We start from the raw sequence: 72,089 nt of genomic DNA, 5'->3' as shown, positions 1-72,089 counted from the left end.
CACTTTTGATTTAGGTAGATTTGAATAGGTGACCTGTCTGAATGGGAAGGACTTTTCCAGTTACTTCAATTGTTCACTTCTCTAGTGGTTTTGATCTTGTTTCCTTTGATGCACTTCTCCTGCTAATCCTCTTGTTAATGACATTGATTCAATATTTTTCTCAAATATCTTGCTGTTACTGAGAAGTACCTTGATACAAATCAGCCACTGTCATATTAGGGAGATGTTCAAAGCAACACCTGATAAAGCAGGGCAAGGTAGTGGCTCAGAAGCAGAATCACTAAAAAATGTAGGTGTCTCTCTCTCTCTTCCCCCCCCACTCAGAAAATCACACAAAATATATCCTCAATAGTCACAAATGCAGGAAAGGAAGGAGATATTTATCGCGGCAGCTTGACTGCTGGAACGGGATCGCTTGAAAAGGACAGAGGATAAAAAGCCATGAATCAATATTTCTATGTGCCTTCTGCTACTGTTTATTTGAATCCATTTGTTTTGCTGACATATTTCCCATGTGGCTGGAAATGTTATTTCCTTTGATAACATCAGCAATTGATGTGTTGCATTTGTTGTATGGCTAGGTGTATCCTAGGCGATGGCATACCACTCTGACTCTGTAAGTGCTTGGTGCTCTAAAAAAAAAAAAAAAAAAAAAAAAAAGAGGTGCATGTTCACTTTCCTCTCCAAGATGTGCACCCCTGTGTGCTAGGCACTGGGTCCTGCTGTTGGGTGATGCCTCTCTTGCAGAGAAGGAACTGGCGGATAGTAAACAAAATGGCTGTTGACCAAGGGTATGCCATTATATTGGTTGCATGAGAGCTCTGGGATTTCAAATGATACAAGGTCTCTTGGAATGAATGCCATTGAGGTCTAGCAGGTCTATTGCTGATACTGTATGCCAGGCAGTAGTGGGGAGGTGACAGCATCGGTGGAGAGCACTCTTAGAAGCTTTTAAAACTGTAAAGGACCATTGCATCATCAGGTCACACATGAGCCATAATGCATCATGCATCAACTGATTTATTGAGTGAAGATACTTGTAACACAGAGTCCACCGCCTTCCTTACCAGCCGCTACTCATAATTACTTACTTTCAGTGTTAAAAATGTATCCCTTAAGTCTAATCTATGTTTCCATTTAGTTGCAGTGGCATAACAAACAGTATACATGTACTCCAATACTGCTTAAATCTATACACTTGAAATGCAAAGAATGATAGAAGATGAAATATTTCATTAGGAACTGTTTTGGTCAATATTGTAATAGTGGAGAATTTAATTAAAAAAATAATACAATACGTATATACCGGCAATGGACTGGTATTTTAACAGAATTGTAAATCCTACAGGAAAGACAGGTTTTGTTTTCAATGTGTTGCTGAAAAGTAAGAGAAGACAACTTCTGTTTATCCAATCCCTTTCAGTACATGTTCTGAGAAAATGTCATTTCTCCTAGAAACTCCCCAACTCATGCAGTAATAATTTTAATGAATAACATGTTGCTTTATGTAAAAATGTATCTCAGTTTCTCTCATTATTATTGGTACATGGAGAGAGCAATTATAAATCTTTTTCAAGATTCAACCAAAAAAAATTTCCAATAAATCACAGGATAGTACTACTTACATTTTGAGAGGAGTAGAAAGGGGAGGGGAATGGAGTAGAAATAGAAAACATTTCCCTGTGTTTTGCTTGCTTTTAGTGACCTAGAAAAAAAAATTTTTTTTTTTAGCCTCTCCATAGTTACCAGAATATCCATTTTTCTTTTGTTTTGTTTTGTTCTCAAACCCTGGCACCTGCAGGAGGTGATTTCTGTGCTCTTTGAGCATTGGATCAGTAAATGGAGAAGAGCACATTCTTTCTTTGTAAAATTGTGCAGTCTCCTATAGTTTTTCCTATTCAGGAACTGCTCAAAAGAACATACCTTTTCAAATATAATTCTTGCTATTCAGGAGGTGTCACTGAACAAAGCTAAAGTGGAATACTAACCTTTTAAAGGGAATTCTTCTCTTTCAACATGAAGCTGGTTAGATTCCAGTTTGGCCTGGCTACTGTTTCTACTTTTTAAAGATGAAGAAGCAGATACTAAGATAAAGGGATACAAACTGCCATGTGCCAAATGCCATTTCCTTGAATTTTACTGCACACGTTCTTAGAGGAATAGTGAATATGATGATTCAGAACAGTAAGGGTATGGAAACTGATAAGCAGCCTGGTGCGGTGAGGTTCTACTTCGGGAGAATTCTCCTGCCATCAAAGTTATTCTTTTAATCCTGTCTGACATCTACTTAGTAAACAGTGGAGGGAAAAGTTTTGTTGCTAGATTACTTTCTTGTCTCGTGCCTGGTATGGTAGCAGCCTGGGCCTGGGTATCTAGCTATGCTTCTAGAAAAGATAATAAATAGCGAGAACATGGTGGTCCTTTCCACCACTGTTATTCTGATTATACCAGGCTAAATTTCATTTAGGTAAAGTGAAAAGACAGAGACTTTCTGAGAAAATTGCACAGAAGGAAGAACTTGTGCATAACAGCCTTGATACACTGGGATTATGTAATAGGCTTCTATAAAAGAAAGGGTGCTATATCTTTGCAGAGTAGCAGGTATAAATTATGGTACAATCCCACCCCTGATTGCCCAGAACAGGGACCTGTCCAAAATATGCTCCCTTTTGACCCATTCACCCAAGTTTTGTTCCTGTGCAAAGCGGAGAACCAGCGTCGGTATGGGGAGGGGCAAGGGCTTCTTATGCCTAGGTCTCAGCTTGAAGGAGCCAGAATGCAGAGGGGATTTGCACTCTGACCTGGGGCCTGGCGAGAGCTCTTGGGACTCATCTGAGATATGGCTTCCCAGGTCAGTCACAGTACAGGAAAGTTGGAAGAAGAACATGGAGAGTTTTCACCACTTGTTTTTGGCAGAAATTTGGAAAGTTCGGGGCCAAGGGAACTGCCAATTTTGAAATTTAAAAATGATCACTTAACTTGTCTTTGGCATCCAGTTCCCAAATACGAATTAGCAGCGTTACTTCTCTGCTATGTGTTGAAGGGTGATGAAGTTCTGTGAGCTTTGCAAAGTAGTTCACAAACACACTAAATTATAAGCACAGAAGTAGTCTTGTTTATGTAGCTTTTCTTAGCATTGTCTGAAGCATGTTCCCTTAAACCATATTTGACAGGTGAATGTAATAGAGAAAATATGGTTCTAGCATGTATATTGAAAGTAGATGCAGTAAACAGAGTTCAGTGGCTCAGAAGGGGGCAGCTATTGCAGAGCTTGACACACAAGATAAATTATGAGGTGCTATTTCTGGCCCCTGGCAAAAAAAAGGTACATGGTGGAAGATTGACTTGAAAACAATCACTTTAAATGATTTTTTTGAATTGAATGAGCTGGAGATGTACTGCATTTACACTGATGGATGAGTTCAGAAGCTGACTTAGTTCCCCTTATTTTTGTATGGACTTTTCTTTACCTATTTTGCTCACAGAAGAAACATTTAAAAGGAACTTAGAGTCATTTCCTGTCTGTGAAGCTAACCCATTTGGCTGGCTACTTGCTACCTTTTTTAAAGCAAACTGGTTACTGCGTATTTATTTGCTTCGTGTAATTCAACCAAATCCTCCATTGTGATTTAATTATTTATTTTTGCATAGAAGCTAACTTCTTTTATAAAGCAGCACATAAAAGTTCACCTACAGTATAATAATTCTCATTATACCTCAACAGAGAACACTTGAAGAAAACCATGTGAAAGATAAGTAGATTCAGTTGATATTTCTCTCTGTTCTGTAAAATTTTCACACGCCTTAAGCCATGCTAATGAACACACATAAAGAGAAGTTATTTGTTTGCTATTTTCCCTGTGTCCTGTTATTCACCGTAAATAAGGTTTTGTTTTTGTTTTGTTTTTTGCTCCTGTATCATTTCCTATTCACTTTGTTGTTTTGTAGTATCTTTATTATGACAATGACCCTGGGCCACATATTCAGTTGGTATAAATCAAAGAAACTGTATCTATGGCTTAAGCAATTTAAAAGCCTAGTCCCTCGGTTCCAGGCTTAGGCATATGCAAAACCTGTGGTGTTTGCAATGTAAAACACTACGTATGTTATGGTAGTTCTGCTGCCACTGTAATTCTGCCAGCAAAAGTCTCCCTGGAAAAGAATTATGACCTAGAAATTATTGCTTAACAGGAATCACAAGTTTTTGACCATATTAGTATGAAAGAATATTTTTGAATTCTGCTTTGACTTCAGGGGAGATCTCTATGAAGCCAAGAAGATAGGGCTCTGACTTAGAAATAAAATCTGTCCTGGTGAATCATTTTTTGAGCAGGGAAGGAGCAGCTTGCAAGAAGGAGTGACAAGAGCAGAGAAACTAATTGTCATGAAGCATAATCTGTTAATGGTACTTATTACCACAGAGCAACTGGGATGGGATTTGATATTTTTTGCAATGTGAGACGATGACATTTAAAGGGTGCTAGATTTTTAGGAATCCTTTAAAAGCCTCCTTCTCTGTCCATTCTTGTTTCCTGATAAGGTGTACCAGTGATTAGACACAAATATGTGACAGAAGTAAAGGTGTGAATTTTAAATATTATATGTATTCAACTCCCAGAAATGCTCTTGCATGTTTTCATCACTTCTCTGTTTGTATGCTATGAGGAAATTCTATATTTATTTTTTTATTTCATTCTGATATGAACTCAGAATTGGTCTTCAGTCATGTTCATCTATGTTTTTGCTGGTTCATTGCTTCCTTTTATTATGTTATATGTGCTATGTGCACAAAGATTCCTGTAGTCCATGGTGAACTTGTGACAAGCATGCTATTAATTAGAAAGCATCTTGAAACATAATTTTGATGGAATGAGATCATAGATTAATTTACTCCCTTACTGTTGTAATACAGCAGCTGGTCATGGATCAAGACCCTGTTGTGGTGGGGGTTGTTAAACAGAAAGGCAATGTCCATCCTTCAAAGACTGAAATCTCACTATCAAACAAGAACTAATGAATGGATTATAGGCAGACAGGGAGGCAAAAAGAAATATGAGACACTGTTAGTCAGATGGTTTCAGCACACCAACAGCCTAACACTTAAGGGTTTTATTGACATAATGTCAAAGGAGAATTTTAAGGCGAGATTGGATAATGAGGATAGCTTTGCAGATGCTTATAGCAACATGGGAAAAAGCACAAAGGTGCCTGACTGAACATCTTAACAAGGAGGAGATAATGGCTTTTATAACGAATTGATTGAAGGAGGGAGCTGCTTCTTGATACTTAATGAAAGACAATAACTAGATCATAAAGAACTTTGTAAGTGAAACTTTTGTTTGATGTAATAGAAAAGAGGATCCAGAAAAACTCAAAGGGGTCTGACATGGTTTAATAACATGGTTTGTCTGAGTGGGTAAGAGTGGTACATTGACTGCATTTGTTGAGGGCAAAAAAGACGTCGCTGTAATTGAGGAAAGAGGAGAGAATCTGGTTAGGAGATTTACATCTTTGGATGGGTAAGAGAGGCTGCATGCCAAAATGTTACTTACACAGAATTTCCAAGAATGTCAGAATGTGGGATATAGACACCTAAGCCGAGACATTACCCAGGCATGGGTACTGCACCCAAGAAAAAGAGGTAAGGGAAGTTAATGAATAGGGAGAGAAACTAAAAGCTCTCTTTAGGTCATGTTGAGGTTGAGCTTATAGTTTGATATGATGAAATTGTATTACTGCTAGAAAGAAGGAGATAAGGAAAAAAGTAAGCAATGGACTGCAAACAGAACCTGAATGGGGAGAAGAGTCTGAAGGTAAGAAATAATTAAAGAAGTAGGAAGAAAATCAGAAGACTGAGCAAAGAAGCCAGGCAGGACAAAATTTTAAGTGCTGAATGATGCCAAAGCCCTGATGACTGGAGCACTCTTTGTGAAGTTCGATTAAGAGAAAGTCACTTGCAGCCTGGTGAGAACAGTTTCAGTTAATCATGAGGTCTAGAGCCTGGAGTCTGTTTACATGTCTTTGTTCCTCACTAAGAACATTTAAAAATCTCTTTATCACTTCTTATTTCTGTGTTTTAAGTTTGGCTGTAAAACTCTTTGCACTTGTATAATTCCTTTCACCCTAAAGGATTTTACAGATGGGAGATTATTTTGGCCAGCTGAGATTTTGGAACAGATCAGGGCAGATGTCAACTTCTGAACCTGAACAATGTAGAATGGAAAGCAGGAAACAGCACCAGATCCCACAGAATATATGGGTGAATATGTGGGTGGGAATTCTTTTAAGTACAAAATTGAATATGGTCCAAGAAATCACATGCTATAGGTATGAAAAGTGTAGAAAGACTATCATTAAAAGCTTCCCCAGCATAAGAACTTACTGGAAAAAAAAAGTTTTAATGAATCAGTATTTCCTCTCTTCTTAAAGATAAGGCTTCAGTTTTAAAACCTAGGGTGAACTCATGCATTGTCTTCCAGCAGGAGGAACCCTGGACACTGCTTTTCCATTTTCAGAGAAAATACCAAGAATGAGGCAGTTGATATCCAGTATCTAATCCAAAACAAAGACTAGGCACCAGTTTTTCTGTTGTTGCATGCTGGTGGTTTATACCAGCCAGATATGTGATGCATAAATTATTTTTCAGAGTGTCTTATATGTGAAAGCAAATGAAAGGTGTGAGGGGGAAAGCTTTCCTACTCTCTGATTAAACTGTCCTAGGAAGGCCCGTTTTTGAAAAAGCAAGAGAAGTGCTGCCTAACGCTTAAAAGCATTGTGCAAGACAAAAAACATTAGTAGGGCTCCATACGGTAAGGCAGCAAAACATTATAACGGTGGTCTTATTTTTCTTCCCATTTATATCCTGGTTTTGCTTGTGTAATTACTTTTTGCCTCCCACCCCCGATCTCCCCTTCCACATTTTACCCTGAGAAATACTGTTGTGCCTATCACATACATGTATTCTAAAACTTACAGTAATTACTACTGGTTAGGATGTATCACATATACATAGCCATTATTCAAGCAAATACACAAGTTAAATTTTTTTCTTTTTTTCCTGCATTACTGCTCAGAAAATGTCATTCCTCTGTGTTCTGGCACTACAGAGGACTGGCTCCACCTCTAGGCAAATGACAGTTGGCCTTACAGGGTGATCTGCCCATCACTATTCATGCTGCTTTTTTATTCTGTTCATTTTGGAAAAGCAAACCAGAGGGTCTAGTTACACTGATGGTTCTCGCTAACTGGCACAATGCTGCTGTTTCATATATCTGGGGAAAGTCTATGGAGGATTGAAAGTTTTCATGGGTAAAACACTCAAGTGAGTCTTCATAAAAGCTCCCAAACATTTCCTAAATTTTATGCTTAAATGTATTGGTAATGTCCCTTTCAAATAAATTCCTCACTACTGAGAAAATCATATTGGCATTGGTTAGTATCAAAATCCTTTGCATTTTTTTCTTTTGAGTGGCTTAAATTATTGTGCTTTTATACATACAGGGTATAAAAGAGGGATCGAAGATTAAAGCACAGCCAAATTACAGCGAAAAAGCTTTGGTAGATTCTTAGAAAATGTTATGTACTCTATTATTTAGACTTACTTTAATGCAACCAAAGTTTTCACGGACTTGTGCATATTCTCTGAATTCATTTTGAGAAAGAAACAACGTTCGTTATCATACAGTAAACAAAATCTGCTCTGAGAAGTCTAGAGTTTCCTTTTTGCTTTTAGTCGAGAAGCACTTGTTTGATAAATGGTGTGCTTTTTGAGAGCTTACAGTAGAGTGCACACGCAAGTGGAGGCGTAGGAATGGCAGAAGATTACCAGGAGATAATGCAGCAAGTCAAATGAAAAAACATGATGAAACAGCAGAAAATTTACATACTGTTTTGCTTCTTTCTTTTTGCATTAATAAAATTGGGGCCATCATGTTTATTGCTAAATGATACACTATAAGCATGTGTCGCTGCATGCACTTGTGTGGCTAATGACCTGCACAGCCCTTGCCAGCCCTGTGATACCCATGGGGGAGCGTGCTGACATCTAATGACAGGCCATAAAAAAGTGTCAGTGAAATGGTGAAATATCTTCAGTAGCCTTTTACCACATAAAATTCACCAGACCTCTCATGAAGAACCTAAAACCATTAGGGGAGCCAAAATGATATATATACTTTGGCCTCAGTGAAAACAAATTGGTGCTGGTTCAGTTCCCCTGGGACAAAGGTGGTGCATGTTATGCAGGGAAATGGAGCCAGCTCATTCTGATGGGGCAGGCCAGAGCCTGTGCCAGCTTCTGACAGGCAGCTAGCCTTTGAGGGAGGAAATTTCAATGAGAAACCTACAGCACACTGGCTTGAAAGCCACAGATTTAAATATAGTCCATATACAAGTTGCATAATGTTACCTTTGCAAATGGTATACAATGACATTCCTTTTAGCTGTGAGACATAAAGGCCCCCTGGTGGAAATGGCAGATAGAAAGAAATAGAACCAGATTTGTTCAGCTCTTAGCTAGTCCAGCCTTGCTGTCCGAACATTTTAATTCAGTGATGTCATGAAATAGCTAGACAAGTTTGAATTTTCAGCATGTTATTACCTGTAATAGATTTCTACGTTCTCAAGTTAATATATTGTCAAAACCTTTGTTTTGTCTAACCATGCACAATATATGGTGCACACTGCAGCTTCAGCTCTGAGTGGTAAATTAGTAAAGGATTTTCCTTCTTACCACTTCAGAGCCTTGAAAGAGTCTTGGCCTATTGAATATTTCGATCTTGGACTCAGGCCAGGACCTTTTAGATATTTGAAGCATTCCCTGGTGGTAGCTTCAATTATCCTTATATTTTTTGGTGCATAAGCACTAATGTACCTTGTGCTTTAGATTTTTCACATGTCCTGGAGGAAGGCAGCTGAACACACTTATTTTCAGACAGTCCTTTCTATTGCTTGCATTGGCCCTAGTGTAGTCCAGATGTACTAGATCTGACTAAAGGTCCAAGAACCAACCAAAATGAGGTTACCAATGAATAATAGCCAAGTCACTTTGCTATTTAAGCATGAGTTCCTTTTGATGTTGGCTTATGGGACAGAACAGTCTGGTCACATCCATAGTTAGAAGGGCTTTAACCCATATCATATACCACAGACATGCTTTTAGTGTAATTATGCTGAAAGAATTGTGCTTTTTGCTGGTGCTGTAAAACTAAACCCGTATGAGCAAAATATACATGCTGTAAGATTACAGCATATATTTGCCATCCATCCTTCTGTCATCATGGCTCTGAATAAGCCATTGCTTTATAAATCTAACTGACATAAAGTTTACAGTGTATGTTAAACATAGGCCTCAATGCAGGGAAAGGGACTGTGTAGTTCTTTTTGTTCTGCGTATTCTTATGGGCAAGCAACTGGTATCAGCTGAGCTGTGGGAGGTAACAGCATCACTCTTCAGCTGATCCCAGGTGTCTCCTCCTGCCCCCCATCCTGGGGAAGAAGCAATAATGCTCTTGCATTGCAGGTAGACTTGAGACAGAACTTGACTCAAGGTTTTTGGGATGTGACTGTGTGGCTTTAGCAGTATGTGTCAGAGCTAGAGCTCAAAGCCAGGACTGGGTTTAATGAGCAATGTAAAAGCGTGTTACTTTTACACACTTTTACTTACCATATCCAAGCTGGCATACTCAATACTGGCCCCAAATCATTAGTAGTTCAGTGACACAGGTCTGGCTCTGTATTACTCAGGGACTCAAAATTAAGTTTTAAGTAGTGGCAGAGGGATTGCCCTTTTGCTTTCACCATTTGGGGCACTGAGATCATGCAAGTTTCCCAGGACAGCGTGGTCAAGCCCTGGTCTGTGTCTGTCTGTTTTAGTTCTGTACCCATGTGCACAAAGACAAGACTGCCGTTGGCTCTGAGTGCTGGATGGCTAGATTCCAACCCCTTCCCAGCTGCTGGGATGCCTCTTTCAATGGCATGGCTTCTTCTCCCAGCAGTAGATAAGGACAGAGTGGTGGCATGAGAAAAGACAAACCTAAACCAGACAGTAAAAACATAACTATTTTTTAATGGAGTGGAGCAACTTTTTGCCTTGGTGCCCTGGGTCACATGAGGAGCAGGAAGCCTGGAGAAGATGCTCTGCTACTGAACCAATGCAGACGAGGGGTGGCTGTGATTTTGCCACCAACCATCAAGATACTTCCCTAAGCAAATGCCTGGGGATGGAGCCAGCCTTGACTTGAAAATAAAACTGAAGTGTTTCTGGCAGATGTGAATGTTGCAAACAAAGTAGCTAGATTCAGCTAGAAGGCAGATGGCAATTACTAGGTACAATTCACCTGGCCTGAAGACTGAATTATCCTCATATCCAGGAACTGAGTGACACAGACCTTGAAATAATTCTGTCGAATAATTCATGAAGGAGAGAGGGTAACATGCAGGAACATGTCAGCAAGAGGCAACAGGACATCTGCCCCATAGCTTAGGTGAGGACTGAACCCCCCGTCTTGAGCTTAAATGGAGCTCCTGAATGAAGGGGCAGGTTTGTGGATGGGGACCCCAGGTGAAGCTAGTCAGGGTAATTAAGGTCTATTAGTGCACTCAGGGTGCTAACACCATAGACAATTCAGGGAATGGCATCACTAGTGGGAAAGTCAGGAAAATTTCAGATGTTACACTACCGTAGTCATTGTGCTCTGTATACATATTTTGCTGACATCAGTGTTTGGGCAGAGACAAGGGAGCTGTGTGAAAGCATATTTACACTATAAACAGCTTTATACAAACCTAGGTTATGGTCTCTTTTTAAGGCTGGAGAGGAAGAACAGTCTTATTTGCCAAATGCAAAAAACGTCCTTATGTTCAGATGGAACTTCCTGTGTTTGTTTGTGCCCTTCCCATCTCTACCAAAGGCGCTGTGCTGGCACGAGCACATCCCTGCTGTCTTAGTGGTGGGCAGCTGGGATTTCCTTGCATTCAAAATATATCATTCCTTTTGCTTTCCTTCTGCCTGTGGAAGACGGCAAGGATCATTTCTCTTCAGGCAGTTGATGCCTCTTTGTTCTGTGCTTCCTTCTTCTGAACTCTCAGAAAGTAGTATCGTGGATGTTAAATGTTAAACAGCCTTTAGTTCTAAGGGCATATTACATAAGCTGTTGTTTTTCTGTCCAGTAACAGACTGAAAGATTGTAACAGAACGAGACAGACCATGTTTGCAGACTGTTGCACTCAGTCAAGAAATACTGAGTGGTCCATCCATAGCTAAGCTTGCAGTACTGAACCAGCACACTTGCATGAAAACATTACACTAATCAGCTAGTCCTAAAAGCTAGTTACTGTTGGAAGGGGTATGTCACAGATTACCAGACTGCAGAGGAACTACTGTTTCTTTGAGCTTGAGCAGGTCACCTTTCAGGGACTGTAGGGGCTCAGAAATAACAAGCACCAGAACCTCCTTTTCTAGCTGCTCTCCATCAGTATTCTGCAAGAGGATGTCTTATTTGCCATTGAAAGAGCAATGTTTCATTCTTCTCCCAATAGTGTGCTGTTTAAGGCTTTGCTTAGCATTCATACTTTTTTCTTGTCAGAATTATTTTCTTTCTTCACTGCTGTTTAGAACCAGGGCTATAAATCTGGAAAGTGTTTTACATCTTGTGTTAGGGCTTGACTGAAATCCCATTTAAATCAATGAAAACTTACCTACTGACTTCAGTGGACAGGGCACTTGGGAAATAAGGCAAAATGGTCACTTTAAAATAAGGAGGATTGTATCCATGTCATGTTTATGATCAATAGCAGGAAATAAAACAATACATATATCCTTTTTAGATATGCTTTGTGTATCATTTACTTGCTTCCCAAATGCACCCAGCTCTGAGGTGGAGGGCAACAGCTGTTACAGGGTACCTATTAATGCTGCTTTACAAACACATATATGAGGGAGAAGTAAACGCCCATATCTGACTGATACAAGCATTCATACAAAAATTGAAATTACACAAAAGATAAACATGCAGCAGAGGTAAGTGTCACAGCCTGTTTCTGAAAGCCTATAAGGGATAAAGCTCCTTTGAAGCCTTATTTCTAGAAATTTCAGTGTAGAAAATACTTCTTTAATGACTCACTTTCCATGGGTGCTGTTAGGCAACCTTGAGCATCCCTTTTAAATTGTAGTCAAGCTTGAGGCTGTGACCTCAAGTGCTAAGCAAAAAAAACAACCAAACAAAAAAACCTTACTTGCCTACATAATTACATATGGATTTATGTGTCTAAAATGAATACATAAATGTTAGTACGTGAGGTTAACTGACTAACCACAAGCTCAGTATTGGATCACTGACTGAATTGGCATCCTGACCTGTCCTTTTCTCTTATTATTAGAAATTATTATAAATGTGCTTTCTGGCAAGAAATCACCTAAGACCACCTCCTCAGGTCACCACATCCAAGGCTAAATATGTTTCTGAAGCAGGTCTTCCCCTGTAGTTTACACAATCTTTATGCTTTTCTTTTTCTGTTCTAAATGTAGAAATCCATGAGCTGTTTTCATTATTTACAAACAGAGTGGAATGGGGTACCACCACTGATTACGAGATCCATTCCTCACCTGCAATTAAAAACAAAAAGAAAAAAAATATCTAGGGACAGATGCTAACCCCCTTACCCATGTTGTACTTTACACTACCATTAGTCAGAAGTCAGTGAGGGTATTTCTGGATAAAGCCATGTGTAATGGCCACAAGTGACTTCTCCTGTGTGGGAGGAGGCTGCGACCTGCTGTGGGCCAGTAGGAACTGATTCCAGCCAGCTCAAACCAGAGAACACAACAGTGGGGAAAAAAACCCCTCCCACGCCAGAACTTCAGTCACTCAGAGGAACACACCTTGGTCCTGCTGGGATGTTATTTCAGAAAGAAACTGGCAGCCACGGGGGCTGGCGATGCACTCTCAGAGGGGAGGAGCACCATGCCAAAAGGGGTGCGGACACCCCGTGGGCGACCTGTGCTGGGGGGGCAGGGACAGCAAGGGACAGAGCAGCAAGGAAACCATTGGGAAGGGAAGAGGGGCAGCAAGCAGCAGTCACACACCAGCTCAACCTCCTGCACCACATGTCGCTTCCCCGGAGGAATTTTCACAGACCAAATGTAACCCCCAGTGAAAAAGAAAAAAAGCAGTAGTGTAAATACTCTGAACCCATAATCAAAGATCTAATGACTCACTGGCACTTAATAAGATGGAAAATGGAAAATACTAAATTTTGGTTTGACCAAACTGTTAGTGGTTCAGGTTTTTTTTTTTAATATTTGAGAAAAATACTATTAGTTCAAATATACAATAAAAATGCAGTAGGGACAAATTATTTTCATCACTTGCCTTTATCCATGCAATTTAAAATGGACCTGTTTCAAAGAACAGCAAAATCAATGGCATCTTCTGTTCCTACAAAATAGGGCAGTTTTGTCACATGCTAAAATAGAAATCAGTGTTTTTATTTGCAGCATCTTAGACATGCTCTTTTCATAAGAAATTTTGCAAAGAAGGCTAGGCATTTTGCTTTTATCTAAATTTTTCACTATTGTTTTTCAAGTAAGAGCAAAAACCAACACAGTGGAAATTTATTTTCAGTAAAAACCCAACTTCATTTCCATTCTTTCCTGAAAGCAACCTGAACATTTATTTGAAAATGAAAATAAGACCTAAAGTAATTATACGTGAAGGAAACTAGACAATATTTTTAGTTTCCTTTTTTCAGCTGTTACATTGGTGAGGAAAATGCAGTTACATATATTATTTGTGCAGGCTTTTCCTCAATAATAGGACAAAAAAACCACTGTAAAATAGTGAGATTTTGCAAGTATGTTAAAGATCACAAATTAGTAAGAGTTGGAAAGATGGTATAACATCTACAGTGACATTAAAATAACTAAAAATAATGGGGATTTTTGAGTTGGTGGTGTCTTTTGACTGTTCTATCCAAACACTTACTATAAAAGCAGTTTCCCACTAGAGGGAGATGTATCCCAAAGGCCTGAATATGAATGCCAGCTAAGCCTTTCCACTTCCAAAAAAATCAAGTTCAGCAGGTCTTGCATTAGTGCTGACAGTACAAGTGAGAAATGGTAGAGAAATTCTGCAATTCCTTTTTCTCTCCTGTTCTAAGGGAGATAGCTTCTCTCTTTCTGCACTCTGTTGTGGCCTGAAAGAAGGGCCTGGAATGTCTTGACTGAAAACTGAAGTCTTAACATGAAAATGCACTGCATTACTTGCTTGTGGCAGATGAATAGCAAGTGGGCCTGTGGTTTTAATGCAAAAACCACCTTTTTTTTAAAAAAAAATTGCCTCATCTGCTAAATGTCATTTTCCCTCCAATTCTTTAACTCCCAAAGTGTTCAAAAATAGGAAGTAACTTAACACTTGAATGGGATGGTTTTGCAGAAAATACCTGTAGATTTTATTATTTGCTTTCTTGTTTTATGATCCTTTAGCTTTCATCTGTATAACAGATCCAGAATTAGAAATGTAAATATAAAAGGCAAACAACAAAACTGAGCAACCTCCCTCATGCTTTCTGATTACGAAGGATTCATTCTGCTGCTCTCCTTTCAAATCCTCCTTTCCCATGCAGAACTGCAGGAACCAGGGCATTAAAGACTGGGCCAAGTCGGTGACTTGGGATTTAATTACAAGCAGATAACGATGCCTGCTTCATCCGTACTTTGCTGGCGACTCCCATCTGCATGTTTCCTGCAACCACTGCTGTTTTGGTGCGTGCCACCCCAGCACGCAGGCTTTTCCCACTCCCGAGCGCATCCGAGGTGAGGCCTCGCCCGGGGCGCCTACCTCCCCGTTCCAGGGAGCGAGGAGAAGTCTCTCCTCCGCGGGGGGCCCCACCGCAAGGCGCTATCCCGCAACCCCTTAGGGCACCGGCTACGCGCCCCAACGGCCCCGGGGTCAGTGTCCCACAGTGCACCGCGAGCGAGCCGCTCCCGCCCGCCCTGCCCTGGCGCCCGCGGCCACGCGCGCCACGTGACGAGAGCGCCACTACGATTCCTCCTCCGCTCTCTCGCAGCTCTGCCTCGCTGAACTACGCCCCCCACAACGCCTCGCGGCCGGGTTCCTCGCTTTCCCGCCCCCTCTCTCTGCCTGCCGCAAAGTGTCGTGTCGTGGCGCGGCGCTTTACGCCCGGAGCCTGCGCTCGCCGCCGCGCCGCGGCCCTGCCCGGAGCCGTGCCCCGCCGGGCGGTGTGCGGGCGGCCATGGGCGGCGGGCGGTGATCCCTCCCCTGCCCTCCGCGCCGGCACGCAGCGGGGGCCGCCCTGCGCGGTCGGCATGGAGGAGGAGAGCATGGAGGAGGAGGGCGGCGGCGGCTGCGAGGCCATGATGGACGACCAGAACCACAACAACTGGGGGGCCGGCGGCTACGGGCGGCACCTGCTGGGCCCCGCCGCGGCGCCGCTCGGCGACCGCTTCCTGCGCGGCGCCGCCGGCGGACTGGGCCCCGCCGGGCCCCCGGCCGCGCCGCAGCTCCCCATGGCGCCCGAGGCCAACGGCGTGCTGAGAAGCTGCGACCCCGGGGGTGCTGCGGGGAAGGGGGGCGCCGGAGCCATCGCCGCCGCCATCAACATCAACGCCTCGACCTCCAAGTTCCGTGAGTGACCGCCTGCCGGGCTGCCCCTGCCCTCCGCGGGCCCCGCCCGTGCCCTCCGTGCCTGCGGAGCCGTGCCGGCCGCGCCCGCCCCGGCAGGGCTTGGGTGCCGGTGGGACTGCGCCCCCGGGGCGGCTCTGCGGCACTGTCACCCTCGCCGTCTTAGCTAGGGGTCCGCTGCTGCTCCCTCCCTTCTGCCCCGCTTCCCTTCGGCTGCCCCTCCTATGCTTGTGGCTGGTCTCAGGCCTGTCCTAGAACAGGCCCATTAAGTGGCCTGAAAATCTTCTTGAGTTAAAATCAAATGTGCTAGCACATATTGCTTCCTTGGAAGGAGAAAATATCGCTTCTCTTGCATGCTTCTTAGCCTCTGCTGCTGCTTTCCTCTCATGGCAAGGAGACACATTAGATTTGAATGTTGGGTGTTAGAACTGGAAGAGCGAGTGTTCTGGGTTTTCAGAGCTATGGAGATACTGTGTCTTCTCCTGAAACCTTACTTGGACAGGGTTTTCCTAAAGACTTTTTCTTTCTGACTTAAAAACTGATGGTAGCCAGTGCTGATTGACACCAATAGGAACAAATGCCCCAAAGATGGCTGTGAAACCTGTTTCTGATTATTGAAACTGTGGAATGGTGATATGTGCAGAGCATATACTATCTGGGAGGGGATACACATGTTTGTGAAAGCCTGATTAGAACAGAAGGTATATTTAACCAAGAAAATGGTTCTGAAATGTTCTGAAATCTTTTGGATGTAACTCTTGACAGTAATGGCAAACACAAAGAATTTTCTGTGGTTTTACTGAACTAAGATCTAGGGAAGATTTTTCTGCTCTTCATTTCAATTCTACTTTTATTTCTAAAAGTCTTGCTTCTGGGTGAAATATATCATTTTCTATAATGGCTGTCAGAAAACTTGGATTTGGTTAATTTAAAAACGTGTATGGAAACGTAACTGCCATGATGAAATTCTGGTGGGAAACGCACCTTTTTTTTCCCTTTTTTTCCTGTGTCAGCTCACCTGCGCAGCTTTTCAGCAGCTCATCTTCTGAGCAGATCAGAAACTAGAAGTTCAGGCTTCTAGATTCCTGGTTCTTTGGTAGCCTAGGTTCTGGCTGTAGGCAGGTTGCCAAGGCCAGCTGCTTTGAAGTTAAGGCTCCCAGACACCTTGAGCTTTCTGGCTCTCTGCCTGGCTGGCTGTCAGGGCTCCAGGTACCTAGGGGTGGCTTGTAAACATTTGAGAAGGTTGAAATGAAACTGAGATGTTGAATTCCCAGTCCAGAAGTTTAGAGAGTTTAGAGGTTTTTTTTTTATTTCAGAATGAAAATAGTTTTTAAACTTTGGAACTTCCCCAAAACAGAAAGGTGACTTTCCATCTAGCTTTACAGCTTAAGTCCGAGTGGGAGAAGGAACAGCTGTGCATGATTTTGCTTAGCGTGTGGTTTTTGAGTTCTTGTTTTCACTTCTCAAGCATCAGGATCCCAACACAATATCTGTCTTATTGGTGCTGATAAGTGTATTTGTGTGTATATAGATAATATATGTTTGAAGAAATTCAAAATTCATATAAAACATGAAATTCTCTGAGGTATTGCATTCATTAGAACTTTTCTGTTCCTTTGCCTGGTGTACCTTTGATGTTATGTATATATAAACAAAACAAGTCCAGTATTTGTGAAGTAGTATGGACTAAAAATGTACAGTAGCTGAGTTTGGACCCTGTGAATTCCAATCCTGATTCTGACAGAGGGTCCCTTAATCTCCCCAGTTTAATTTTCATATATGGAAATTGGGAGGGAGGTCACTTCAAACTTGGTTCAGGTTGAGGATCCTCTGAAGAGGTAAATATAGAACAAAAGGGAAGAGAGAGTATGCTAGTTCCCCTTCTGCCTACTGTGTCTTAACAGTGGCAGAAGATGTATTTAGAAGTTCCTTGTCAGTCTTAAAGCCTGATAAGAAAGTTGTATATTGTGTATAATTGATGCTGATGACCAATATAGCTGAAAATGGTGCTGAAAGTTGTTTAGTTGCAAAGGGTGCTTGGGGAAAAAAAACAAAACAAAACTCTTTTTAACTGAAGTGTAAGTTGTCTTTGGTAAGATATGGTGTCAGGAAAAAAAAAGTTGAATGCTTTTGACTGTGTAGACCTGAATTGCTCAGTATCCATTAGTTAGATTTTTGGGGGGAACAGAAGGCTTTTCAGTCAGCAAAGAAGGTCTCATTCCTTGCTTGTGTCATGCAGAGGCTTAGTCTTGGACGTGTTTCTCCTACAGGTGAACTTCAAAAATGTGGGTCACTTATGATTTCCTACAATCCCATGGTAATTTGGAACTTCAGTGACCTTCAGACAGATCCCTCCTAATTCTTTTCTCCAAAACAAAAAATCATGGCCTGTGTTCTACTGTGTAATTACTTGTGGCTTAATGGTTTTGTTCCTGTTTTTAGTTGCAGACTAATGCAGTCTAGTGGGCCCTTTTTTGGACTAATTCAGCTTACAGAGTAATGGAGGAAGAAGGTTAGATGGAAACTCTTCAAAATCTTTCTAAGAGGCCAAATACAATTCTTTCTTGAAATTTTGGTAAGACTGGTAACTAAAATTGGATAAAATAATGCATAGTTCATTTAGTGGTTTTTTTTCCTCATTAAAAACAACCTAAGAGAATTTTCCATGTTGTATTAAACCTATAACTAAATGTTTGTTTATAGTTGATTAGCTTCAATTGTAGTCACCAATTTATAAAGGGATAATGTTATGCAAAATATTTTTTAAAGGCCATTAAGGGAGAAAAGATGAGTAAAAGCTTTTAATGTTTTAAAGGAAACATCATCTATGCTAGTCAGTGAAGCATATTCTAGTTGTGGGGCAAATATAGAGTTTTCCCTTTTGTTTTTTGCATTCCTTTTAAGCAAGGTTGATATAAATGTATTTAATCCAAGGCCCAGTTAGGGTAGGCACATGTGACTGTTGAATGTTGGCATATCTATTAAATTTCTGACAACCCAGTCAAATAATGTAGTTTAATGCAGTGTATATGCTTTGTTGCATAGACAAATTGTCTGATGAATAAAAAGGTGTTAAACTTCATTTTTAATAACCATTCTTAGTACAGACTGGGTAGTGGTATAAGAGAAAGTCACTACAGAATGCATTCATAAACTTGCTAACATATACTAGAACGTGTTGGGGGTATAGATCCTTATTCTCCTAATGTATATGACTCTAGTGAGAAAAAGAAAACAACAGATCCATAAAGGTAGCTACAATCTGTAGATTTTTACTGTAAAACTCACAGGCTTCTACTCGAAGAGTTCCTAGACTTCACAAAATATTTTGGGATTATAGTGAGCATTGTTACTTAAGCAGTAAAATGTCATATATTTCACTTTCTGAAATGAAATATTCAAAGCTTCTGAGAGTTGTTGTCTCGCTTCTTTTTATTGTTTGAATAAATGACAGATAACTGTCAGACCATGTCTGCTTCGTTGTGAACATTGTTACCTGCTCCCTTCCTCCCCACCCCCCTTTTTTAGCCATATATTAAGTAAAAGGATGGGGGGAGGGTTAATATGTGAACGTAGTAAACTTTTTGAATAGCTTTTCAGGTTAAGGTGCCTTCCGTAAATAACAGAAGCAATGCTACCATTAGTATTTTTTTGCCATTCTTCTGATTAAAGTTGATATCAAAGAATATGGTAGCCTAGAACAAGATATATTTCAATTGTAGCTCTGGTATTGAAATATCTTTGTTATTATATGAAGCTCACGGGTATTCCTTTTCACTTAAATAGATTTAGTGCCACAACAGTTTTTCTTTGGAATTTTTCTATGTAAGGAAAAGCAGCAGTTGCTTCTCTAGCTTTACTTGTGATACCTTAGTTTTATAATTTGTCAGAGAATATTGGCTTTTTTCCTTTCCATTTGATCACAGACTGATTTCTCCTCCTCCCCCCCCCCCCCACTGTAGTTGGATAAAATCATGGTTTCTAGCATGCTTTACTACTAAATATCTATGTTGCTTACTAGAAATTTATAAATCAAAAGGAAATAAAACTCATCTTTTAGAAATACCCTTTTCTTGCAAATTGGAAGTGGAGGCTGTTGGACAAATATTCTTTTAAATCTTGAATACCTAGGCTAAACACTTAGGAATGACATTCTAAAAAGATGGATAATAAAAATTAAAGATGTTTCTAAAGGGATGATGTGTTTTTCTTTCTAATATTTGTGTGTAGTTCCTTTCCTTCCCAGTCTTGATGTTGTTCTTGCAAAGTTCATAAGTTCATAAACTTCTTTAAGTCATCCTGTGCTTTGTATGAATGGAAGCACTGCTGGTGAAGAAAGGATGTTACTGACTTGTAATTGGGAATAATTTGGTTTTTGGATTAGAAGAATAAAAATAGTAGTGACTGTTTGATGCGCAGTCCTTGGACTCTGTTACATAAACAGTTACATAAACTCGTATTCAGAGCTCAACTATGGAAATCAAATGGAATGAATAATACTTATAAGAGTTTTTGAATAAAACAGAAACTTTTACAGAATGTTAGTTTGAACCCATGAGTGTTTCCCATGCTGTCTGTAAAAGCGCTTTATCCTTTACCTGTGTAGCACTTCTAGTGGGCAGGCCTTTCTGTCTGCTGCTACTTTCTTTTCTCTATATCATAAAAAAACACTGACTCTTCGACAGCCTGTTTAAAAACTTATTTTGCAGGGTTCAATTCATACCTGACTCATTTTCTTTCAAATGAGTAGAGCTTAATTAATATGCTAAACCAGATGTGGGTGTAATTATACAGTCAAATCTGAACCCAAAATTTGGACTAATATTTACGCTGACTTGAGTTTAATATTTTCTGTGAAGCAGAGCACTTCTGTGGAGACCCACGTTTTTTTGGTGGCCAAGTGAAATACAAATGCTTCAGTTTAGCTATTGAGTGTAAACATGAATCTCCAAAGCTGCTACGTGGAAGCTGCTGCTGAGAATACCTGCCCAGAGCCTGGGCTTCGTAAGGGAAGAGAACTCAGGTCATTGTGAGATGAATGAGGGGGTAAATTTACTGTCAAGTAGCTGCGATGCTGCTCTTGATCACATGGATGCTTTTACATCGCAGAGCTGACATGCAGCTTATGTCTTAGTAATTGTCTGTGTACTTGGACCTTTTATGAACTTTATGACATTTATGAACTTGACAGCAAAGGGTAGTGTGCTTTCAGATTGTAGGTTTGTGTTGGGAAAGCATCCTACAGTACCTGGTAGGGGTGACCTTCACTGTATTGGTTTCTATATGAGATATTAAGCAAGAGTGAACAATGTGAAGGGCGACTGGGAGTACTGCACTAAGATTCTTCACTTAGCAGATTTCTGTCTAAATTACCCCAAAAAACACATATAATGGGAATCTTTGTAATACCTGCTCTTAAGTATAGCATTCAAATATTTTTTCTTGTCTCATACCTCTCTTTAGTCCACATTCTTTTTATACTCCTCTTTCATTGTGACGCTGTTAACTGTTCTCTCTGTATCTTCCTGAAATTCTTTTTCCGAATGCTGCCAAGACAAAGTGACAAACCAAGCTCTCTTCAAGCCTTAATGAAATTGAGTTCAGAAATCTTGCTCCTCAAAAACAGTTGTGAATGTACATTTAGATACGTATTTAAAATGCATCTTTATACAAGGTATTTCTTTTCAGTGTGGTGTTTAAATTGCATTATTTGAGGTGGGAACTACCTTCATTCTCTGTTCCATACAGCGCTGGCCCACCTATGGAGTTCAAATAAAGAAATGACTTTAGATTCCCTGCGCTGGTCAGGCTTGGTACTAAATATGCTCTGTGCTGCTGGTTATCGAGGGCTTTGGGTGGATACTCACAAGCTATGGTGGTGTGACAAGCCAGCAAGTTAGTCCTGCAAGTCTGTCTCTGGAGGAGAAGGTGCTCTAGTAACTCTTCTAAGATGGGTGCTATTGGAATTGAGCCATATGTACTTAATTCAGAAATCTTGCCTGAAAAGAGAGAACTTGAAACTCTTCTGTGTCAGCAAAGGCACCCAAAGTGGCTTGGAGGAAAAGGTGCAGTTGGTTGGGTCAGGAGTAAGATCAGGGAGTAATGGGGAACACGAAAGTAAATGCCTCTCATTCTTCATTGGGTTGATTCCTATCTGGAAAAGGTACTACTGTGCCTGATGGGGGGAAGCAGCTGCTGGCACCATCGGAGACTTGTAAAATTGATACTTTAGCTGGAAAGGAGTATTCTAAAAAACACCAATCCTGACTGAACCTTGTTCTTCTGTATGCAAGAACCTTAGTGTTAATTGTGGATTCTGGTCTCCTACAGAGTTGTGTAATTTATTAGTCAAGTCCCTGAGCTGCTTTTATTTATTTATTTTTGTCATATCAGAACTCCCAAGAGTTCATTTTTCCTTATTGCATGGGACCCTAAGAGGTATCCAGGCACTAATTTGGCTGATTTTCTGATTTTTGTAAATATAGAGGTACAATTTCAATTATGGGCTTTATTTTTAGATGAGGGTATCCTAGCAGAAGTGAACTCTTCCCTTTCTTTGGCCAGCTTATCAGTGTGATCTGAAACTGCTGATTGTTCCCTTGCTTCTGCTCTCTCTAGTTTAAGTTACTAAACATAGTTTTGTCTTTTCTTTGCAGTAATGAATGTTATAACAATTGAAGACTATAAGAGCACATATTGGCCAAAGCTGGACAGTGCCATAGATCAGCTTTTAACTCAAAGTCCTGGTGACTACATCCCTATCTCCTATGAACAAATATACAGGTAAGGAAATCTTTAAATGCTACATGACTATTGCTAAATTAAATGTTTGTTCTATTTTGCAGCCTATGCATATATCATATTTTGTGTGTATGGGTAGGAAAGGGGAAAGGTACGGGATACTTAAACTGGTAAAAATACTCTCTAAATATCTTTACATTTCGCGTTAACAGGAATAAATGTTAAAGAAGACAAATGCCTAAGTGCTGAAAACATTAACTTTAAAGCAATCTCCACCACAGTTGTTCAATGTAATATATTAAGAAGTGAATTAAAATCTCAACATCATTAACTATAGGGGAGGAAAAGAATGGCATGTTAGGTGTTTGATATAATATTTCAAAGGGCTTCTTTGTCATGTTTAATAGCAATTAATTTGGTGCAATAGAAGTGCAGAAGTAAATCAGAGTTACTGAGATTCCTCAGTCTAAACTCTGTGATTTGGGTGTTTGATTTCAGACTAGATTTAGTTCAGTTTTCCCTTTGACCAACCAGCCTGCTGCACTCCTGGTTAGAGGCTGTCTGAAGGACCAGTTTTGGTTCAGACCCTTGTGTCTTCATTCTGATCTGGACAACATCTGATTTGCACCTGGCATGGAGCTTTTGTTTGGTACTTTGCTCCAAAAGGAATCTAGGTCACTCGTTGAAATTGCCCTACAGATTAAGCCAGTGCACAGTAATTGTGTTGGTAGGGGGATTTGCTTCAAAACCAAATTGCTAAAGTAGGTGCAGTTTTTAGAGACCTGAGAGTTTCTTAGCAGGTTGGATAAAAGGGAATTTTTTTCTGTTGATATTCAGTGTGGGTGAACAGATACCCAGGGTGTAGGTTAATATGAGGGAAATTGGTGAGAAGCTGCTGTGTTTTACTGGCCAAGATGCCAGTAAAACCACTGGCCCTTGCTAGCACTACAAGTAGCACTGCTCTCTTCCCTGCCATTGTGTTACACTCCAAAAAATTACACAGGCATCTTGGTCACTTGTTATTCTTTTTTGAGGTTTTTGAGCCTCTCAGCCCTACTGTCTCCTTGCCCACATGCTCTTAGCTGCTTTGTCTCTCCACTTTGAAGCTTTAGAGTAGGTACAGATACAACAATGGCAGGTCTTCCCTTTTAACTCCAGTTGAAAACTTCAAAAAATATGGGAGAGGAATGGAGAAGTTTATTGGAACTGTTCTTAACCAGGACTCAGACAGCAGCATCTGTGTGAATAATTGAGATGGTCAGTTTGAGTTAAGAGAAATGTTGTTGAAACTTCAGTGTAAGTAATCAAAATAATCTCCCCAGCTCAAAATCTCCTCTGTGCATACAGCAATCGAGTTAAGCTGACATCTATTGATTGTGATCTCTGCTGAACAGTAGGTGTGTAAAATTAATGCTATCATATCTGGAGTAGATCTATACCTAGTTATGGTTTCCAGATAAATGGATTTTATCTTTGTCATCTTTTTACTTTTCAAAAGTTTTTATATACTGAAGGAATAACAGGTTTTAAGTTTCTCCTAGATAATATGTATACATTGGGGCAATATTAGTGCTATTGTCTAGAGTTCAGCATTAGTGATAAAGCTAGCATGTCAATTTTTGAATTTTCCTAAATACTATATTTATGGACATAATTACTCTGACACAGCCTCTTCTGAAAACTGAGTTTTTGTTTTATTTTTCAGGAAGTCTCTCTTTGCTTAAACTTAAAATCTAGAGAAAATAGTTTGAGAACAGAATAAAAACTGCTTTTTTTTGTTGAATTCTAGTGATGACTTTTGCTTGGAGTGTTACAGGAAGTCTGTAGCAGACTTAAGGGTTGGATTCTCTCTGCCTCTCTAGGCTAGTTTTTTAGTCTGAAAGATGGGGTGCTCTTTTTTTTTTTTTTTTTAATGCCAGTGGTTCAAACAGCTGTATATCTTTATATTTCTTATAGTGAGGCTGAATTGAAAATACAGTGGTCTTTTTGATCACCTTTGTGCTGATTAAAGGAATCAAGGTTTCTATAATGCAAACTGGAAATACCCTTTTAGATAGCAGAACTACTGTATTTCATCTGATCAGTGGTATCTGTAAGTGTCTAGTCCACAGCACTGAAAGAGGTGTGTATACAGATATTTACATGGATCAGTTAGCACATAAGTTACCACAGTGTGATTCGTTTTCATGTTTGAGCCCAAAGCCTGCCTGTATATAGTCACTTCTTATTAAAAGGCTCAAATATTTTGGCAGAAACTTGTAAAGGAAACTTATGAGGTGAGGAAAATGTGAATGATTAAGTTGTACTTTCGGCAACTTTTACAACTACTTCTCAAGTATAATGCAATTATATCATTATTCTTCAAGAGAACCTGAAAATCTCAGATCTGCATTCCTCTCACTAATTAGCTATCTTCTAATGTCCTACTCGGGCTTGATTTTGTTAAGGTTTTGAATTGTGCTAAAGGACTAACAAGCTGGTGACTTCTTTTGAGTGGTAGGAGGGCAAGGATGATTCAGAGGATCAACCCACAATCAGGAACTGAAAACAGGATCTGAAAATGGGGAAATAACCTCTAAGTAGAAGTGTTCAAATAAAATGTAAACACGCTGTGCATGTACATATAAAGACTGGTGTTTGACTATAGAATGTATTGCAAGAGTAGGTACAGTAATATTGTGTGTAACATTAAGCAGACGTGCTTGAAAATTGGGTTTAATTAGATAGTTACAAATGAAACTGTCAACTTGTGGTAGTGGCTATATACTGGTTAGTTATTGAGTAAACAAAACTGTACAGCAGTTTGCTGTTGTCACCTAGCTGGCTGGTTTTGAAGAGATCGCAAAAATCAGTTTGTCTTTTTTTACCTGTGTGTTTTGCTCTGATCCAAATTAGATTGCTATTTTTGCTGTTACTGCATCATACAAAAATGCCTTTTATATTTGCTTGTTCCAGAATAGGTTCTGCTATTGGCAGACCCGATGCTAAAGAAAATAGACTTCTGTTGCCCGGAGATTAATAATATCTAACTGCAGATAATTACTTTCAAAATATAATAGGATGAGAGGTGTTTTTTGTTTGTTTGTTTGTTTGTTTTAAGAAACAGTATGGTTTGTCAGTTGAAGACTTTGTATAGGGATGAACAGAGTATTTTTGTTACTTTTGAAGTTTCCAAAGGCAATATGTGTAGAATTCTAGAGTATAAAGGACTGTTAGGATCTTTTGGTGATAACTTGCTTGTTGAACCCTCTTCAGGAAGACTGATGGTGGCAGTTACCGACTGAGTGAGCTGTCTTGGCCCCTGAAAGCTTGGTATTAGTGCCTAACATCTCATTACATTACAGAATTACAGTAGCCCTTAGTTTACAATTTTTTTTAATCCTGTCTTTGCAGTTTGTTTTTCTTTATACCACCTCGTCAGAAGAGAGTTGTGATGTTGTAGTTCAAGTCACTGCACCAGAGAGGCATAAAGAATGTTGCTGTGCCATGGCTTTAGCCTTTAAGTACTACTAAAAGCAGACAGAATTCAAGTCTGGGATCTGAACCTTACTGGAAATAGAGTTTTTATGGGTATGTGCTAAAGGAGCAGTCACTGGTTGAAAGTGCTTGCTGTCAGAGTAGTGCATATAGAAGGATAGAGAGAGGAGAGCAGAAATAAAGGCGTGGGGATGAGAGTCAGTTTGTCCAAGCTATGAGGTGAAGTCTCCCTTGTGCTTCTGGATTTTTGTAGCTAGTTTTTCAAAATGTTGACCTAAAGAATGAAAGCATAAAAGAAAATTAAAAGCTGCTTGATATAAATAACATTAGTGTCAGTCCTGAAGATTGACTAAGTTAATGTAACTTCTTGCTGAAAGTAATACACACATTTGTTTTATAACTGTTTTAAATGTATTCTTAGTACATAGACTTACTGCAGACAAGCTGTAAGTCTAGCTGCATGCTATATGAGAATATTAAGATATTTTTTAAAAGCAGAAATAACACTGAAGATCAGAGTTAATACAGCCAAGCCATGGAATGTAGAATTAAAGTTTGTTGCTCTTTCACTGCATCTTCATATATTATGAAGATACAGGGGTTTTTAGAATTTAAGTAACAATGGATGGAGTCACATCCTTGGATCTATTTTTATAAATTTTGCTGTTTCCTTTAAAATACCAGCATTATTTTGGTGCAACTTTTATAACTACTTCTCAGTGTTGCCCATCTTTTAGTAAGGATTTTGCCCTAGAATGTACATAATTCTTAAACTTACTGGAGATTTTATTCATGTAGGGGTTTTTTGGGGGGGGAGTACAGAGACAAAAGCCAGAGTTGGAGGTATGCTGTTGACAATTATCCCAGCTTTTCAGAAGCACACTGTTAGAGTTCATTGTAAATTTAAAGTGAAGTCAGGGATGGGATGCTGGGGCTTCCAGGGTGACTGGGAAGTGTTCTGAAACTCATTGCAAGTTTAGGTTGTATTTGAAACTTCAACAATCATTTCATTAAACCTTATTATCCTCTAAATTGTGACTTAAACAAAATATTTTGAAGTCTGTTACTCTTCATTGCAAACTGTTGTAAGTTCATCGTTTGTTCCTATATTTGTTTCTGCAGTTGTGTGTATAAGTGTGTATGCCAGCAGCATTCGGAACAGATGTATAGTGACCTAATAAAAAAGATAACTAACCACTTAGAGAGAGTCTCAAAGGAGCTGCAGGTAAGAAGCTGCACAATCTAATTCTGTCTTTCCTGGGATCTGTGGTTATATCGGAGCAGCATGTAGATGGACCATGGAGGGGATTGCTATTAAGACTAATTTACACTAGTTTACTGAGCTGTGGACTACTTGATTCACTACTAACTGGCTATCAGACAGAATACCAACTTTTAGGTCAAATTATACGGCATCTGATTAGCCTTAGAAAAATGAACCACAGTGGCTAAAATTGAATATAATAAAGAATCGAAGTTTGGATACTAGAAAATCTAGAGTGTAATCTAGGCTGTAAATATTGCAGTCAAACAGGATCTGAGCACATGATATTGATGTCTGACATTGGGTTAATCTATATAAACTGTTTATGGTCCTTGTGCATCAGAAGCAGCGCAAAAGTGAATATCTAGAGGAAATATTTGAAGTGAATTAAATAAGAGTTATGAAGTATACATAATGAATTGCTGCATATGAAAATTTTATGATACAGATTATTCTGCATTTTTTGTATCTATCTCTAGATGTCAGTGGTTTACAGCAGTCCTAATACAGCTTGTGTATGCCTATCCTTCTCTGCATATCTTATTTGTGCATCCATGTTTGTTTTTGTGTGTATTCCTTGTCTAAAATTCCTTTTAAAATCTCCAAATTGTCATTGCTGTAGCAGCAGCACTATTATATTTCCTTACAGCTTTTGTCACTTCCAAAACTGATGTTAGAGTTCTGTGCTGACTAGCAGTGAGTCAAGCAGAGACTCCAAATATGCAGGAAACCTAAACCACAGCAGCTCCTTCACAGTGCTTCTAATAACTGATAACTAGTTTCATATGCCATATCAGATACTGATGGCTAAACATGTATGTCCATATATATATACAGCATTTTTATCATTCTGACGTTCTCGCTTGTTTCACCCTTTTCCTCTTCTTAGTTTCCTTAAAAGAAAAAAAACGTCCCTAAATTTAATGGATGTCGTCTTTGGGACAGTCTTTGACTATGAAATATTTAGCTCATCTTGAGCGAGATTCTTTGTTTCTTTTCTGCTTTACAATTCTTTGTTCCTCAGGTAGTGACAGCCTCAGCTGTTCTGTGAAAATTGGTCATCATGGATGGACATAATATTTAGAATAAAGTCTTCCCCTGGTCCTGTTGAACCAGTGTAGCCTGTAAATTTTTCCTCTGATTGTGAGAACTAAGAATCATTGCAGCTGTACAGGTTTGGCCAGTTTTTCTGATATATCTGTGGTAGTGTACTGCTTTATTTTGAATCTGGGAAAACTCAGAACTCTGTGACAGTCCTTGGCGCTTTCTTCTTAAGTTTTAAAACTGACTGAAGCAGCTAGTTTAAGTTTGCTGTAGCCCATAGATGCACTAAAATGCATCTGCTTAAAAACAAGGTTGTCTGTTGAACATCAGTTGTTGAAAGAATAATTGAGACAACTATTTAATGCAATCTTTGTCTTGCAAAAGTTTCCTTACGTAGGTTAGACACACCTTATGGCAGGTGAAAGAGGACTGTAATATAACATGATATAATCTTTGATTTAAGTGTATGATGTGATTTTTATCTAAAGCAAATATGACTTTACATTTTTGGATGCTAAATCCCTCTTTTGAGCATCTTGAAGTAAAATTTGGATGCCTCAGAAAATTGTCTTGTAAAGAAACTATATGCTTTAACTTTGGATTGTGAAACTGACTATTAAGGAATTACTTTCCTAGAACATACTTCATTATCCTGATATGTTTTTAATCTTAATATGTTTTGGTGATGTTGACTCACTTTCTTTGTTCTTAAGTGGTGATAGACCTTTACCCAATTTCTCTGTAGATGTTGTTCACTTCTGCTGTTGAATTCCTGGAAGTTTTTAGTTCGTACAGCCAAACAATAAAGCATTATTTATGTGAATGCTTTTAATGCACACTGTGTGATGTCTTGCTTTCTCTGACAAAGTCATCCCAACTGCCAGCAATATTCAATGTAATTGCTGAGCTCTGTTTAACTGGCAATGTGTGACTTGATGCAAGATAATTTTTTTCATGTAGGGACACATATGTAGCCCAACACAGGCAGGAATATCAGTTTTGGGTGAGAAAGTGGGTGATCATGAAAACTAAAATGGCTGTCAAGTGCAGTGTCTTATTCTGGACAAGTTGAGCAGCTTCTTTGCATAAAAGTGCAATAGTTCTTTGGCAGGTGGATTGCAGAACATTTGCATGTAAGCGACAAGCCAGAGCAAGCTGTTTCCTAGGAGCAACTCATCTGCTGCAAAAGCAGTAAAACTGTCAGATGCCAAAATGTAAAAGCAGGAGCATCTCAGGGGCTGGCCAGACTTACCCTGGCTTGTTTCTAGCCTTACTAGAGTTGATCCTCCTCCTGCGCTGCATTCACTGCAGAGCCCCCTGATAGCATGATTTTCGTGGTGCCGTGTCTGCTCTCCGCGCGCCGCGGCTCGGCGGCGGGCTGCGCGGCGCGGGCGCGTTGCGCGCCCTCGGCGCTCTAGGTGGCAGCAGAGGGCAGCCCGGCGGCGCGGCTCCGCCCTGCGCGGGTGGCAGAGGCATTGTGAGAATGTGGGCAGAGCGATGGATACGTCTGTACGTTAGACATTGGGTGAAGAGCGGTGAACGTTATCTATTGAGAAGGAGAAATAAACTTGGGTGATATTAATTGCTTGTCATGAGACCATCAGCTCTTTGAGACAGGGACTCCTCTTATGACTCAAAACATTAAAATGTCAAAATGCACTGTCATGTTGAGCTGGTGCCTGATAACAGTAGCCTTTTTGTGCAAGTGCAGATGAATATTTTCATTGTAGTTAGAATAATCTCAACTCCTTTAGGAAGTGACTGAGAGCTGAAAAGCAGTTCCTTGTCATTTTGCACACTGTTTTTATTTAGAGCAAAAGAGAAAAAAGGAATCGATCAATTCTAAATCTTGGCCAGAAACAGCTGAGTTCATTAACTGTAGGTAATTTCTATGTTCAGTGAAGTTAATATGTGAGAATTGGTCTTTAAGTAAATAAACACAAATTTGTTTGCATGATGTTTAGTTCAAACCAAACAGAAGCAGTAGAGGTAAAACGCCAGAATTCCCTAGCTGAATTCCATCTGTCTAAAAGTATGACAATACCTCTTTAGCCATTGTTTACTTGGAAGAATATGTATTGTAGTCTGGTAAAAAAAACATTCTGCTATCCTAGCCTTAAGGACTGTCAAATCTCTAGGAATAGAGCGCTTTCTATCATACCACTCAGTTGATCATCTTTTGTTCCCAAAAATATCTGGCAGCATACCTGTTGTGGGTAACCTGTTCCTTCCTTACCGCTTCTGTTCTTTCTTTTTTTCCATTCTGTGTTTCATGTTTGCCTTCCGCTTGTTCCCTATGATTATATGGGGTTCCACCATCCAGTGGTGAGGGAACTGTAATTTCCTTTCCCATCTTGTCCTGAAATATTAATCTGATAGCCTTATTGTATTTATCAGCTTAGTAATTGTCAGAGGCCTGGCTCTGAGCCTTGGATTGCTTTTTGTGCTTCTTAATCTTTTAGAAACGGTTGTATAACCTTCAATATTTCTTCTGATTATAGAAGATGTATAAACCTTAGAAGAGGCTTGTAATGTTTACCTTGTTATGCACTTTGCATATCGTCTGGGTGGTGTAAAAGTGTGACCAAATAGTGCTTTGAGTGATTGGTGAAACTGAACTGACTGTGCCATGTTGTGTGTCAGGTTACCCTCTCGCAGTGATTCTTGATGGGCATTCCTTTGCCTAATTCTACCATAAATTGCTTTGTAGATATATTTTGCTTTCCTTCTAAGGTACATTGGTTACCTTTATATAGTGGTATATATTGTAACTGAAGAGTTATACCAGGCTGTATGACAGAACTTTTGACAAGATCATCTGTGCTTCCATTTTTTCTATAATCTTAGTGAATCAGATCTCTAATGAGCTTATGACCAGACTTTATTAATGTAGCTATGTAAGGCCAGGTTATATACACCATCCATGTGAAGAAGCCTATCCTTTTTATTGTGTGGGAACATTGTTCAGCTTGCTAGCCAAATGAGAAATAAAAAGCCTTCTTCAGGAACTGATGACTCATCTCTTGTAGCACAGAAATAATACTGAAATTAACTTCAAATTTAAAATTAGTTCATCCCTGAAATACTTCAGAGATGTGTTAGTTTCTCAAATACTTAGAAACCAGCTCTGCCGCCACTATGTTCTGCCTACTGAAAAAAGCAGTAGAGGTGGAAAACTGAAATCTCACATTTCCTAACTCTTGTTACTGAATGCATTAAATTATTAGTGTTTGCTGAAGTCCATTTGGGTCATTGGAATGTCCTGTTAATAACTGTGGTCCATTATGCATTTTTAAACAGCCAATCAGAGTCTCTTCTTTTATCTGGCGTATGGTCTTTAAAAGAAGAAAACCCCTTATCTCCAGTGCTGTAGGCATTCACCCATCAGTTTTGCAAGGGGAATGTTGTTTAACTGTCATGAAACAAGCCTTTGATGCTGTGATCACGCAGTGAATTGAACTGAATCAAATGAATGGTACAGTAATAAAACTCTGAAGGCAGAAACCAGAAGTGGTAGAAATGTGTGCATCTTAATATATGGACATCAAAAAAGATGGCTTTTGACTGGAGATGGGGTTAGGAGTTACCACATCATCAGAATTGCCCTTAAAAATTACATCGCTTGAGGTAACCTGAGAAAAGTGTCCTTACTTGCAGCTTTTCAAAAAGGCTTGCATTCATGCTCTCACTTTTACTTTCTTGTACTAAACTGTGTGCTGCAGACCCTGATATAATCAAAGAAAGATGTAAGCAAATGTAGCATGAATGAATGTGTATCTACTAGATGAAAAAAATTCTGAAGATTTCTTATGTTTAAACAGAATTTTGGTGATGCTTAAATACTATGTCTTTCTGTTTCATAAACATTATGTAAAAAGGAAATGGAAATGCTGCCTACATCTTTGACTGACAATGCTCCAAGACGATTATGAGACTATGTCATGATGCTATACAGCTTTGAACAGTTTTGAGGGCACGCTTGAGCAGGATGATGCAGTTGCTCTTTGGATGATTTGTACTTTGACTTGATGTCTGTTTTTTCATTAAAAAGTTTTAATAGTACTTTTATCTAGTGACATTGACCTGGGGATCGCATATCTGCTCTGCAAGGCCCAGTAAACAAATCACATTTTATTGAGCAACAATGAAAACTAGTTTAAAAGATTCAGACCATTTCTTGCATGAATAGCGGGTTAATTTGTGTAGCTGAAGCCATTTTTCCTTCTCACTTGGCAGATGTGGGAGAGATGCTGCAGCATGTATGCTGAAATTTTGGCAGTGAGTGTGTTCCCAGAAAAACTGAACTGCCCATTCAGTATAGGAATGCAAGCCTTATTGAATATATTGCCGATTGTGCCAGAATACTGTTTATGAACAGATTAACTTTGTGTTTCCCAAGCAAAAGAATGTGTCCTTGTTTCTCATGAGCCGCTTCTGAGTTGTTTCGAGCTAGCAGCCTGTGTTCTGGTGTTCCTTCATATGTTGAATCAAAGCATGATATTCAAAGAATATTTTTGAACTCTCAAACTGAAAAACCAACACCTTTTTCATGTATAGCTCAGTTTGTTGCTCACAGGTTAATTGGAATGACTAGTTACTAGATTTCAAATAAGAGGTCATTTAGTTTGCTGGGTCTCTAACTACTTCTGTTTGAAGGTGTCTACATCTTGCATGTCATCCTCCCTCAAATGTGTTTTTGTTGGTATTTGTCATGTCTCTTAGTGCTGTGAGATGTCCAATGTGGTCCAGTATGTGAGCAGGTTAAATGATGTCCTTAACATCAACTTTTAACAGCAGCCATAGGAAGTCATGCTAGGAAAGAGGTCTTCTCAAAAACAAACTGAAAGTGTTAAATGCAATCCATCACAATTTGAGAAATCTGACCAAACTTTCACAGCTCCTGTGGGCAGATGCATTATAGGGTTGCTGCTAGAAAACTGTTCTTAGCACTGTGAGTGACAGGTGAGAGCAACTGTGGGAGAGGACTTAAGCTGTCTCCCCTAATAGAGTATCTAGAACAAGATAAACCTAACTGTCAGTTTGATTCAATATGGAGAGTGAAGGATCCTTTTCCTTCCTGGAAAACCTTAGGCTGGCAGTATATTCTTCTTTCTCTGTTTGAACAGCTGCTTTAGTACAGCTCCTCAGGTAAGAGAAGAGTGGTTTTTATACATATGGTTTTAAGAAGCAAGTGTCATACGTTATTTCCCCCCTCCTGTAGTTAAAACAGCTGAATGGATGTGTTGTCTTTTCTGGATTAAGACCAAGAGTGAAAACTTTCAGCCTAAACAGTTTCTTTATTTTTGTCATGGTTATAGCTGAATATATAGAGATTTTAAATGTGAGCTCTACTTTAATGATGGCCATTAAATAGGAGAAACCTAGCAACATCTGTGCAGTCAGGAGAGCATGTATTTAGTAGATTTGGTGGTAAGCACTGCTTTTTAGTTTATAAAACTCAAGTATCACAGAATCACAGAATGGTTAAGGTTGGAAGGGACCTCTGGAGATCATCTAGTCCAACCCTCCTGCTCAAGCAGGGTCACCTAGAGCACGTTGCACAGGATCGCATCCAGGTGGGTTTTGAATATTTCTAGAGAAGGAGACTCCACCACCTCTCTGGTCAACCTGTTCCAGTGCTCTGTCACCCTCACAGTGAAGAAGTTTTTCCTCATGTTTAGATGGAACTGTCTGTGTTTCAGTTTGTGCCCATTGCCTCGCGTCCTGTCGCTGGGCACCACTGAAAAGAGTCTGGCCCCATCCTCTTGACACCCTCCCTTCAGATACTTGTACACGTTAATAAGATCTCCTCTCGGCCTTCTCTTCTGTAGGCTAAACAGGCCCAGCTCTCTCATAAGAGAGATGCTCCAGTCCCCTAATCATCTTTGTAGCCCTTCGCTGGACTTGTGCCACATCCCTCTTGTAGTGGGGAGCCCAGAACTGGACACAGTACTGCAGATGTGGCCTCAGCAGGGCTGAGTAGAGGGGGAGCATCACCTCCCTTGACCTGCTGCAGCCCAGGATACCATTGGCCTTCTTGGCCACAAGGGCACATTGCTGCCTCATGGTTAACTTGGTGTCCACCAGCACTCCCAGGTCCTTCTCGGCAGAGCTGCTTTCCAGCAGGTCAGCCCCCAACCTGTACTGGTGCATGAGGTTATTCCTCCCTAGGTGCAGGACCCTGCACTTGCCTTTGTTGAACTTCAGGAGGTTCCTCTCCGCCCACCTCTCTAACCTGTCCAAGTCTCTCTGAATGGCAGCACAGCCCTCTGGTGTATCAGCAGTATATATAAAATTAGTCCCACTCTAGTCGTTTTCTTATTAGTATAAATACAGATGTGTGCAGAAAGTTCTTATGCTGAAACAAGTAATTGATTTCAGTCTAGCAGTTTTGAGCAGCCATACAGTAGCACACTGAACAGAAAACAATGAGAGCAATGAGGTGGCTATGTTTCCGTCACATGGATTACAATCATTCATAGATAAACTTTGAAAAAACTGTTCTTGAATTCTCTTTGGCTTGGCTTTTTTGTTTACAGGTCAAGCAAGAAACAAGGAGAGCTTGATTTGTCAAGTTGTTATTTGGAAACAAATGGAAATGCCTGTTCAGTACTTTCTTGTTAATGTCTTGACTGTCAAGCTGTGAGGCTTGCTGTGAAACATTATTAGGAGAATAAAACTCAAACCCCCCCCCCCATAATTCATATTAGTTAAGCGGTTAACACTATGATTTTGCATTTTTAGAGGTTAAGACCAAGGCCTAATATTTACTTAATACTAGTGAGTGCTTTCCCTGAAGCTGTTAGGTCTTATGCTTTTTGGTCTTGACCGAGAACAATTGTTTTCTGCTTGGTTATAAGGTGGTGGTAGTCAACAACTTCTAGGTATTCCTTGATAAAGTGTAAATTTGCAATAGTTAATAAACAAAGGACTCTTGATACTGTTATTGGAAGACAGTGTGGTGCACAGTTCTTGTTTCCTCTTAAAACTGTTCTCTTAAACTCAATATGACATGGACTTTGTGATGTGAGGGAAGGGTGTGTTTTCATCTTCAGTGGGCAAAAAGAAATAAAATCTTAATGTCTCCTGTAAACAGTGGTGGCAAACTAGACTTATTCCATTGGATAGAATCTGTGAATGTGGCTAAATCATTTACTTTCCAGATAACTCTTGTCTTTTTTAACGGAAAGTGCAAGCTCTCAGTGTAAGGAGATCAGCATCCTGTGTCAGACTGTTGTCACCTTTTGTTCGACACATTCTTTAAAGCAGAATTTTCCTTTTTTCTTTAATCTTGGGAAACTATACCAAGTCTTGACAAGTCAGAAATTGTCAAATCAGCTAGTACAATCATACTTAAAATTGAGGTTTAGAAAGAAAGTGGAGCAGGAGAGAGAGGAAGCAGGAATACATGTTGCTTAGAAATGGAGATTTCATTGAATGTTATTTACAGTGAATTATATATATATTATGTATGAAAGGGAGCCGCTGGAGTTGGTAGCCACTTTTATACATTATTAACATTGTGAACTGCACTTTGGCCACCCTTGAGAACTGCATCTGCAATAAGATTAAAAGCTTATGATCAAAATGAGCAATAACCGTATATAACCTTTGGCAATAGCATATGGAATAACCCTCTTTATTCCTTTGCCAGTTTTGCTTTCCTTTCTGAAATGTCTATTCTGTATCATTAGGTGTTTACTGTGAAAAATAACATTACCCACATGTTTATTAAGATTATTAAGGAGGGAGGTAAAAGAAGCTAATGTAAAGAAAAAAAATCATAAATTCCGAACAATTCATAAAGCAAAAAGTCAATGTAAATTTGAATTGTCCTCTTAGTGCCCCTGATAAATGTGTGTATAAAGAATGAAAAATCTCCTTAAAGATAGGGGCTTTAAGTAGTGGTGAGGTGGTTGAGGTGCAGTTGGTCTTGAGCGTTTCTAACACCAAATACTATATGTTTTAGCTGGAGGAGAAATCTTTGAGCTTGTTTTCTTACAAGGTTCTAGTTGCTGCTAAATTTTTTTTCATGCTCTTCTTGCTTAGCACTGTCAGAGAGGAAAAGGTGCAAGGGAAGACAAACTTTGATTTCTACAAGCAAGCAGTGCTTTGCCCTGGGGTTTGGGGTGGTGATGGTGTAGGTATATCAATAGTAGGAAGTAGGACAGCTCATCTGCCCCCCCCCCCCCCAACACACACACGCACACAAAAAGGGGGAAAGGGGTGGGGGAAGGGAGAAGAAAGTGAGCCAGAGGCAGAGTACTGTATGTGGGTAGGTAGGGATAGAGATTGGGATACTGGAGGAATACTGTTCTCTGCAGCTCTGCCTCCTTCCCTGGGTGCGCGTGAGCACTCCTGAATGTTGTAATGTCCGCTTCCTTCTAAGTAAGCGTCTGTGAAAGAAATGGTGCTTAGTGCTTCCCATTTTCCTGGTTGCCTTCTCCATTTAACTGAGCTTGCTGAAAATAGTTCTTTTCTAGCTTCCTTATTTCCTCCTTTGGAAAGGATGTTATTTTTTACAGAATATAGCAGGGCCAATCGTAAAGCAGGCTCCTTTAATTTTTGAAAGACAATGTTTTGCTTGGGGCTGCAGGGTAAGGCTATCTATTGGAGGACTGTAGTTGACTTAGTGGGCCTGATTTGGATGCCAGATGCAGAGCTCTATTTGGAGGCATTACTTTGTAGTCCCTCCAGCTCAACATCTCTGAATATTTGCCTTGCCTTATGTGACCCAGCAAACACTTAGAAATGCTTTCTGTGAAGGACAGTGCTTCCTGGAGCTGAAGGATGTGCTGTATGCCAGCTCAGATGCAAAGCAGCAGCTTAATATCACCCTACTGTCTTGGAGTAAAAGCCTGCAAAGGGATCGGTGCACACACTACAGCACTTGTTCAAATCTGCTTATGGATTCTAGTCTTGACATAGAGCTTTTTCAAAAGAATGTCTAGTGTTTAAATGTTTTGATTTGCTTATGCTAAATGCTAGTTTATTATAGGCATACCATATTTAATATTGGACATGCCATTTGCTAGGCACCGACACACCGTTCTAGGCAAAAACCAAATGCTGTTAAAAACCGTTTTTGCTGGAGGGAGTTATAGTAGAAACTCTGGAATAATGTGTGGCTTGCTTTGTGTGGACTTAATCTATCAAATACTTTGTAGTTTTTGGAGTTTTGCTATGAAAGCATAGCCCATGGTGTTCCAGATCTTTCTCTTGTTCAAATTACAACCTGACTTTTACGGTTTCTTGCAGGCCAGCCCTCCAGATCTCTATATTGAAAGATTTAACGTAGCTCTTGGACAGTATATGGGAGCATTGCAGAGCATTGTGCCTCTTTTCATATATATGGTAAGTTTTAGAAAATTCTTTTCAAGTAAAGTGTGTCCATACACAAGATGTTAACTGAAAGTGAAGAGAGTAAAATGCAGCTATAATTATTTTTCTTGTAGAATTTTATTAATGCCTGATTTTGCTACCTACGTAACAGTTATGATCAAATCTTGTGGGGAAAGGAAGGTAAACCAGTGCTTTTAAATTGAGTAATTTACAATTGGTTTTCTCTGGTATTTCTTTCTTGGGAGGGGGAAAGGTTTTCTGTTTTGATTGGAAAAGGGTCTTCCCAGGTAGTTAGGTCATTATTTACATCTTTTTGAACAGAGATAGTTTATTGGCTTGTTATATGCTGGCTTGATAGCTTGGGCAGGTTACAAAGATGAAGATTTCTTGCTCTAAATTGCACCAATTCAGACAAGACAGATAACATTTTCTGTCTTTCAGACAGAAAAGTAGTCTGTATTATCTATTGGAAATGTCTGTGTCACTTGGTCAGGCAATTTAGAGCATTGCCTGGATGAAGGCAAATTTGTTTTCTTAGCTCTGTTAGGCCTACTTGCAGAAGTTCAGAAACCATTGGCTATAACCATTTGTCCTGCAGATTTTGGAATTTATGAAGTCTTCCATATCTCTGAAGTTTATTACTTGCATAGCATTTGTCAAAGTGCCAAGATTTTTATTGCCTTTTTATGGTAATGAATAACATAAGTTTGGATTATGACCTTCTCACAAATGGTATTTGCATTGGCATCATTCAGAAATAAAGAATAAAGGAAATATTTGTTCGGAAAGAAACTTAAAAAGGATTTAAACAGATTTTGATTAAGTAACTATTAAATTTTTGAAATTATTTTCATTGGTAGGTTTCAAGAACTTGGAAAGCAATATCTTTTAAAAAGCTGATCTGTGTTTTAGCAGATGTACCTGAAACCAAGTAATTTGGTATGGTCTTTCAGTACAGTGTCACCATGTAGATTTGTTATATTAAAAGAAAAATTTGGCTTTCTTCTTGAACTGGATGCCTTCTAATCCACTCTGTATCTAGTTAATATAGAACAGAATCCAGTTGCTACAGATTTTTCCCCTGTTTCCTGTCCTGGAATGCTGGGAAAAAATAGGAAGAGGCTTTTCTTTCTTGCATTCAGACATTTTTTTAGATGCTAGTCATTTCTCCACCTGTATGTGCTCGACTTGTTTATTGCAGGCAGATGTTTAAGCAATCTCATACTTATCTACATTTGTAAATGGATATTAAATTATAAGCTGTTCAGGTGTGTATTTTTATTGAAGGCTTACATCTGTCAGGTTCTTGGTCAAAATCCATCTTCATCGATTAAGACTGCAGTAATTATCACATTCAAGAGAATGTTCATGATAATGATAAAAACTCTAAACATCAAGTAATGATTAAATTCAGAACATTCCTCCTTTTAAGATACAAAGCCCACTCATTACAGCCACGTATAAAGGAGGATATTGAAATCTGTTTAGCAGTTACACCTTGTCAAGCAATAAATAAAGGTTTTTAAGAGTATAGTTGATATCTGAAAATAGTCAAAATTATTAATGAATAATTAGCAGGCCTATAAAATGAATAGTTTAATAGTGATTATTCCTTTCTTTGAGAACAAAAAAAGTTTAGTTAGTTTATTATTTTAAAGGAGAAGCTTCATTAAAACATGGCTAGTGATCAGGTAATAAATCTCTGTTCTTGCTAACACTTTCTCATTTAAGTGACTTCATTCAAGCTGGTACTAAGTGCTAGTGACTTCTGTGTTCGATTCTCATTATGCCAAATGCAGTGCTAATTTGGCTCAGCCTCCATATGTATTTTTGAAGGATAATATAAAGTTAAGACTCATTTCCTCTTCCCCACCCCCAAATATTTTATTTATCAGTGTTGCTTGTAACATGAGAGATAATTATCTCTAGAAAAGATAGGATGAAAAATATTTTCTTCTAGTTTTTCTGTATGATTTAAAAGGTGCTTTATGTACAGTCACTTTTGCAATTCTTACATTGAGTCTAATTGAGTTTTCATTCATAGAGGAGCAGCAGCAGTTTCCTTTATTTAGACAAGAAAATAAAATTATACAAATTAGTACAATTAAAATTGCAGGAGTTGAAAGCCTAATTTTTCTGTACTATGAATTACAGTTTTGCAGCTACTTAAAAATATATTAAGAGGTATATTTAAAGTGGGGTGGACTACGTTGTTGAAATCTGCCTTTTTATCAGAAATGACAATGTTTTCCTTTTCTGGTAGTGATGTAATTGTTTTAACAAAGGTTGTTGAGTTGCACTGAAACTTTGTTCTGAAAGGGTAATTACACTGCTACTTAAGAAAACTTTTTATATATATACTTAAACATTAAAAAATGTAGGAAGCCAAGGAAAACCTAAAGACTTAATACAACTGGAACATATTTTTGTGCCTTGGTTGGCGAAAGAGACATTGTATTTTGTCTTAGGCTTATTCCTATATGCTTTGAAATCAACAGCAGCACTTTTCTTCATTTCCCTGGTATGTATCAAACCATATTCTTGCACGTGAATGGTAGAAATATAGGAAACTTACTAGTTTAACTTGCTTGTGCATGTTGACCAAGGTATGTTTCCAAGCCTATCTTGAATAACTTCTGAGAGGGGTGACACCATGATTGAGAGAGTTTCCTTTTTTTTCCCAATTTTGCTAGGAGCACTAATGTTTTTCTTTTTTACAGGGCGGTGTATTTTACTGTCTCTGACTTCTGCTGCTTAAGTAGACTTTTCAAGAAAGCGTGGAGGGCCAAAGTACTTTTCTCTCCCCAAAATTCATTGATTTTAAGCTCCTTCAAAAATTTCAGGCTGGAACTACAGCTAAACCAAACTAAATTGGAAGTTAGATTAGTACAAAAGGCTTTACTCCTAGGAATAATTTCTAGTAAATAACTGTTCTGTATGCTTTATAATTCTAAATGTGGTTATTCTGGAAGCTTAGAAGTTGTATGTATCACAGTAGCCTGCACACATGAATAAAAAAGAATCATATTGCCACTTCAAGAAAAATTCAAATGAACATTCAGAAGATACTTTTCATTTTGTGATAGTCTAATTTGCTGATTATGTTTAGAGAGGTAGCTGAGAATCTATTATCTTGTGACATGAAGTAAGCCTAACATTCATGAGTCCTGTGGTTTTAAGATAGTTGAGATTAGAATTTTTTCTTTGCCTCTAAAATGTTACCATTCTTACTGGATGGTACTGCACTTTGGTGCTTATCAACTAGAGGACATTGTGTGTGTGTGTATATAATATATACATACATAAACAGTGTGTGTATATAGACACGCACAAAAAGTGAGGTAGTAAGCATTCTTGTGTAGTTTGCTTTTTTCCTTTTCAATTTTTTTTCCCTCTTAATGGCATTAACACAATCATGTCTTCAATGTTGGCCAGATTGTTGTATGATAAGGTGGTTTCTAGAAGAAATGCTTAAACCACCCCTGAGTTTCATGGGCATTGACACCTGCTTATCCTTCTACCTGTCTGTTAAGCCTTTAAGTGACTTGATGAATTTTTCAAGAAATATTGATATAGCTTAGGTAGTGACATCTTATATGAAAAGTCTGCCTACTTCTTCACTAACAAGAATGGGAAGACTACAGTTCTTGTGCTGTCTCCTTTCAGCAGGGTTGATTGGAAACAAAGTATTCATTTTACATAGTTTTTCATAGTTTTAAATCTGCAAGTGTAACTTTTTTTTTTGAAATGTCTTTCCAAGTGAGTGAATGAGAAGAGTATTTTGCAACAGAATACTACTGTGTTGTATCTCTCCTCCTTAAAACTGTTCTTTGTTGTTTGTCTAGTTATAAAACTTAAGGTATAGGTTTTTCAGCTCTTGCAGAAAAGAAAGCGTTGCTGCTTATGCATGTTGTTGCCAGATGCATGAAAGAAGGATATGATGTTAGGAAAGGAAGGGACTCGGTTATTTCTTTAGTTGGGTGTGTCTCATTTGTCAGCTCAAAAGGTGCATTAATTTGACACTGTCATATTCTGGATCAAATCAGTAGACTGATGCCTTGTGATACTGTGGTCATTCTTGTATGTTGCACCAATGCCTACATGATAGTGCTAACTCAGGAAGCTCAAGACAGAAGTGGTTTAGGAAATTAAGTATGGTGAAAGACTAAATTACATTGTGTTTCTTAGCACTTGGTAGAAGATGCATTGGAAAAATTCTTCCAATTGCTGTTACGTAGAATCACAGAATAGTTGGGGTTGGAGGGGGTCTCTGGAGATCATCTGGTGCGACCCACCTGCTCAAGCAGGGTCAGCTAGAGCAGGCTGCCTAGGCCCACGCCCAGTCAGGTTTTAAGTATCCTGAAGGGTGGAGGCTGACAACATCTTTGGGCAACCTGTTCTGGTGTTCAACCACCCTTGTTTACTGTGAATTTCTGTTGCAAAGTGAATTAACCCTTGACAAGAAAACATTAAAAATGAAGTTAGTCTTTTTCTCACAATGTAAGTAGCTCTGTCTGTAGAGCCTTTTCTTCAATATCTTTACAAAGAACAGGCCCAGATGAGGGTGAAACAACTGAGTAATTAGCCCTTTATTAAAGGCTATATAGTAGAGTTACTAAAGTGACAGAATTGGCAATAGGAAATTACTAAATTTTTAAAAATATTTTATGACTTTGTTCATTGCTGCAATGGAAACCTAAGCTTCAATGGGGGCATGAATTCAGCCCTAAGACTGCCTTTGTTTTAACAGGTTCCATTTTGATTAAGGATAAATAACTACAGTTGATGCCGAATGCTTGCTTTGAACATTTAAATGGTTTCTGAATGGCAAGTTTATTACAATATGTTTATAGTTTTGGTAATAGCTAAGAGTATGGATTTCAGGAAAAAAATTAAAAATTGTTCTAATAGTTTTTTGAGGGTTTGTTCTGTTTGTTAAATGGCTCAGTGCTTCAGAAGATAGACGAAAAAACTTGATTTGAATTGTGAGAAACCTTTCTCCCTTAAACTACCCTTTACCAACAATAAATCTTTCCCAAATAATCAAAAATAATGTACTGGAACACTTAAGTTGATCCTCTGTTATTATGTCTAGTTAACTCTTTATTATATATCTTGTCCAGATGAAGTCAGTATGTCTGTTTGCATACTAGTATTGTAAAGACAGCAGATTTATCCTGAAACAGCTATTTATTTCAGTATCTAAAACCCACCTATGAATGAAATGTAGACAGGAAATCTTGCTATTTATTGCAGGCTTGGAATTGAGGAATAACACCAAATATTATATTAGGTTTAAAACTCCTCAAGGAACCCACCAATAGAATTTCCTCTGAGGGGTGAAGAAAAGAATTTATTATTAATGCCAAGTGGGTCAAGGTAATAAAATTCTAAAAATTTTAACATAGTTCAATTTTGTATAACTTTGCATATATCACTTATTTCTGCAATTGTTTTAATTCCTTTTGACTCCTGATCCTCTGAGATTATCAATGAAGCACAAAAGCAGCTAGCTCTACTGATGATTTATTATTGTAATATACCTGTTTTAATGGCTTAATCATTTTTAGACACTAGTAAAATGCTTATTTTGTTATAAACATGATATCCAGCCCTATTTTGGTATTATAGCGTACATAAACTTCTAAAATGAAGCGTATTCCCACAGGTCTTTTAGACATATTTCTCTTTATTTTTTATTTTTGTTAACTTGAAGTATATAAGTAGTTTCATTAGTGTGTATAGTAGCACATAATTCTAAATGCATGTTTTTATTGCATAGAACAATCCTGAACAACATAAATGCAGTTACGAAGTAAGCAGTTTACATGGTCAATTAATTTCTGTTTTAAAAATTTGAACTGTTTTTACTCAGGGGAAAGTAAGTTTACTTAATTTACTGTTATGAAAACCAAACATAAAAGCTTCTGTCTCTCTTTCCAGAATAAATTTTACATAGAAACCAAGCTTAACAGAGACTTAAAAGATGACCTTATAAAGCTGTTTACGGACCATGTTGCAGAAAAGCACATTTACAACCTAATGCGTAAGTAAACTTACTGAATTTTTCTTAAAATGGGAGTCTGGAAAACTGCAGTTTTTTCAGGTATTGTAGAAATCCACAGCAAATAGGGAGAAAATGGCAAATGGCTAGTGGACTTAAATACAAATTCCTTTACAAGGCATATGAAGGAAGATTGGTTTTTTTCTGTTTTGTTTTTAGTTACTGGTAAAAAATGAAATGTTTTAAAGTTGAGTCTTTGTTACAACATTTGCAGTTTCTTTTATTCCCTATGAAAGAGTATGGCACACTTTAGATGTTATTTTATTTTATTTTTTTAAAGCATGATTTTGTATGAAGTCATAGTTGCCTAAGTATGTTGGCGAAGCAGTGTATGTTTTCTCTTAAGACTCATGATTTTGACATAACTGACACTTTATTGTGCTGCTGCTTATGCTTTTGTTTTTCTAATTTCATTGTCAAAATATTAATGGATGTCATCAAGAATGTGGCATAGCCAAAGAATTATGATGCAGGATATTGTCATGATGTACTATAGAACTCCCAGCTCATTAGTGAACTGCATAGCGCTGACAGCCCTTTCTCTGTAAAGCTAAAGGAGTAATGCAAATAGAATATGCTTAAAGTGATATGCTTCCCTTTAAGCATTCCTGCAGTTAACTCCATGTTGTGAACCTCTATGCTTGCCTGCAACCCTGCTGACGTCAGTGTGTGTTGGGGTAGGCATAGGGATTGTGGTATTGGCAGAGTTATTCTTCGAGAGGACAAATAGCAAAGGCTGAGGTAACCAGTCTTGGGGTTTAAATTGGAGAATGTTTGCACTAGTGATGGACAATTTACCAACACCTTGGCAATGTGGCAGTTGTAGGCGCTTTGTGTGGTATGATAGTTCTTCAGTACTATATGGAGTTCACTGTGTAGCCTTGTGCCCTGCTGTGGTGTGTCATCTGGCCCTGCTGTGTCTCTGGTTTCATCCAACTTCCCTATATCTCTTCTCTGAAGCAGTTGCTATCTGTATGCTAAACAGAGACCGAGTTAGGGTGACTGGAGTCAAGCTGTATTTCTCTTTTCTTTCTGTTTAGGTAGTAATGCTCTTTTCCCTTCAGTGAAAGGCTGGGGGAAAGCAGCTTTGTATTTTTGGGTCACTGTGAACCTGGGCATCCTGGGAGAGGAATGGGTGAACAAGATGAATATCCTGGAGTTAAGGAATCTGGTGCTCTGGAATGATGGGAGATGGTGATTTCTAATGCCAACTTGTTGCTATCATCTGAAAAAATCTCTTAAGAACAGCTTTTAGCCTTATAGCAGATCAGGTCACCAAGGAAATAGCAGAAGAATGAGAAGTGCCAACCCATGGACCTGATGTTTTACTTTGTGCTAAAGAGGTTTAAGAATGTCATGAAACGTGGTAATGTGATTTTTTTTTTTTTTTTTTTTTTTTGAAGCTGTTGCGACCATATCATGGAAAATTCAGCTAACACTGCCTATCACATGACCTCATTTTAATTCTGTGTTCCAGACAGTGAAGAACTGTACGTTAGTGAGAAAACAAAGGTTTTGTAACGCGTGCAGCCAAATTCTTAGGACATGAGTATCTTCAGAACTGTCTTGCTATATAATTCATTTTCTGTGACTTGTAATTATGATAATCAAATAGAAATTATAAATAATGTTGTAATGAAAGGAAAGGTACTGTGCAGTGAGAACAAAAAATTCTGGTATCTCCTACTTTTCCCTGCCTATGTGGTAGTTGCAGAAATCAAAAGAAGAAAACATTGAGAAAATAAAAAAGCTGCCACCTGCTTTGTTGCTATATATGGTGAGCACTGTTAACCTTTGGATTTCATTTCAGTCTTACTTTCACCTTGTTAAAACTAAGTTGTTTAGCGTTTGTTTTACTCTGAAGACTTTTATGAACTATTAACTGTGATCTGATTTTGTTAGATCTTTAAAATGAGTAGAAGAATGCCTAAATAAATGTCTAAACTTGCTAACTAGGAAGTTCAGTTATTTACTGAGAAATAATTGAAGATGCATGGCATGTGATGTAGTACTGCAGATGTACTGGAAAAGTTGTAGTATTGTATTTTCTGCCTTTCTCACATGTTCTTTTAGCTTACTGAAATTCATACCAGAATAGATGTGAATTTATTAATTTCATTTGCAGAAGTATAAAGGCTATAGGAAAACAGGATATATATCAGTGTGTGTTTATGCCTTTACTTACAGGCATAGTTTTCCACTACGTGTGATACTATTTTCTGATACTTGAATGTAGATTTGGTTCAACAGAAAAGTGTTATTACGAGGAAGAAGATTAAGTCTTTGAGTAGATGTGCTTAGGAAATTAGTCACTGAATTTTTAGTTTATATAGAAAAATGGAATTCTTGGATGTTTCTTAGAGATGCTGCAGCAGCCACTTCAGCAGGAAGAAGCATGCCTTCCCCTCCATATATTAGAAAAAAAAATCAGTTTAATCAATTTGAGATCTAGACTTAGAGGGAAAGAATAACATCTATTTTTGCTCTTGAAATTTATTATTATGTTTTTCATACACAGGGATTTTTGTTTGTAGAATCTTGTCATTCTGTCAAAGCCTGGAAGCTGGTATTTCTATTTAAAGTTGTGTTCAGGAAGGACTATATTTCAAGTTCACTTGATTTAAGGAAATGCTCCTACTCCACTTAAAAAAAACAACCAATCAAAAGAAAACTGTCAGAAAGGGAAAGTGAAGCACAGATTTCTTAGTGTTTGATCTTGCTCAAACTCCCCCTGGTTAAACAGGCCCCAGTCCTTGTGCTGGGTATCGAAGGTAGGAAGATGCAAAATGAACTCCTGGTACAAAGGTTTTTGTGGGAGAATTTGTCTGAACACTTAGTTGCAGAAAGAAAATGGAGAGTACCTGTGATCAAGGCCGAGAATTCATTATTTGCAGAAGTATTGCATAAGTGAACTTTACTTGCACAAACTTTGCACAAACACTGGTTCTGTTTTTGGACAGAGGAAATTAAAAAAAAAAAAAATGGCTGTTAGTATCTAGAGCACTTCTGGGCTCTTAAATACCCTTAAAAATTATACAGGACACAGATGCATGAACACAGTTGTGTTTATATGAAATACTTACACACTCACACATACTTGTCAAGGCAGTGCTCTTCAAATTAAAGTGGATCCATATGAACTAAGTGAATATAACCTGATTATTTTCCTTATGAAGCCTAAAGCTGGTTCTTGCTGATAAGGCCACTGTATTAAATGGTTTGGGAGAATTTGCTGTGTGCAAAACAACTGAACATAAGAAGCAAAGATGCAGCATCTTATTTAGGAGAACCTTCCAAAATACAAAAAGATGCAGATAATACCTACTAGCCACTGGGAAAGGGGTGGAGGAGAATGCTGTCTTTGTTCCTGCTAGAGTCTGCAAAAAGTAAAATTTGAAAAATACAGGTTTTCTGTCCTTGAGCAGTCACTGTCTTTTCTAGTAGAGTAGACCTGGGTTTCCTGACCTATAGTCTCAGTGCCATGGAAACATCTTGCCTGTTTGTTCTTTTTTGTGTCTAGAAGAATGTTAATTTTTATGAACTTTAAGTGTCACTGGTGATGTAAATAGATTAACAGCTCCTGAAACTCGTAATCTTTGGTGTTTGCAGTAGGTAAAATTCAGTGGCAGAGTGGTTTATAAGTAACAGCTATTTTTCTCTTTTTGGAGATCAGCAACTTGGTGCCCAAAGCAAACTTGCTTTTAAATCTTAACAAATAAATAAATAAATAACAGTGTACTGTTGTTTCCACTTGTGGATAGATCAATTAGTTTCCAGTTACAAGAGTTTGCAATTACCTCTGTTCTCTTCCCAGAAATTAAAGAAAGGAAGGTGCACATTAGGCTGTAACCCTGCTCTGGGAGGTTCTTGCAACATCTTGGTATTGAGAAACAACAGTAACTTAAACTGGTCACAAAGGTGAGGAGAGATTTAGGAGGGAATCTGAGGAAAATATTTCTTCTTATTCTTTGTTTAGAGCAGTAGTATTCTCTCTCTGTTGTGGGTGGGGAGGGACTAGGATGTGTCAAATTGCTTAGTTATGGCACTTCCAGCTAAGTGATAGTCTTAGCATATCATTATGATACTTCAGTCATTTCTGCCTGTGTGCTTGTGTGCACTTGTGAACATTTTTTCTTCCCTTCTATGTTAGTGTTTTGCATTTGGGAAGTGGTTTCTATTCTTATAAAACATATAAGCCTGTACTAAGGATCTAAGCTTTGCTTAAACTGTGTACTTATAGTTCTATTGTTATTATTGTGCATTTGTGTATATCTCCATTTTTACCATTGTGTAAGGGCTCAAATTCTGTGGAGATGTAAAAATGATTACTCTGCAAAGATTAATTCCCATGAGTTCAGTGGAATTGTATAAATACTGGAGTTAAGTACTAAAGAGTTCATGCATTGGGATTAAGTTTTCTCTGATAAATTTATTTTATTTTGTAGCTTTGTTACACATATCAGTTCTGCTTCTGTTTAGTTCTGTTTGGTTTTATTCTGCCTCGCTCTGCCCTGTGTAAATGCTGCGGGAAGAGCTGCCTGAAAGTAGGTAGAAGAAGTCTGCGTAGCTTCTCTGTTGTAGTCTCTAGTTACTCTAGAGAGACTTGAGTGAAACAGCTAACTAATGCCTTAGTTGTGAAAGTTTTTGGAGTTGCTTTTAGTGTGAATATGTTTTACAGTTTTTGAAAGTGTGTTGAATAATTATGGTTTTGAGCACGTCTGCCCTAAGCCATACTTATATATGATTTGTTACAATATCTTATTATGAAGTTCTACCTGATCACCACAAAGGAAGAAAGATCTTGTGAGCCTACATGCAGAAGTTTCACTGTTTGCTCAGAAAAAAATACATCTTTGCTGAGTAAAATAACTCTACTTTGAAAGGAATTTTGAAGGATAGAAAAAGAGTCTCAGAATAGCAAACCCTTAGTTCTTGCAAGTAAATCTTGCGTTATGAACAAGTGAACTTGTAACATATTGTCTGCTCCTCTTGTAATTACTGGAGTTCTTCATCTTGCCTTAAGTGCCCCACTGTAATTATGAAGTAGCTTAAACCTTCATTCAGGGATAATCTACTACAGTATTACTGTGGAGTAACAGCATACATTTGGTTACTGCAGAGTACCTGAAGTGCTGCAGGTTCATACCTTAGTGACTCCAGTATGGTTCATCCACTGTTCCTCTAGTGTCCTGAGGTGATTATGGGTATTGTGTCTTACCTCAGTTTAACAATATTTTAAAGCATCTTATAGCTTTCTGCACTCAAAGCATTTCATCGTGGGAACCCGCACTTCTTTGATTCTGCCATGGGTTATTTTCAAGGCTATTTGCAGGTTAAATAAATCTTTTGCATATTGGTTACTTGTGAAGTAAAATTACATTTTACAAACTAAGCATTGTGGAGGTGGTCAGATAGTATCATGTCTATGATTACCACTGTTGTTCACCTGAGATTTGACTTTATTCTGCCTCACCCTGCCCTATCTGTGTAAATGCTGCAGGCAGAGCTGTCTGGAAGTAGGTAGAAGGAGTCTGTGTAGCTTCTCTGTTGTAGACTCGCTAATTATTCTAAAAAAGCAAGAGCTTAAACCTTATGAATTGCAGGTCTTTTGTAATGTAAGATTGTAAAACAACAACATAGCTAACTTCTGTGTGTCTGACACAGATGTTTCTGCTCTTATTTTTTCTGAGCTTTCAAATGGTGCTCTGTTAATAAGTAATATTGGATTGAAAGTTTGGGTAGGAATTGGTTAGGTTTCATTGCAAAACTGAAGATGAATTTGTTTGTGAATGAGTTTGCATCTATTATATATTTATATCTTTGTCTATAAAACTAAGTTGAGATTTTCAGATCCAGAGAGACTTGGAGTCCTGTTCATTCTTACGGAAATCCTTCTGAAAATACATCTCCTACAGAAGTGTTATTCATCCTTCAGATATTGACATCTAGCTTTTAGAAAAAGTGTTGGCTGGATTAGTTTGTACTGTAGGGTTTAATAAATGAAATATTCTTTGTTTTCTTTATCCTGTTGAGAAACAACAGGAAATACATGCCCTTACTTTGTTATATTATTGTTGAATATAGTACTATCATATTTATATGCATGACTGTAAACCAGGAGTGAGCAATTTGCACTCGTATTGTAGCATGTGGTATAAGCTGTTTGCCAAAACAAAGAAGTGTTGACATGTCACGCAGCAATAGAGAGTGATGAAGAAGATACTTCTGTACTAAGAGGTTTTATCTCCAGGTGAATTCTCTCACTGATCTTGTTCATGAAATTGGTTTCTACAGGGGGTATGGTCAGCAATCTAGAATAAAAACAAATTGCTGATCATTTCACTTGCTTCCTATCACAAATACATCTGTTCACAGGTGATCTGATAGGATCATAGTGGAATTGAGAGTTTTATAGGTGAAAATTAGCTTCAGAAGAAACCTATGAGAAATATTGCATGTTTGTAGTAGTGAATTATCCTTGATTATCATATTAAACTATTACTTGTGCAAATTATTCTGCCATTCGGCAGCACTTTGAACATATTAAGGGACTGCTTGTGGGGTGTGTGGGTGTGTGTGTGTACAGGTTGCAGTGGTGGCTTTCACTGGTTGGAAGAGAAGAAGAAAGGGTGGAACATCTTACACATCTGGCATGTCTCCAGTACATGAGACATATCTGAGAGGAATGGGGTGGGGAGACAGTCTGATGGACTCTTAGCCTCTTGGAAACTCTTCTCTCTGATCCATATACACCATAAAATACAACTTTCATTTGTCTCTGCCACCTACTGGTTCTGTGTTATTTTTCAAAAAATTAATTGTAGGATGACAGTATATGTGAAGGTGTGGTCAAGGTATGGGCATCTTATTTCAGATTTCATCTGAAATGGATGGAATATGTCTGACCTGAAGTTTCTCATTTACTCAGAGGATGTAAATGGTGACATGCGTTCTAGTTATGTAGCTGTGGGGTAGCTTGCTTTAAAGCTTGGGTTTGTCCCCAAAGCAGCTCTGAATGGCTTTTTTTCCTACAATATGTTCTCTCCATGTACAAGTATATGAAATAGCTTCCAAAATATTTTTAATTTGCTCTTGCTGGTTATAACCTAGACATTATTGGTGAGTACAGTTCTCAGTTTGCCAGTAATAAACTCAAATAGCTATGTTAATCAAATTGTTTCTTAACATTTGTTAAAATTTAAATGTTGAAGTGTTTTTTAACTCCGGATTTTGTCATCTGTATAACTGCTTAGACTTACTTCGTTTTAAATAAGTTGTTATATGTATGTGGCATGAGCATAATAGAACACATTAGGGCATCATAGAAAATATGAAGAACAAATTTACAGTTCTCTGGCCATTTTACAAATCTTTTGGTGAGACTTGTATTGAAATAGCTATAGTCTAATTAAAAACGTGTATAGTGTATGGTTTGTGTATGGCTGTCTACATATCTTCTTCATAAAGCCTTCTCCCCTTTTTAATTTTACAATTTGTAACTTTCTTGGCTGCCAGGAAGTTGTTTCAAGAATAATGTTTAGGGAAGAGACTGTAAATGTGTCATTACAAAACAAATCACAGGCCCTCACCATCTCAAGGCTTCAGCTGTGGAAGAACCAAGCCCCTTTAAGATGAAGTTATTTGTAAAGTAAATTCATCTATAACAGTTAAATATAACTGCTTTGATAACTTGGACCAAGAGGTTAGAGAAAAATATTTCCTTAGTCTCCCTATTTTGTGAGCCGCTTTACCCAGTTTCAGGGTAATACAAAAGTGTTTTCCTTTTTATGGTAATTGTCATAGTGGCAGATGCTAAAGATGGAACTGGAGAAGCTCTGGAGTTAAAAACCAGAGTACTGCAAGCAGAGGAGATATACCTTTTAGGCAGAATGGTAACAGTCATTTCTCCTTTATATAGTGGCTTATATAATGTACAAATTCTTTGTAGAAACAAAAACTGAGAAGCAGCAGTTGGCATAACTTTACTCATTTCTTTTTATTAGTTTGTCTATTTTATGATTCATATATATGCACAAACCTCAAATTAAATTCAAGCCAGGCTAAAGGCTCCGATATCATAATATAAACAATCTGCTACTACTAACAGGTTTTTCCACAAGAGACAGATGCCGTTATTGATATGTTTACTACAGATGATACCAAGAACGAAATAGAAATGTTCATTTTTGATTGAAGAACAAACACCTTTTTCTTATTTGATTTCATGTTCATTTTCATACTTACTTGTACTTCATTCATAGACTTTCAATCCAGCCTCAGTTTTATGGACGAGATTTTAAATACCATAATGCAAGGATTTGTGGTCCTGTTGGCATTTACCACAGCAGTGTTCGTAGTGTGAGAATGCTTCTAAAAATAAATTTACTTCACTTCTGTATCTGAAAACTTACAAAGCTGTTGCTTCCTTGTTTTTTTTCCTCCTTGCAGCTCCGGATACCTAGCTGAAAAGGGATGAAAATAACTTATTTCACACTTTCATCATGCATAATTTGAATAGGATACTCTTACATAAGGTTATCTTTTATTACTCTTGAATTAAGTTGTCAGTCAGATACCTGGCTGTTTCCTTTGTGAGAACATCAGATAACAGGAAAAGTATTAGTGTGTTTCTTTTACACAAAACTACATGTGTAAGAGCCTGTATTTTTGATTAAGATGATGGCTAATTATATGTCTTTTAATTTTATTTCAGCTTTACTTTTGGAAGCTCAGTCAACACCGTTTCAAATAACTCCTTCAACCATGGCAAATATTGTGAAAGGCCTGTATACACTAAGACCAGGTAAAAAAGAAAAATCTTTTTAGGAGTAGCTCATATTGTGGTTCTGAGATGTTTCCCTAAATATGTAGTCACTATGTAATGCATATTTGAAAAATAAAATAAAATAAAAAAATTATGATCCTATCCATCATAATGCTCAGCTGTACTGTGTAAAGGCCCTGGCTCTGCTTACTGCCCATCTCTGTGACCTGCACAAGGTGGAATAATAACCACAGGGATATCAAATTCATTTTAAGAAAACCCTCTGCTCTGAGGACAACAGGGAAACATAATTCTTGTGCTCTATAGAAATAAGGAAAGAAGGCTGTTAAATTTCTGCCATGACTGACGCATTAAGAATAGGAACTAATGAAATGGTGAGAGTTCTATTGCAAGTAGTCTTTCAGAAGGCCTGATCTCTGACATGAAATAAATGACTGTTTCTTCTATGAAACCCTTATTTGGTTGATATTATTTCTTGGAAGAGCTTAACTCCTGGGTACATAATAGGCAACTTGTCCAACAATAATTATAATTGACAGGAAGCCAGTCATGTAGATTTTAATCAATTTTGTACTGAAAACTGTGATGCTGTGAGGTTTGGAGACTTGAGTAGAACTCTAGTCTATATTAGAAAAGAGTTTAGCAGTGCAGGAAGTGTTTAAAATATCCACAAATAAATGGTGCCTGAAGTTTGCTGTGAACTTGATTTTTGTGCTTAAATGGCAGTTCAGCTTGTAAGATGTATAGTTTTAACAATATTAAAATTATATTTCTTATGCTCTAAGGATCCGTTGCAGTTCCTGCTGTAAATCTCTCTTATCAGCTGTATCTTTCTTTGACAACTGAAAGGAAATGGTTTGGCCTTTTTGTGAAGTTTCAGAATCAAAATGTTTGTCTATTTTTTTTTCCTATATTAAAAAACAAAAAACCTTAAATGACCAAATTGGGCCTGCTTCCCTCCCCCCCCACTGCCTCTTTTTCTTAATACTGCTACCATCTCTCAGTTATCTTGGGGTAACTGAGAGAAGGATTGTGCCCTAGCTGCAATCTGTTTTTCCTTTGGAATCCCAAATTAAACAAATAGAAATGAGGATGATAAAACTTTACAAAAAACCCCAGATTCTTTTTGTAGTGCAATATTCAGCATGTATACAAGCTATGAATGTTGTGGACTGTCCCTTTACAAAACCTGTAGATAAATCACTTTTAGTAGGTAAGCTTTGTTTTCATACAACAGTAAAATTAACATCCTGGTCATGACTTTAAAAATGAAATGAATATCACTTTAAAACTGTTCGATACCAAGGAAAGGGAGAGTATATATTTAAGTATAAAAGTATGATTCTTTTGAAAGCAGTTCAGTGTAATTTTGTGGTACTGCACAAGTCCATTATAGTTGATGGACCTGTGACTTCCTTATTGTCTATTTCAGATGATCCCCGTCTGCTGTTTACTTAACAGGTAGATGTTAGTTTGGCTTGGTATTGCTGATATGATCAGATTTGAATAGTTGTCTTAAGCCTGTAAGATCTTTAAGTGTACAGGTTGTTCCTAAACTTGTGAAATCTGCTTTCCACGGCTTAGTAGGAACACCCAGGGGACTGATTTCTGTTCAGCTTAAGCTCTTGCTTACACAGGTACAGATTTGCTTTTAATTACCTGCTCTTCAAACTTTTCAGCCTCTTGAGGTGCTAAGTTTATTAATTTCTATAGCCAGATTTTTTTAAGCAAAGTACTCAACAACATATGAACCAGTTTACTGCAGTTCAAAGTGACTGGATTTCATGTTTCTAACACAACATGCTTATATGTTGTAAGTCATGCCTTAGGAAAGTGGAAGACTTCTAAAATACTGCTTGTTTCTTTTTCCACTTGTCTTCTGAATCTGAAGTTTTAATTTTGGAAAGTCTTTCTTTATAATTTTGAGAATTAGTAATTTAGATTAAAAACCACTTTGTATAAGTTCAGGTTCTGGGCTTTAGGTGCAAATGCCCAAACACAGCCCAACAAGATTTCCAATAAAATCAGGAGTTAGTGTTGCCTACTCTGAACATGTCGTCTTTTTAAATGCTTCAGTTAGATATTTGACACCAGGATTGGAGTTCATATTTTGCTAGACAAATTTTATCTTCTATGTAGTGTTTTTGAATGTTGTATGCAAAATAAGCACTCAGGTAAGTTTTAAGAGCAAGTTTGATTTATGCGCAGGTGATAATTAGGGTTTATATGGCCAATCTGAAGGCCAACCTGTGAAGAATAGCTATCTTTTTGGAATAAAGCAGAATGTCTTTGGAAAGAGTTAAGGAAAGACTATTAAAGCAGAGTATAACAGTTCAATATGTTATATGCACTGCTTCTCAGCTTTTACATGTTTGGTTTTTTTTTAATTTTAAATAAAGTTCAATCGTTTAATCTCTCAGCAAAACTAACCATTGTTGTTCGAATGGGGGGGAAGAAAAGAAAGAAAATAAGGAACTTTAATGTCATTTATTATGAAAGAGTGTTCTTTGGTGCTGGTCCTTGAGAATTAATTCTAAAACAATTAGAGCAAGAGTTTGTCTAAGGTAGTGGTTCTCAAACTTTTGGCCTGTCTCTTCCTTACTCCTCTCTTTTTTCCCCATGGTATGTATGATGTGCTGCATTTGTTCAGTGGGGCATGTTGCTTTGTATGTATCATGGAGATAGGGGACTAAATGGGGAACCATAGCAGTAAAGCAGAAAATCTGGCTGCTGGGAGGTGGTTGGGGGATTGTAGCAGCACTGGGAAGCCTCTGCTTAGACAACACAGCAGGAGGAGAAGCTGTGCTGATGCTGCTGGTGGCCATAGGCTTTCTCTTCTTCTGTGGTCTGCACTGCATTCCCAGAGCATTCCTAAGCACAGCTGCAGTCTCCATGCCTCTCCCTGACGCATCCCCATCCTCCTGGCAGTATGCCCTGTTATTCTCTCCAGTGACACCCTACTAATATTTCCTTTAAGGGCACTTGAAAAGCATGAGTCTAGGAGACTATAGAGCAATTTTAGAGGTGCAAAGATATTGAGTAACTTGTTTCCACACGATCGATGGTGTTGCCCTGGAAACACAGAGGCCTTAGCTTCAAGAACAGCATCTGTCTCAAAATACTTGTATAGAACAGTGAGGTGGGAAGAGTAACAGGACTAACTGGTGAGGAGCAAGAAGGGTGATGGGAATGGAGAATTTTGCCACTCTTTTAAAAATGTTCTCCCTGTCACCTGAACTCAGGGAGCACAAAGCAGCTCTCCTCAACAGGCCCACAGAAGTGTGCAAATGATCTCTTTAGGAACTGTCCTCTCATTTTTCTTTCCCTTTAGGAATACAGCTGTTAGAGGATTGCTTTATTAGAGCATTTGGCTGCAGTTTAAAACTTTTCTTTATTGATAAAGAACTTGTAAAATACTAACCTGACTCATAAGCTCTCACTGGCTAAGGAATAAATCCTCCAGGACTGTCTGACCTTTTTAATGCTGGAGAGTGGACTCCAGTTACGACATGTCTCAGCAGAACACTCTCCAGGAATCCTATACCTTCTCTTATGAGCATGTTATATCAGCTTTGTTAATATGCTTACTGGTCAAGGGGAGACTATTGAAGCTTGGTTTATCTCAACCAGTAACCATGCTCTGGAATTAGATAAAAACTTGTTGTGTGCCTTAGTGAGCATACTTAAAAGCATCCCTTTTTTCCATGTAAAGAGGAGGTTTAAGAAAGCTGTTACAACCTCTTAAGAATCTGGATTTAAAAATAATTATTTGTTCTTCTCAGAACTTCTCACACAATTGCTATAAACCCAGTTCTCAGCCTTCACTCAGTCTTCTCTGGGTCTTTTATTGTCAGCCTAGAAGAAGTTTTAAGGTAATCTTGCTTAAGCTAAGTCTTGCTTCTGTAAGGCAACATTCAGTGTAGTGAAATTAGATCATATCTGTTATCCTGAAGCTGAATTCCTACAGTTTAAAACTATCTGAACATTAAAAAGTGCTCATCATCTAGGAACTTTGGTAAATCTTCAGTAGAGAGAATTGCATCAGTTCATTTGAAATGGGAGAAGGAGAACCAGGGTTGTGTAGTGATATAGCTGTGCTTTCTAGAAATAGGGCTTGGGAAAATGTGTGTGAATTCTGACTCTACTTCCCCAAGTAAACTGCTTCAGATGATCTGATTGTCAAAGTATACTTGCTGAGTGGTTGTGTCTATCCTTGGGATTGTTTAGCTTTGTAATGTTATAACTGAGGTTATCTGCAAGGGTTTGTTGTGAGGCACAGCAAGAAATGAATTTCACCTTGATGACAAGGAGGACAATAAAAAAAAAAAATCCTTAATCTAGTTAAGACTTGGGTTCTGAAGTCTAGATGTCTAGAGAGATGTTGAGAATGGTGCCCAGATTCTTTGCACTTTAACCTTAGCTTATTTATGTTGGTTTAAAAGGTGTGGATAATTACTGCTGTGAACTAATAGCATTTAATATTTTGCTATGCTGTGGCAAATGACTACAAAAGTGAAAGACTTCAAAGAATGCATCCTACAGTTACATAGCTTTAGTACCAGTGATTATGCCCACTTTTGGTGGGAAAGTTCTTGAATAAATATACATGTGATTTTTGCCTGATACATGTAATTCAGGATCCTAAAAGTTATTTAAAATAGACCAAAGGTACCATTTCTTTTTAGAGTATAAAATTTTTACAAAAAATCTTTCACATGTTTTATTTTCTCTCTTCTTACAGAATGGGTACAAATGGCACCAGCTTTATTTTCAAAATTCATCCCAAACATTCTACCCCCTGCTGTGGAATCTGAGCTTCAGGAATATGCTGCTCAAGATCAGAAACTTCAAAGAGAGCTTATGCAGAATGGATTTACTAGGTAATAGTTATTAGCCTTCAACAGCAGTTGTCCTGGACAATGTTGAAACTGTAAAAATGGATACACCTAAAAATATTGAGAAGTATTCTGAGTTAATCAAGAATATTCAAAGCTCAGTATCTGAAATGTGCCCTAATTTTCCCCTACAAACTCGGCAGATGGTAATAAGAGGTAGAAGATCATCAGTTTTAAAATATTTTCATGAAACAGATCACTTACAGTTCATGCCTCCTGTGTTTTGATTGAACTTTTAATGCATGATCATTCTTTCAGCCCTGTACCTAGGCCATTTATTTTCTATAAACTGATAGTTTGATAATTTTTTAATGATGTTTCTGAAAATGTCAGTTGATAGCTCTGGGGATAGGGAGAAGCAATTTATAACAGTACAGTCAATTGTACTGTTTTAATTTTATTTATTTTTAGTATTTATTTCAAATGGACATTTCTTTTCTGACTGGGTCTTGAATTGGAAAAAAATGAGCAAACAGTAAAAGAGACAGCAGAAAATGTTCTTTAGCTATACTGTTGTTTGCGCAGAACTGTGCCTGTTGCTGTCTGCTCTTTTATTTAACTGTGTAGGCAGAAGCACAGCACTTTGGCCACAATACTTTACTACTTTTGCAGTAGCCTGGTAAACCAAGATCAGGCTGGGGAAGCTAACATGCTCTGTTCCTGCTATACCTATTTCTGCAGGGGAAAAAAAAAAAATCTTCATCTTTACTGTCACCAATGGAACAGTGAGAATTGGGCCCCATAGTTTGAGCATCCACCTGATATGGGTATGGTAAATGTTAAACCTACTACTGGCTTTCATGCTCTAGTTTCACCTAAAGGTAATATCCCCCCTCCCCCAAAATGCTATTGTAGACCCACCCTTTGTAAAGTTAGGAGAGAGAAAAGTACTTTTGTTCACTGGCTTTCTGTAGAGAAAACTTTTTTTGGATAGATTTGTATGTGAAATAAGACATTGAAAACAAAGCCATAAGAACTTGGGTTGAGAAAAGCTGTGCATTTGGCCTGAGAAGTAAGTTTGAGACAGTTTGAAACCAAGTAGACATACAATAAGTATCTATCTTCCTGCTGTTTCCTAGGGGTGACCAGTCACGCAAGAGAGCTGGAGAAGAGTTAACTTACAGTAAGTATGAATCCTGTACTCTGGTATTTTATCAGCTCTGGTTATCGTGCATGCCAGCAAGCAAGAAGAGACAGACTATTTCTGTGCATGTGTTTCTCTAGCAGGTGATCCTCTTGAACTGTCATGCTTAGATTTTATTGCAAATCTAATTTCCTTTCATGATAGAATAATAGACCTCATGGGCAGCTTAGAAGCAGTAGTCTTGGCTTTAATGAGGATTTTGATAGTCTTGCCTGACAATTGCATAAGTGTGTCAAGGAAGTGTAGGCTCAGCTGTAACTAGATAGTTGCAGAACTGTCTGGTAGAGTATTCTCAGAGTAGTAAGCAGAGCTTCTCTATCAAATTGAGGGATGTCAAATGGTCATTGTCAGATATGGTTCTGCAGAGGTACAGTAATCAGTATTTATGAACAAATTTGGAAAAGAATAATGCGGGCACACACTGAATGTGAATTCTAACCCTTCCTTGCAGTGTGCTGCAGTCCCTTGCAGACTGGGCATACAAGTAATAAGGGGCCTTTGGGTTTTGAGAGGAAGGAAGGGGTGTCAAAGGCTGCACTTCAGCATGCAGCTAGCTGTCTGCTGATGTAACCACTAGCATTCTGAGAAATAATACACACTTCTTAGGTGCAGAGCCTGGCTGACTCTGCCAGGCTCCCACAGCCACCTTTTAAGGTAGGAAGATATCCTAGCTGCTGAGGCTGTGATGCTTCTGCTTCATTTAAGCACACAGCTGAGGTCTTAAGGAAAGAGCATAGTTGCCCGAAGTCTCTACCTAGCCTGTATACACATACAGGCAATGAAATGATGAGCCTGTCCACCTCTAGTCTAAACTACCCTTTGCTTATTTCTATATATAGACAGAACAGAAAGCTTAGAGAAGTTGTGCTTTTCAACTTGGAATGGTCAATTATGTCTTTAATAGAAAACAATCTGAGCTGAGATACTAAAAGCTGTAATTTGGTTACCAATGTTCAAGAGTCTTGCAGCAGGGAAATTCTCTTCCAATTGTAGATGAAGTTTGTTGCTGCAGGTTTAACTGTGAGGCTCTTCGCTTTGTTATTCCCTTAATTCCTCCGATATAAATTGGGGATGGGTGGGGAATGGGGAGAGACACACAGAGGAGTGATATTTCCATTCCCAGTTGGCTGCTCTATTCCAGAGATCCCTAACTGGTGTGCAGTCAGTCACTGATTCTTGATGGACTGGTTATATCTTCTGTGCTGAGTAAATAGTTTGCACCGGAGAAAATCTAGTCCCATATATTCTAGGTCAGGATTTAGAAATAAGATCCTGATTGTTTGTCATTAAGTAGTCTTGGGGATTAAGTAATGGTGTCTATTCTGGTGTTGTTGTTAATTTCAGTTCACTTTATTGCATTCTTTCTGCCTGTTTTCCTATTGTGCTTTAATAAAGCAGGGTATGATCACTTTATGTCCTTCCCTAAAATGTCATACAGCATTATGAACTCTTACTACAATCTGAAATAAATGAATGACTGTTTAATTGGTACATCAGCTTCAGGTTACACTGTTAATGTTTTGCAGGTAATGTTGTTTTTAGGATTGTTGAGAGGGGTGGGGGGGACAAAGGACATGGGGTGGAAGTTTAATATGAGAGAATTTCTTCAACTTTTTTGTATAATTTCAGATGGCTCATCAGCTTGTGCAAGCTCCAGGGGGTACAGATAGTGAATATACTGGATCAGCTTCTTTTCCTAGCCAGAACAGACACTGGAGGAGCACAGGTGGTATCCGGAGCCTCCTTTGGCAACTGCTGATACTCGAGCTCTGACACGAACTATGCCTCGAAGAAGAGTTTTGGACTTTCTTCTTTATATAATAAAATGTCAGTTGCTGCTACAATTGGGATGACTTTGAAAGACGTGATTCCTTGGTCTAGTCTCTCAATAAGTTCTTGTTCTGCGATTTTTGTGAGGAACGCACCTTGAAAAACAATCCTTTCAAAGTGGAAATGGGCAGCCGAAATCAGCAGCTTCCAAAAGTGTTAGAATGGAAGAATCTTTTTTGCACTCTTTTCTTAATATTAAGGACGTTCTTAAAACTAGTTAACACATCAGTGTATTAGTTTTTAAACTTCAAGGTATTTTCTGGAGCTTTTACTTAATAAGAATAAAGTTTCATTATTTTGCAGTATTTGTTCATTAGTACAAAAATGATGTCACCTTTTAAGAGTTGGTCCCATATAAAAGTATCTTCTGTCAGGGAGTTTTAAACTTCAGATCTTCTTTCACCTGTTTTTTGTAACTTCCTCTGTTTTTAAAATCTGTTTTCCTATATGTTTGTACTCTGTGCCTTCAGCTTGTGCACTTTGCAACTTTATAGACCATATTTTGTTACTGCAAAATATGTTCCTGAGGGAAAACTTCTGATGTGAACAAACATGCTGCAAAGTCGCAATTTTCTCTTGCATCAATAGGAGATGAATTTGGGAAGGAAAAATGAAAAGTTGAATTTACCACTGTCGCTAACAGCGACTTGGTAGTTTGTCCATTTTTATTTTTCATATGTATTGGTGTTTAATGCTGGGACCAACTCTTGCAGAATCCCTCTCATTAACTTTTCATTGGCTTCCATAATTGCCATAGATTGAGATGTGAATTCCAGACTGAATGAAATGCTAAGATATGTTTTATACCATGTTGTATAGAAACAACTGTCATGGTTAAATTTTTTAGGATGGATTGTGAGTAAAATTCTCCAGTCTAGTAGGTCTACAAAGTACATCTCCATCAGCACGAAGCAGACTTGCACCTGGTTGTCAGAGGATGATGGTACCTCTCAGAGATCGCTTTGTGGCTCCTGTGCCATTTCTCTTGTTTAGGGGATGTGATGGGGGTGTAATAGTAGATGCAGTCAGTGTATCACCGCATTGAATTGCCAGAGACACAGAAAAGAAACAGCAAGTTGCAAATGTGGCATAATGCATCTATATGTACCCATCACCCTCCCTGCTTCCAGTCTTGTATGAACTCAGCTGGGATCCAGCTAAGGAGACCTGAGATCCAGTAGATCTGGACCTATGGTCTGAATCTTGATGATTATGACACAGGTTTTAATCAGTAGTATGGCTAATGCAATTCATTCATGAGGGGAGAAACGTACTTGAAAGAGCAGCTTGACTACAGATTTTCATTAACTGGTGACTGTGGATTTATTTTTTATCAGCTTTAGTTATGAAGAGAAATGAATTGGTTATGTGAGACCTTTCTGAAGTGAAATGGCAGTTTGTTCAGTTTTGTCTCACAAATCTTATGCCTGTATTTAAACAAAAAACAAACAAAACAAAAAAAACCTTTATGCTTGCATGAGTTCATTACAAAATGCAGGAAAAAGACAAAAAATAAATGCGGCAGGGACAAATTTTCTTTTTCTTTCTACTTTGTAGCCTGACTTCATGTGAGTGAATTTAATTCTATCAGTTTCACATCAACCACTTAGGCAATGCCTTCAGTTTGGAGGGGGGGAGGGGGGGAAAAAAAGGGGGAGGGGACGAGAATGAAAAGGATACTGTTGTGATTGACAGATTCCAGTCTGACTTACCTATATATTTCTTTGCATATTTGCAAAGTCTATTTAATTTTGGGGAAGCTTTTCTCTTTTTAAATTAAAAATGAATGCTTTAGTGTGTGGTGGGGTTTTTTTTGTTTTTTGTTTTTCTTTGTAGAACAATGTCAGCAATCTAATCTCATACCTAATACTGGAAAACAAAACCACTCTTAGTAGGAGTTTTCAAATGTTCTTAGTGTTTGTTCCAGCTTTGTTACCAAGCTACTTCAGTAGAAGCAGAATTAGGCTAGAACTGAGGGGCTTTGAAAATCCAGCTCAACACAATGGAAAAGTTAACGCATGCTAATAGGGAACAAATACTGGTTTGCCATCTTCCTTTTTAATCATTTTTGGCTTTAAACAAAAATGAAACCTCTGACAGTGTCCTTAGCTTTATAAATTTGTGTGCTGAGATGACAATATTCTTGAGTTAAGAATAGATGCAGTAACCTAATTTGGTTTAAGTTTGTTTACAACTTCATTACAATTCTAGTTCACATAATACAGTATACAATCTCTGTCAACTTTATCAAGTGATCACAATTCTTTCTATTTTTAAGATGGTTTTACTGGTCTGAGTTTGTAAATAATGTGTAGGACTTTTGCCACATGTTTGAGGCAAGGGTTTTAACATTCACTTTACACTGCATTATGTTTGGACACAAACTTCTAGAACAATAATTCCATCAAAAAGTAAAGCATTCCTGTTAGTGTGGTTCGCTTACCCACTATGAATAGTGCTTGAATGCTTTTTAGTCCTATGTAGCATTTTCACTTGACCATGAAACATGAGACATCTGTTTGTAATGCACTGTATTATGTTGTAAATTTGGCATTAAAAATTCTGTATGTTTTGGCATTATTAACATAATGCTGAAATATTGTTTATCTGTCTAAGGTTTTATCATTGTGACTGAGCATGAAACAGAATACAGCATAATATACTAAATTATTTTCTCTGTAAACTTGCATTTTACTTACAGTAAAACTAACACAGCCAATTTGAACATTGGTACTGTAAAGCCACGACTACAAACAGCATGGTCCTAACTACACTATTTAATTTACCCTAATAACCTGTGGTAAATTTGTTGCAGTTGCATCTGTAGCTTACTCTGTTAAGATTAAGCAGTAAAGTTGGTTATACAGTGGGTGACCTCTTTGTGTTGCATTGATTCTATAGCCAAACTTGCTACATTAAAATATTTTTAGATGAGTTTCGTTTCTTGCTTTTGAAAGTTTAAATATTTCAACTTATACTGCTGACTACCGTGTTTTTAGGAAATTGTCACGTGTGGCCAAGGTGATCTTTGATGCAGATGATGAAGGGCATTCTGCATAGATAATCACTCGACTCTTGTACAGTTGGATCTCCTTGATGCCTTTATGCAGTTTTTGAGGAAGCACATTTAAATGAATACTTTTAAGGGAGAGTTTTTTGACTCTTGTTGTTTGATAGAAATATGATCAGCCAGATTCATCCCTTTGGCAGAATTGCTTTGAATAGAGAAGAATCAGTGCTTAGTATCTATATCCATTTTAATTTTCCTAGATGTGATTGTTGCCCTTGTACAGGTAAATAAAACCACAGAAGCAATGTTCTGAATGATTGAAAAATGTTTCTCATGTATGGCTATGACAGACCCAGTGAAAGGACTGTTCTGTAGAGCTACGGAATAAAAAACAGCTGCTTGGATTTGACTCTTGTCCTCAAAGCAGATCCAGTTGAGAGAAAACAAAGGTGTTTTGATGCCTTCACAGGCACTCAATATCCAGAGGGCAACTGGTTCAGTCTACTGTGTGCTAGTTAAAACACTTTGGGGATTATGGTTCTACCCAGTCATCCACCTTTTCCTGTGTACCAGAAATGCTTTAAATCTTTGATTTCTGCATGATCTGCTCCGGATTCCACACAGTTCAGCCTTAGCCAAGGAAGTGGTGTGAGATGCTACTTGGTCTGAAGGAGCACATGAGTTTTAAATGGCTTTTAAGGGGAGCAGCAAGTATCCTTTTTGGAGAAGCATTGTGGCATCAAGATCCCCCCCCCCCCCCCCCACACACACAAACTGAAGCACAGAACCCGCTGCCCATCATAATACAAATTCAAATGTTGGACTCTAAGTTGGAAGAAGAGGGGATGCATTGGAATACAGCAGAGTACAGAGGTGTCAAAACGGAACACGACTGGAGGTCCAGTTTCAGCCTGCTTTGCTGAATAACTCTGCTATATTTTATCAGGACCAACTTGGAGATGCTGTAAGGAGTGCTGTAATGAAGAAGCCATGTAGGAAGTGTGAAGCCGATCTACCCAGTCAGATGTAGAAAGGTGTGTGGAAACAAGACATCCATTCTTCCTCTCTCTTGTGCCCTCAGATACTGATGTAAAGACCCCTAACTGCTGCAGGGATGGGCTGCCCAGCAAACTAATCACACCTCTTATTTCTTGATTCCATTTTGTCAGTAGGGTACTGTGTAGAAAGGAGAAAAGCAGTTGTGGTGAGGGGTGCTCGTTCCTATCTCTGTAGATAAGCATAGGCATGTACCTAGAAATTGCTGTAGGTCTTAGTTACTGTTAAAGTGTTGCCTAAGATAACACGGTTTAAAGGCCCTAATGGGGTAAAATTACTTGCAGGCTTTCGACTCTTTTGGTTCTGTTTATTCTCTGTATACTGTTCATAAAGAGACAAGGAGGAGAGATGCCCAACTCTGTTGGTAGCCGCATCTCCATATTCTGGTAACTTTACCTGGGAGTTTTGTGCCTGTTAGTTTCCTGTCAGTCTTGGCTCTCACTTCCTGAAAGCTCCTCCTGCAGGCAAAGCTTTCAAGAAGTCTGATGGCACAAAACTCCACTGTTTGCCTGAAAGCATACTAGCCTTCTCTGTTACATGATATGCGAGTATATCTCTGATGGAGGGTATCACTTGCCTGGATTGACAGGATCCTACCAGAAACCGTAGAAATCCAGTTGTCTGGATTGTTGTAGCTCTCAGACCTTCCCCAATGGAAATAGTGTTAAAACCAAACTGAGAATGAGGTCCTAGTGTCACAGACTTAATGTTTCCCTCTACTAGGTTCTTCTCTGCCTAGCCGCTCCTCTTCAACTGCTTCCTGCTCTAAATCATGTTAAATCTTTACACCTTGGTGCTCAAGCATTTGGAAAAGAGGGAAAAGCTCAGAAGGTACTCTTGTGTATAAAACATCAGTGTCATGAAAAAAATAGTAACAAATGTGCAGTATGAAGTCAGACAACAGATAAATGTGCCTCAGTAGTATGAGGTGCAGCCTTCTCTGTGTCATTCCTTTGGCTGAGTGCAAGCAGGGGAAGGGTACAGTCCTGCGGTTGCTTTACTGGACTGCTGTATACAAATCACATCAGTGCTGTAACACATACTCGTGTCCTATCCTATAGATCTCAAGACAGAGTCTGATTTCTGTCTGTACCTATTACACCTTTTGTGAGAGGAAAGGGAGGTCTCTGAGTAATATTTAATCTTTTGCCTCTATGTAAAGTAGAGATAATCTGGAGATAGATTTAGGAATCTTTCTCTCTGGACCTTTCTCTTGAAATGTTCTTTGGCTGGTAGAGGAGAAGGATCTTTTCTCCTTCCAAGAAGAGGTTTATGGGTCATCTGTCTCAGATTTTGGCTGCTGGCCTCCAAGGCAACCTGATGCAAGAGGATCAACCATATCAAGGGTAATATGATTAAAGCACTGCAAGATTTTAATTCTGGATTTATTCTAGGATAAATAATGATCTTTTTGGTAGGCTTGCAAACTTCAGATAGAAAGCAGCAATCACAGAAGACTTGCAGCAGGGGTGGGCTTATTCTGGTAGGTGTCATTCTCCTAACTATTATGGTACAGAAGACTTTATTTTGTCCCGCACAACATTACTTTTTATGCTATAAATAATTGTGATATTGGTCTAACAAGTCATTTTCTATACCCATGGGGTCTGTTAACAGAAAAAGTTCATAGGATCTAAATTTCATCTTTATCATCACTTAAATACACTGGCTTTGAGAGGGGAGCACAGTAATGTATGAGAGGAAGTCTTGACTTCTGTCAGAGGTGCAGAAGATTTAATGGATTGACAAAACAGACTACCTGATTATGGCCTCAGTTAGAAGCTCCCTGACAAAGTACTCTGTACTTTACCAGAGGGGGTGGAAGGATTAAATTCATTTGTCTCGACTTGAAAGACTGGTTTAAGGGGATTCCAAAATTTCATATGAGTATCCAAAAATCCCTTCTGACTTTCTCTCCATCTGTCCCCGGGATGTTTCAGATTGACTTGGTTAATGTTTCTGTTTCTGAGCTTCTCCTAACTGATTTAATTAACACAGAACAGAAAAGTTGATTCCTCTAATGATGATGTCAAAATGAATTTAATAATAGTGCTTATTGTCTCTTTAGTATTGTTTTTCAACTAATCATTCCTCAAGACAAACTGTTGTCATTTCTGAGGTGACCTAGGTTATCACTAGTTTCTATTATCAGACAGCAGGTAATTTATTTGTTAGCGCTGTGCTCCATTTGCCTTTTATCAGCAAGGCAGACAGTTTTGTACAAAGAACAACTCAGAAATGAAAATCTCAGTAGATGTTACCTTCTGGATGAGGTGCTTTGTCAGGATAAGAGTTATCTGCTCAAGGCGCAGCAAGATAAGTAGGGGTATGAATTTACTACTGAAGAGCTGAGGCAGTGCATCTGATTAGGTTTGTGATGCTATTCCACAGACACATGTGGTGACTGTGAAGTAAATTACTCTGTGAGCATATACCCAAAAAGTAAATACACAGGCAGCTTCAATGGAATAACTGATGTACTGTAAATTGACATCTTCACATTAACTTTTTCCTGTGCCAGATGTGGCTGAGCAATGACATTCCTCACATTTGTAATGAGTCAAGGCATAAGATATTAACAGTATTGTTCATTAAGGTGTCTGACTTAAATTCCTTATATAGTCAATGTGAAACAAAAGACTTTTCCGGCAGGTACCACATGGTACTAAATGTATATACTTGAAGATTTCCATTTTTTGGATCTCTGTGTTCTGGTGTGTTACTAACCAGGGACTGCTGGTGCTTGAAGCCTTCTCACCAAAGGAGCTGGAAGTAGAACTTGCCAAACATGACTTGTTTTACCTGTGCAAGGGTAGAAGGAAAACAGGCCTGTTTGGTTCCCTTTCTCAGATGAATGTTGTGTTTAGTCTCCACTGAATAGGCATCTACTGTTTCCCAGTTGCTTGTGTAATACAAATTGTTCAAGGTACGTGATCTTGATTGCTGCAAGCCTGAAGTTCCCTTTAAATTACGAATGTAAAGTGCGTGCTGTGTGTAGTAATTGCATGGATGTTTTACTGTTATATCTTGGTAACAGCCATGATTGTCTTAGCTACTGCTGTGTTTTCATAACGGGCACATTTCAGTCTGTTAGAATCAATGCTAGGCAGAATTTCACCCAAGCTATCGAACCGTTTCCTTTAAAATACAGAGATGCATCATACCTGGTGATTGTCTACTTATAAATAAGCTCATTATAATATTTATTCCCTTAATTACAGCTTCTGAGAACATGTTCTAGTGATTATGTGCTTTCCAGTTACGGCTCCAGTGTTCTACCAGAGAATGTCATAGTTGTTGAGTTCAGATAAGCGGGAGAGAGAAACCCAGGAAGTAAACGGAATTCTTCGTGCATACCTCTGCTTCATGCTTCTCTCCAGAGATGTACTGTGAATTGCAATACCAGGCACAAAATCATTGATGTAAATCCTTCACCCGATTCATGTTATGGCATAATAATCTGTTTCATTCTTTATTTCTTTTCTAATAATTCCCAGCATTGAATTTGCCTTTTCTTAATTGCCATGGCATACTGAGCTAACATTTTCATAGAGCTAGCTATTATAATCCCAAAATCTCATTTGTGGGTAATAGTAACTCAGAGTTCCTCCTTGTGTAAGTAAAATTAGGATTGTGTTTTCCCAGTGCATCTTTTTATCAATGTAGACATAAGTAATCTGGATCTCTTACCCTGTTGCTTAGAGTAATGGAATTCTTTGCAGTCAGTTCTCATCTTTACTTCCCTTGATGATTTAGGATGTGAACTTTACATTTCACTGTTCACTTCCTTTTCAGCTTTTTATGAATATGGCAATTAAAATGATCCACAGCACAGCCTCTGTGGCATTCCACTGGTGTCCTCTCCTTGTGAGAACTGTCAGTTAATCCTCCTCTTTATAGCTTTCAAATGGCATTTTTTTCAGGTGGCGAACCTTCCCCGTTATCTCTCAGTAGCTTCTTTTCTTTAAAATCTTTTAGTGAGGGAGCTCACCAAATGCTTTGTGGAAATAATAGTAGATTGTAGCAAAAGAGTTCACTTGCCACATACTCTTTGGATGAGCTGCCCTACTGTAACTTGATTACACTTGTTGTCATAGGAAGCCATGAATCCATGCTATAAACTACTGAAACAAGCCCTCATCATTCATATTTTATAGTGTACTATTTTAGCATGTAGGTATAACCGTACAGACTCAAGTGTTTAACTCTGATATCAAAATAACAGAAGTCCAAGTGGGACTTTGTGATATCACACTCCAGTTCTGCTGATGAATTGGGAATTATCCAGATTTCTTTAGGTAAAAGGAAACACACAAGATTTTTGGCATGAAAATACTTCCTTCATTTTATTTAGCAAAGAGATTCTGCAGTGGAAATTGCACTTTCTATACTGCAAATTCTCTGAAGCCAAACTAACTGATCATCAGCCACTTCATGATTTGCCAGTATGAGGACAAGAAAGAAAGAAAGTTTATAATTTGCTCAAGTCCTCTTGTCTGCTTGCCAGCACAGCTACTTACCTTCTAAGAACCTACTTGAATATGAAGATCCAAACTGAACAAAGGAGACTGAGCAGAGCAGTTCAGCAGCAATTCAGCTGCTGCAGCTCAGATTTAACATCTGCAGTCATTGCTATAGAATGGTTCTCTCATCTACAGGTCATGTTAGTGCCTTCATATTGAAATGGCCTATCATCACACTTGGTTTTCTTTGGTTATTATATTAAAGTGAACCACAGTCAGTGATCTGCATATGTCAGGAACAGCCTTTGAGGCATTTTTATCAAAGCCACTGTGTCCCTCCCGAAATATGCCAACTGTGGGCTCTTTTGAAATAAAATGAAAATGTTAGCTTTTGGTTTCTGAAACTTGTGTGAGATAAACATGACTGCTCTGAGATTCTCAGTACAGCTAAGGAAGGACTGGGTGAGCTGTGGTACCCAAGGCCATGGCAGATGTGCTGTGTACCATGTGTGTTGCAGTAAATTTTTTAATTAAATATGTAATGATAGTGTGCATATAGCCCATGGCTAACCTCTAGGATTAGTAGCTGGTTTGCCTAATAAGCAGGGAAACAAAGGGTTGTGCTTTTCCCCTGGTCTTACTTAAGTGAGCAGAGAAGACACATCTCCCTTGGGCTTTGGGAAGAATGAAGTAGAAAGCTGAATTATGTTGGGCAAGCTACAAACACAGTTTTCTGCCAGAGTAGCAGTGTCTATTCAAGGATTTCTGCCTGGCAGAGCTCTTGGCTAACAGAGCTTTTCCACATGCTCCTAAGTGTTATAGCTATGTGCTGGAAAAAATGGTGCTGAACAGAGCAGGATTCTCCAACATTTGTGTAGGTACTGCTACTGATTGTGAAAGAACAGCTAGCCCCCATGCCTGTGCTGGAGGCGTGTGTTGGACTATGGAGGACCTTATTATTTGTACCACCAAATGGTGCTTGTATTTCAGTTTAGCAATTCCCAGTGTAGAACAGACCTCCATTCTTAAATTGATTTAGCTACTTTGCAGCAAGTCTTTGGTTATATTTAATTATCTCAAGAGCTTTTAGGTTTAAGCATCCTGCAAAATAATGTGTATAAAGTTAGCTTGCACTGGAACTAATTTAACTTTGCATCCTTAGAATGAATTATTCTAAGCTTACTTCAGCACAAGAGGAATTAATCAGACTGAATACAAACAAATGCTTTGGCCACAATTAAATTAGTCTCTTTATTTTTTCCAAGATATACATATGCATAGGAAAAGAACCTAGATCTGGCTGCTTTTAATTGAGCCATTGTGACTTGCTTTATTTTTATATTGCTCAAAGTAAGGCTAATAAACTGCATCAAAGGCCAATGAGTGATATTCTTACAGAAGAAATAATTCTTCTCTTGGCTAGATAAACTTCAGGGGAAAAAAAAGGCACAGTCCTAGATGCTAATCTTTTAAAATTTTCTGAAGAACTTTCAGGTCTTGTTAAATATGGTAACTCATGAACAGAAAGGAGGAAGCACTTACTCCTTCAAAAGAACTTGTCTTTGATCTCATGCTAAGAATTTGTGTGCTCTGTGTGTGCCTTTATTAGGCAGAATTTCATCATGTTATAGCTCCTCCAGTGTGTTGCCTGAATCATGTCTGAAATTTGTAGCTGAAGTTTTCCAAGGTAGATATCAAATGTTAAGCCTCTATTTTAGCTCTCCCGAGTCTTCTGATTTGCAGAGATGCTGCATACTTTCAAATCCCACTGACTCCCCTGTTAGTTTTAGGGCATGGATCTCCATTAGCCTTTCCATTGGCACTCCTTGTGGATAATATGCTTCTGAGTGGGCTGCTCTGATTGTACATCTTGATAAGCAGATGCTGTGTTTAGAAAACTGAGCAGAAGGGACAGAATGGGACAGGACTACCCATTTAAGGAAGGAAGATGACTGCAAATAGGTGGTCTCTTCTTTGTCCCTTTCTCAGGAGAAAATAATGTGACCTAAATTCCCCTAGCCTTAGTAATGCCGTCTGTCTTAGCCACTGACAATTGTGCTTTTTGGGTTTTCCAGATGCATTCTAAGGAGCCTTTACATTGTGTTAAAGCTAACTGCAGCCTTCCCCTTCTGAGCTGCTCTCCTTGACTGCAGCTCAAGCATAAGCCATTTATCATCAGCAATACTCCCCCTACAGCTGCATGAGGCTGCAGTTATCAAAGCAGCTTTAATCTCTCTCTGTCTTCCTGCATAGATGATGTACTGGCAATCATTTAGGAATGCTGCAATTTAATTCTCCCTAATAGTGGTATTGTAGAAAAGATGAAAATACTGGCAGCTTAATGTTCCAAAACAGATTGAAATCTTAGATACTTCCAGTGTCAACATAATGGCTTTCTCAGGCACAGGGAATTAATTTAAATACATTTAAATTTGCTATCAGCAATGCTAGTCTGTTATTCTGTAGGTGTTACTATTCTGTCAGTCAAGTATTCCTGACTTGTAGGTTCCTACAATGTAGGAATTTCTTCCACTGTCAGCTTTATATAGTTTACTTCCATATGTATGAAGATGATGTCATTTGCAGGTGTTTTCTCTATTTTTATTCTCAAGCTATCCAAACCTGCCACTTCTGGTTTTCGCTCTGAGTCAGAACTTTCAGAAAGGCTATTTTGTGGCGATCTCCTGGAAGTGAAGGAAATGAGAAACATCTAACTTTCAATAGTCTGTCTTTGGTTGTGGCAATAGCATAGGTAAATAAAATAATGTTAGTAGAAGAAAAGGGAGAAATAGCAAAAGATAATCAATGGATAGATATATCTTCCTCCATTTCAAAGATACTCCAGACTTACTGGATTTATGTCAGTATAACTGTGTCATGCTTAGTGAGTTGTATTACTTCAAATGGGAAGCTAGAGCTGGACGACTTCTGAATGTGGACAGGTCTTCAATAAGAAGACTTGCTGACAAGCGTTTGGCAGCAGATGTATGTAAAGTCACATAATATTGAGTTTGAATCTAGGGCTGTAACTTCTGTAGTAAGGGAGGATGAACCGCTTCTCCCATCCAAGCTGCTATTTGCTCTTTTCATTACTACTATTTGAAGCCTCTCAGCCACGTGTTACACTATTGTTTGTTCCATTTGACAAAGTTGGAAGTTGACATGCAGAAATTGCATGTGTTACTTATATGGGTCTTGAAAGCAATTTAATTAAATGAGTGTCATGCCCTTGTATACGTGCTTCTGAGAAGGAGTTAAAGTATGCTTTGGTGGACTGTTGCTCTGCAAATGCTGAGTTCAGACTGGGTCCATGTTGCAATTATTTGGGATGAC

General features: G+C 38.4%; 1 protein-coding gene across 2 annotated transcripts; it reads left to right on the top strand.

Annotated features, from left to right (window-relative positions):
* Positions 1–15,189: 15,189 nt before the first annotated feature.
* Positions 15,190–63,161, top strand: CACUL1 (CDK2 associated cullin domain 1). Of its 2 annotated transcripts, XM_067300302.1 has the most exons (9): positions 15,190–15,644; positions 22,298–22,424; positions 26,982–27,084; positions 37,426–37,521; positions 43,453–43,555; positions 52,287–52,376; positions 57,100–57,238; positions 58,333–58,376; positions 60,027–63,161. In XM_067300302.1, exons 1-9 carry the CDS (start codon positions 15,326–15,328, stop codon positions 60,065–60,067), a joined length of 1,062 nt encoding a protein of 353 aa, XP_067156403.1. In that variant the 5' UTR covers positions 15,190–15,325; the 3' UTR covers positions 60,068–63,161. The 2 variants fall into 2 exon arrangements, with proteins under 2 accessions (XP_067156403.1, XP_067156404.1); XM_067300303.1 differs by lacking the exon at positions 37,426–37,521.
* Positions 63,162–72,089: the final 8,928 nt, after the last annotated feature.

This window comes from Apteryx mantelli, chromosome 7, assembly GCF_036417845.1.
Source record: "Apteryx mantelli isolate bAptMan1 chromosome 7, bAptMan1.hap1, whole genome shotgun sequence".
In the NCBI taxonomy this organism is placed as follows: Eukaryota; Metazoa; Chordata; class Aves; order Apterygiformes; family Apterygidae; genus Apteryx; species Apteryx mantelli.
The sequence above is the reverse complement of the archived record's forward strand: the minus strand, read 5'-3'. Positions and strand labels throughout refer to the sequence as shown.

Excerpts from the sequence above, each read along its gene's own strand:
- CACUL1 (XM_067300302.1), top strand. The coding sequence starts at position 15,326 with ATGGAGGAGGAGAGCATGGAGGAGGAGGGCGGCGGCGGCTGCGAGGCC. Across the intron at positions 22,425-26,981 it reads TCCTATGAACAAATATACAG|TTGTGTGTATAAGTGTGTAT; the intron begins GTAAGGAAATCT and ends TTGTTTCTGCAG. Across the intron at positions 27,085-37,425 it reads GAGTCTCAAAGGAGCTGCAG|GCCAGCCCTCCAGATCTCTA; the intron begins GTAAGAAGCTGC and ends GGTTTCTTGCAG.